This window comes from Lytechinus variegatus, chromosome 9 (assembly GCF_018143015.1).
Source record: "Lytechinus variegatus isolate NC3 chromosome 9, Lvar_3.0, whole genome shotgun sequence".
Classification (NCBI taxonomy): domain Eukaryota; kingdom Metazoa; phylum Echinodermata; class Echinoidea; order Temnopleuroida; family Toxopneustidae; genus Lytechinus; species Lytechinus variegatus.
In genome coordinates this window covers 33,245,985-33,305,860 of record NC_054748.1, presented here as the reverse complement: position 1 = coordinate 33,305,860, position 59,876 = coordinate 33,245,985, and the positions used below count along the sequence as shown (strand labels likewise).

At 37.2% G+C, this 59,876-nt stretch overlaps 3 protein-coding genes across 3 annotated transcripts in view; 1 reads left to right on the top strand and 2 right to left on the bottom strand.

The window, feature by feature from the left end:
- Positions 1-589: 589 nt before the first annotated feature.
- LOC121422120 (autophagy-related protein 13-like) lies at positions 590-14,433 on the bottom strand. The gene is made up of 13 exons (XM_041616956.1): positions 14,358-14,433; positions 11,647-11,803; positions 10,094-10,174; positions 9,112-9,231; positions 8,232-8,463; positions 7,408-7,504; positions 5,593-5,706; positions 4,266-4,454; positions 3,732-3,798; positions 3,311-3,406; positions 1,592-1,702; positions 1,189-1,305; positions 590-825 (listed from the first exon to the last, which is right to left on the bottom strand). Exons 2-13 carry the CDS (start codon positions 11,743-11,745, stop codon positions 724-726), a joined length of 1,425 nt encoding a protein of 474 aa, XP_041472890.1. The 5' UTR covers positions 11,746-11,803; positions 14,358-14,433; the 3' UTR covers positions 590-723.
- A 5,181-nt stretch (positions 14,434-19,614) lies between these two features.
- Positions 19,615-34,227, bottom strand: LOC121421790 (nuclear ubiquitous casein and cyclin-dependent kinase substrate 1-like). Its single transcript, XM_041616590.1, has 6 exons — positions 34,011-34,227; positions 25,252-25,307; positions 23,315-23,465; positions 22,983-23,146; positions 22,238-22,651; positions 19,615-20,239 (listed from the first exon to the last, which is right to left on the bottom strand). The coding sequence occupies exons 1-6, from the start codon at positions 34,034-34,036 to the stop codon at positions 20,124-20,126; spliced, it is 927 nt and encodes a 308-aa protein (XP_041472524.1). The 5' UTR covers positions 34,037-34,227; the 3' UTR covers positions 19,615-20,123.
- A 3,800-nt stretch (positions 34,228-38,027) lies between these two features.
- LOC121421789 (DNA damage-regulated autophagy modulator protein 1-like) overlaps positions 38,028-59,876 on the top strand; it is a 47,180-nt gene continuing 25,331 nt past the window's right edge. The window contains exons 1-2 of the mRNA XM_041616589.1: positions 38,028-38,305; positions 42,769-43,004. Coding sequence (XP_041472523.1) covers positions 42,865-43,004 — 140 coding nt within the window. The 5' untranslated portion in view covers positions 38,028-38,305; positions 42,769-42,864. The remainder of the gene's footprint in view (positions 38,306-42,768; positions 43,005-59,876) is intronic.

The window sequence follows — 59,876 nt, the reverse complement described above, 5'->3', positions numbered from 1 at the left end:
CACCATCTGAAAGACATGACCAGGGCTTGAACCTTGAATCTCTGCATCAATTCATAACTTCCCCAAGTAGCTTGGATCACAGGCACATGACACAATGCTCAGTCTTGTAAAAAGTGCCTAACATTTAACATTTGATCCCCAGTCTCTGGACACTCTACAAAAATGCAGCATAATTATGATGGCTTTTGCAGAGCAGCTATTGCATGCTCAGTGTCTGAATCATTTGGATGACTGAAAATATGGCAAACTTTAATGTATGGTGATGATGATGATGATGGTGGTGGTGTTAGTAGTGATGGTGGTAGTGATGTGATGATGATGGTAATGACAATGATGTTGGTGGTGGTACTGGTGATGACAATAATGAGAAGAATGTTGAGAATGATGTTCAGAATGATTGATGATGATGATGATGATTATGATGATTATGACGACGATGATGATGGTGATGATAATGAGGATGATGATAATGATAATGATGATGGTGATAATGACGATGATGACAATGATGATGGTGATAATGATAATGATGATGGTGATAATGACGATGATGATAATGACAATGGTGATGGTGATGATATGGATGACAATGATGATGGTGATGATAATAATGACGATGATGCTAATGTTAATAACAAGAGAAGGAGGAGTGGCATGATGGAAGGTTCATCTTGATGAGGTTTTCACGATGACAATGTTGATTGAACAATTAGTAGTAATAATTCAGTCACTGCATTCATCAACGTCCCTTTGAAGGCTTGCTACAAACGCATCAAACTCTGACTCATTTTCCTTGAATTGTGCGAGCTTCTCCGGAAGATTACTCTGGAAGGGAAAAGAAAGAATACTATAAACAATCCATGTGAAAAAATGGACATTAACTAACTCAAAAGCAGTTTACCAAATTTCTTGTTTACGGGTTACGAAATGAGAAATAGGTAGGAATGCCATTATGGAAAATATCAATAACTATTAAAAAGCTATAGAAGGGCTATTTATGTTATTCAAAGATGATGCAAGGATTCAGGAACAAATTATTCAAGAGGATTTTTAAGGAAAATATAAATATTATTTTTGAAAACTGAGAAATATTCTCTCACTTCTAAAAACAAAAATAACTTAACAAAAAGAAAATGAACCAAAGGACAAAGACAAAACCAACTAAAAAGAAAGATTTATTTTTTTTACCAATGTTTCTCCGAGTGTTGGTTGATCTTCAAAGAGTTCTAGAGGTGGAGCCTGTTGAAACTGGCAGCAGAACGCTACAATGTCACTACTAGAATCTGTCTTGGCAAAAGCTGGATTCTAAAATATAAGAGAAAGGGAGCGAGAGAGAAATTTAAATCAACTAACAAACCATTCATTTTACTCTCGTTGATGCCAGTACTTGTTTTGCCAGAGGCCAAGCTACATTTATATGTACATTGTGCTGTTATTCTACAATATAAGACAATGCACTGATTTTAAAAATGATATTGACTCTTTGCTTCTTTTGTTTTTTGTCTTTAAATTTTATGCTCAAATTCATTGAAATGTTGAGAACTTTCCCTAAAATTACTGATAAAGGCACTCAAGACACAAAAATACTCACGAGATCCACCATGACAAAGTCATCGCTATCTGATGGCAAGCTTGATTTATTAGAATGCTGTGAGAGATTTAATCCTGTCCAGTCTGGTTGATCACCGTCTTGGCTAGTAGGCTGAGAGCAAAGAAAATAGAAAACAAATTTTGAAATTAATCACATACTGAAAAGTTGTGAAATAAGAAATTTCATGTTTTCTTTCAGAAGAGTTTTTTTTTCATTTCCTCCCTAAATGTAAATTATGATTTTAAATAGATCAGTGAAGATGACACAATTGAATAATATATCTTGTATTCCAAAATCAATGTGTTTGCCAAGTCTCACTAGAATTGGATCAAAACTGAGGAAGTAGTTTGCTAGTTACGCAAGATATTTATCACCAGAATATGTTAAAATGGAAATGCATTATCAAACACATTACAGAAATATCTCAATTCACGTACAATGTGCATGCAAATTCTATGAAACATTTTTTTTTAAATTAGGGAAGTAGTTTGATCTGCAAGATTTGCAATATTCTGCCCAGTTGATCCCTATATACCCGTTTTAAAGTCTATCTATTATTATTTATTATAAAACGGGTTCAAGGATGTAGCCAATGGTGAGTGCGTATTCAAGTCACGTGTTCATGCTTTAATTATGCGCAACCTTCCAGTCGTGCATTTTTCGTGCAGCACTGTGCATTTTTTGTGCAGCACTGTGCAATTTTTGTGCAGCATAAACCGATACGCGTTCAGTAAAAGAGGCTGGCTAGGATTTTGATGCGCTTACTTAGGCGCGCATAGTAGATACGCCTGTGATGTCATAATTGACAGGCGTACACAAGTTGGAGGGATTTGAACAAGATTTCAATGAAAAATTCATTTTGCCGACCCGTTTTATAAAACAATTAATGCACATTTTAAGATTCGTGATGTTAGTGACGATGCGAGCAACTCTCGGGCATTCACAATATTATGCAAAAGCACTCGGCGCAAGCGCCTCTTGCTTTCGCATAATTGTAAATACCCTCGAGTGTGCTGCATCGTCATAACACACTCATAAATGTGCATTAATTGTATATTATTATTATTCATTTGACCAATATAAAAAAGTACATACAAATTCCATCAAAGAAGAAAACAAAAACAATTCCAGTTTACAAACATGCAAAGAAATGTGGGAGCGGCATGTGGGTCAGGGGGCACAAAAATGATATTCAGCACTGTTGCCCGGAGGTATGTGCCCCCACATAAGCCGCTCCCAAGACATAAATCAAGAATATATTCTTTGACAGGGGTATAAATACATGTACAATCCCGAGGAGTGTCTCACAAAAAGACTTTGTCATGTCTTATCAAACAAAGTCTGTTTAAACAAGCCGTTAACAGTCGGACAGAAACACAGAAAATGTTCGGATCTGACGTATCAAATAATAAACGTTGATGAAATAATAACTCTTATTTACCCAGGGTAGCCACTCACAGTTGTAAGCTGTTCTTCCAGCGGGCCCTGCATAACATAATGTTATTATTACCCTTCTCCATTCTCATACGTCGAGCGCCTGACAAGAAGGCAGGAGGTCCCATTTTTAAAGTCTTTGGGATGACTTGGCCAGGGATCAAACCCACGACCTCCCGTTCATGAGGCGGATGCTATACCACTGAGCCACCATGGCCAAACATATTAAAAGAAGATTCCCATTTCATAAGTCATTAACGCCTGGATTAGAAAGTTTACACTTACATCATCATTAGTGGTGAGGATGAATTTATCTGCCGTACTACTTCCAACCTCTTGGAGTAAGGACCCAAACGGAATGTCATCAGAGATGAGGCTTTCCTGAAATGAAAATTGAACATCAAGATATTTCCATCATCAGAAAACAATCTTGCAAGAAGTTGCAAAGGCATATCATATTGCAGGTGTTATCTGTTACTGGTTCCTGGTCTTAATGATTTATACGCTTTACATTTGATGCAATAAAAACATTATTCAACAACAATAAAGGGATATTCTTGTGTCTACCACAGAAATTATGAAGTGTACAATGAGAAGTAATAGGTTATATCTTAATCAAACTGTCACGTTTATCGTGTTCATGGTGCATGTTAGATATTCGAACTAATATAAACAATACAAGTGAAAGTGAAAATGCCGAACTCACCGAGTCTCCAACATTCTTTGGACTTGCAAAGGGTCCTAGCTTCCCAGCGAGGTCAAAACTATTTGAACTATTGAGAGAGAGAGAAAGAGAGGGAGAGGGGGAGGGGGTAGAGAACAGTTCATGAAGTGAAATAAAGAGGGAGAAAATGAGGTACATATGTACAAAAAGCTTGATTATTTCAAGGAATTGCCCAAGAGCAATTATCATAACCAGAGTTCACTGCACTGTAAGTAAACACTGCATTGCCAAGTTACAATACTGACCATAATGTTCATTTAATTTTCATTCAAACAGACAGACAAAGTTGCAAAATTCAAGTCTTGGGCATAATCTTGTTTACAAAAATATTGATGCAAAATTGCTAAATGGAGGAACATTGTGGAAATAACAAATTGCGTACTTTAGAAAACAGAATCATTGAAGATATCTTGTGTTTCATACAGGAATACCATAGTTTACATCATTTATTATTTTGACATGTGACTATTTATCAGTAACATTATTTCTTTATAAGCAAAAAAAAATATCCACTACCTTAGTGGTTTGGTCCTATCTTCTGCTGAGCCCCGCCCCCTGTCTTCTGCTAAGCCCCGCCCTCTGATTGGACTGGGAGTGGTCTGGTCTCCTCTTGAAGGGAAGACATAGTTATCAGGAGGAGTGGTGGAGAAGGACCCGATGATGTAATCCTGTGAGCTCTCCAAGGTTGTACTGGAGTCTTCAATTCTAAAAAAAAAAAGAAAGGAGAGGAAAGCATAAGATAAAATTTAAGGGAGCAGCCACTTGAAAATAATTTTTAAATGCATAAACATTAATTTGACTTTAAAGGAGAATGAAACCGTTGGAACAAGATAGCTTGTGTGAAAACAGAAAAATCAAAGAAACAGATCAATGAAAGTTTGAGAAAAATCGGACAAATAATGAGAAAGTAATGAGCATTTGAATATTGCAATCAATAATGCTATGGAGATAGCAAATTGGCAATGCGACAAAGATGTGTGATGTCACTTTAACTCTCACCATTACTTTAGTATATATTTCACTTGAATTGCCTCTTATCACATCTATCCATAAATCATGTGTTCTTTCTACATGAGGGCATGTAATACATATTTTTTAAGAATACATCATGGATAAAGAGTTTGTATCATCATAAGAAAAAGCAAAAATAGACATTTTGAGGGTATTTTATAGTCCACCAAAGGGAAAGTCGTTCATCAGTGACATCACACATCCTTGTCGCATTGCCAATGTGAGGATCTCCATAGCATTAGTGATTGCAATATTCAAATGCTCATAACTCTCTTACTATTTGTCCGATTTTTCTCAAACTTTCTTTATTCTTATTCTTTGATTTTTCTGTTTCTACACAAGCCTATTTGTTCCAAAGGTTTCATTCCCCTTTAAACATCTGAGCAGCATGGTTATATTTGTCACCTGGGTCTGTGATATAGTGTAAAAATGAAACATTACAACCATCATCACCACCACCATTTCCATCATCACCACCATCACTATCATCACCATCATCACCATCATCATCGTCATAATTGTCATCATCATCCACATCCCCCTCCTCCTCCTCATCATCATCAATACTTTTTATATAATCATAACCATCATCATCACCACCACCACCACCACCATGACTTCCAAGGTTAATACATGTACTACTGTCAGGACCACCATTACCATGATCTGGTTAATAATCAACAAAGATTTTCTTGTTCAACGCTATCAGAGATGAAGATTAATTATCAAAATTCAATCTTCATTGTCCCCATCAACACCAACAATAAAATCAATAATTTTCACTATTAATATCAATACCACAGTGAATTCTGGGAGATTCAACATGTCTCACCCAATAATTGGCTTGGTTCCCACAGGCAAGGCTGGTCCTGGACCTTTATGGGAAGGACTGGTACTGTAATGATCATCCTTGACAGGGACAGGTCCTCTTATCCTTGAAATGTGTCTGAAAATAAAACACACAGATTACACATTAGGACTTGTTATATTAGCAAATGGAAAATATCTATAACACATTTACTAGGAGACAATCAAATTGAATGATTTCAGAAGCTTTAAATCATCAATGCAAGCTTGTTTTATTACACAAAATACAAATCAGGCTCCTGGGGCCCGTCTTACAAAGAGTTACGATTGATCCAATGCATCGTAACTCTATGGAAATCCATCCGTGTCATAATTTCTTCTGCATAAAATTTGCACAATGTCCTTTGTAAACAAAAAGAAACACAGTGAATTTTCAAGACTACAATGAATGCAAGAATATACATCATAGCTAGAAAATATTTTTAACAAACATGCATAATAGATGTTGACATTGCTGGCCGTCCATATTTGCGATTGATCGGATCAATCACAACTCTTTGTAAGACGGGGTCCTGATCTGACAAAGGACTGAAGAAGCGAGCCACTGTTCATCCTCAGTGTCCCAACTCATCATGAAATGTGCCTGTAATTACAGGGAATTCGAGAAATTGTTTTTCACAGTCAAGGAAGAAGAGAACACTCCTCAGTGTCTTGGTAATTCAAATAAGAATAAAATAAACATACTATAAAGTTAACTGAAGACAAATTATGGTCATTTTTTATGGACATAAATATGTGAAATCTGAATTTTCAGCAACTTTGGGGGAAGGTGGGTTTTTTCATAGGGTTGAATAGTAAACGAAATTGCAAAACAGTTACGCTTGAAGTGGTTGTTCAAAAGACAATTAAACCTTGAAAATCAGCCCAAAATATACAGTATCAATTATTTCCACCATTCTAAAGATGACATTTTATCATATCCAAAATATATATTTTCAGGTTGGCGTTTCATAAAGCTCTTCTTTAAGGATAAGTCCACCCCAACAAAAATTTGATTTGAATAAAGAGAGAAAAATCCAACAAGAAAAACACTGAAAACTTCATCAAAATCAGATGTAAAATAAGAAAGTTATAACATTTTAAAGTTTTGCCTAATTTCACAAAACAGATTTACGCATATCCTGTTCCGTCGCTATGCAAATTGGAAAATGATAACGTCATCCACTCGCTATTTCCTTTGTATTCTATTACATGAAATATGAAACATTCTAATTTTCTCCTCTTTGTCAAGTGAAACAATGATTAATTCCTCCATGAACAGTTGGAACTAGCATTGCTTAAAACTTTATGATTCAGTGGAGTTGGTCCCTATTGTGAAATCTGTAAAAAATGAAATATTGTATATTTCAAACAATAAAAGACACAAGAAATAATGTAGTGAGTGATGAACATCATTGACCGTCTCATTTGCATGTCACTGACTTGTGCATATCTTTGTTTTGTGAAAAATAGGTGAAACTTTAAAACATCATAATTTTCTTATTTTATATCCGATTCTGATGAAATTTTCTGCGTTAAGCTGGGTTTTTTTTTCTCTTTTTATTAAAATCAACATTTTTCTGGGGTGGACTTGACCTTTAAGTTAAAAGCAACTTTACAAACGACTGGTGATTTTCTCTTGAGGTAAATGATACAGTCTACATTTTCACTGTCGTGCATCTAGCTTCTAAGAAAAGATCACCAATGATTTGTTCATAAAGTTGTTTTGTAAGTTACGATCAGCTTTATAAAACACCCACCAGGTTTAATGACCTCTAAGTCCTTTGACCTTTGAACTTACCTAGATGTTGATAAAGTGAGTTTGGTCCTATAAGCCACGTTGACTATGATAGTCCCAACGGGAGTGGGTACGCTACCAACTTGAATCGTACTGAAATCTTTTTAAAAACAAAAAAAAGATTAAAACTGGGATTGTGTAAAATTTGGAGAAAAAACAATGATTGGCCCTCAATCAGAAAGAGCTCTGCAAGATTTTGCCTACAAAGTCAATGGGTTATATGCTGCAAAAATCATAATGATCTCAAATCCTGGGAGGTAGGGTGTTTCATAAAGCTGTTTAAGTTAAGAGCAACTTTAAGAACTGGTGATCCTAATACGCCCTAAACAATCACCAATGAACCTTTTGGCGTATACAAAAAGAAATGATCACTAGTTGTCCTTAAAGTCGCTCTTAACTTACGGCCAGCTTTATGAAACAATCACCTGAATTCTAAAATTTCCTCTCACCTTTTTTCAGCCAATCTTTTTCCCTTCAACATACATATCTTGCTATTCATTGCCAAGACTATTCTGTGGAATTTTTTTGTCACTGTCTTTCTTCATTAAAGTATGATTACTTACAGTATATACATCAAATGAATTGAGCAAAGGCAAGGATGGATTGTGCAATGGAAAGTTGTACCTGACCAATCACAACCCTTGAATCAAATGGATTGTGCAATGGTAAATCTGACCAATTAGGACCCTTGTATCAAACGATTTTGAGTAATGTCATGTTGTATCCAAGCAATCAGAAATCTTGTATCAAACAGACTGTGCAATCTCAAGTTGTATCTAATCAGAAACCTTACACAATGTATCAAAAGGCAAATACTAAACACACACCTTCTCCTAGCAGCGCAAGCTTTGTCTCTCCAAAGAACACCCTTGACAAGATCCTATAGTCCCCGGTACCCTGTCTTCTAGCTATCCTATATGCTGGAGTAACCCTTGATACGCAGATCAGTGACTTGAGGAGGAGACCCATTCGGTTGTATACGGTGTAGTGAATCTTGGTGTTGGGGTCGCAGGTATCGTTCACAGCGAGGCTCCACGATTCTAGCACCATCTTATCACCCTAGAGAAAGAGAAAGAGAAAGAAAGGAACGAGAATAAAATGTCATATTTGAACCATAAAATTAAATGTACACATGGATCTTGGTGTTAGGATTGCAGGAACGGTTCACAGCGAGGCTCCAGGATTCCAGGACCATCTTATCACCCAGGAGAATGAAATAAATTATAAGAGCAGAAGAAAAGAAATGTCTCATCTGCTTCCATACAATAAATGTACTAATGCAGGCAGAAGGGTAATGGGCCTGTGGAAATCTTTTTTGCATTAAAGTCAGTTGGAATGAAATCTGCATTTTCTACAAAACTTAAAATAACAGTTCCATAAGTTTTAAGTGTAATATGTAGCTTGATGACCTGAATTACCTACATGTAGTCTGTAGGCACAGACCCCGACTGAAACTCTCCTCAGCAAGTGGGTCTTTATAAAAGTCTAGCACATAAAAAACTTGCCGTTTCCATTTTAGGCCTTCAGTAAACATGTCATTGTAGGCTGTGTATTCAGGCCAATTTAACTCGAGAGAAGGGTTCGACAGCAGACTTATCTTATCAATCTGCAATGATAAATTGTACATACATGTATTTCCATTTCTGCTGAGGAACGGATTTGGAACCCGGGAACAGAACACACATGCAACTATAAACTATCGCTTACCTCTGCTGTTTCAAGGGTAATTTCTACGTTGAGAGGATAGCCCGCCCTCGGTATTTCCGTCATTAAAAGTTTCTTGGCATGTGATTTCACATTGGCCTTTTCGGGAATTGCCAAATTGAACTGAAATAAAGTAAATATGAATTATGATGATACATACATACATGTAAACATTTTGAATTTCAAATTCATTTATTTCACATCTCTTAAAAACAGAATACGATACCGAGTGAGTTAATGCAATAGAGTACAACAACGACGGTTGTACAATTTAGACAAAAAATAACAATAAAAAACAGAGTAATGAATGGGATGTGAGGGAGTAACAAAAAGCCATTCGCCTATCTAGGCTACTCCCTTTTTACATTCATTTCTGATAATAAAATAAAAACAATATCTTCCAATCAACTTTTGAGATTGAAATACAAAGATCTCAAAATCAAAACAAATCAGTAGACAGGTACAACAAAACAACAATTAAAAGCAAAAATAAAAAAAGTAAAAAACAAAACAAAAACATAGTACATAACAGACAAGCTTGTTCATTGAGCAGTACAATTATACAACAGGTAAGATTTACCTTTTCTTTTTAACAAGTATATAAAAGAAGGACATTGTTTCATTTCAGGGGGCAAACATGCTTAATACAAGTGTTTCAAGCTGCAAGAAAAGGAGAAAGAGAGATGAGAAGAAATATGAAGGACACTAAGACATCTTCAAATATCTGTCAGAAAAGACGATGTTGCATCATTCCATGCAAGCCTTGCAGGTGACTTGTGGGTAACTATTACATTTCTATCACCACTGCCTGCAAGCATGCACACAAGTCTGAAATGCCTGCAGAAAATTTTGAACATGCTCAAAACTTTTTCTGAATCACCATCCATGAAATAATGGACAAACACCAACCCGACTCCAGTATGAATGGATTAAGTCAATACAAGGGGATCTCTACAAGTTCAATATCATTTTCAAGATCACCTACCCAATCAGTGCCATCCGTATTTGATTTAGATCTTGTATCAGTCTTCTCTCCCGTTCTCGCTTGCACTATCACCTGTATTGCCTGTGGAAAAAAAAATGCAACAACACTTAAAATGACCCTGTCTTCATCTGAAATTGAATTTTAATGTCCTTTGCTCTACGGAATCTCCTTTCAAAATGCACCTTTTCAGAGCCTCATGGTTGCATTTTGAATGATGCACAGCTTTGGGTGTGTTTATGCTTCCATTGCGAGGACAGAATCAGCGATTTCAAATGTCGATTCAAAACGCTGATCGTAAACGTGGTTCTGGGAGTGCTGTTTATGCTTAATTTTTCAGAGGCAAATCATGATCTCCAGCTGGCTTCGCATCGTTAAGCGAGGTCAAATTGGGCGCACCTTTTTTCGAAAGTTTTTTTATTGAGTGTTGTTATTACGTGGAGATAACACGGAGCAATGCGGCTGTATTTGCCCGCGGATTTTCATCTCACCGGAAGCATGTACCAAATGACGTCATTTAAACACGTTTACGATCATGGTTCCGTTTATACTTCCCCAGAAAGCCTGATTCTGGTCAAACGACGTTTGCAAACGCACCTTTTTGTGAGTTTACCATCGGCGTTTTAAAACAGCATTTAAATGAAAGTAAGCAAGGACACAACCGTGTTTTGGACTAATCACGTTTGGAAACGCTGATTCTGGCCTGAAAAGTGGAAGCATAAACACGGCCTTAGAAGATTCACAGGGATATAACAGTAGAACATCTCATGCTTGAGTGAACCCTTAACTTCAAACCTTGTTTCTCCTTATTCTTTAAACCTCTTGCTTTATTTTTTTCTATATTCTGCATTGACAAATATATCATTTTAAAGATAATTACGATGTGCTTCAGTAGTTCCACGACAGTTGCTCCGATGAAATATCTGCATGTGAAGCAAAACAAATTCTAACCTTCAAAACTAAATAAACCCTTAAGCTTATCTTCACAATATTCTGAACCAAAAACTCTATTACAATCCTAACTTGAACCCTATGCCCTTTGACATATTAACCCGAATACACAGAGGTGGTTTTGAAAACCCACGGTTAAGTCCATGGTTTATGCAGATTTCCTGTATAAATTACGTTTATTTTACCGCGCATATTAAAAAAAAGTCCAATACTGATCTGCGCTTTTGTTACAGTGCGCCAAATTGATGCCTGTACATGTAGTTGCTATTTTATTCATGAGTCCACTGTTTTGAATAATGAGTCCATTCTTCAAACAGTGGACTCACGAGTAAAATAGCGTATCTAACCATGGTGCCAGGAATCAATTTGGCGCACTGTCACAAAAAGCGCGCATGAGCATTGGACATTTTTTATACAGACGTCCGATACGCGCTAAATTATGCATACATGTACATGTAATTTATACACGAAATCTGCATAAACCATGGACTCAAGTGTTGGTTTTCAAAACTACCTTTGTTAATTTGGGCCAAAAAGTCTCATACTTCATTTTTGGGGTATTGTTGTTGCTATTGAGGAGGCTGGTAACAAATGATGATGCTCACCTTCAAAGCAAGAAATTTAGTGAATTTCCTGAGATCTCTTTCCTCTTTCTCTGTGATTCCGTGAGAGGGCTGTTGACCGTCCATAGCTCTTCCCATCATCACTGCTCATCTGAAGCTCATTTGCAATCAATAAAATTGTTAGAAGCAGTTGTTTCACCTTAACAGTTAAAAAACAAACAGGATGATAAATGGTTTTAAACTTCAACAATTTTAAACTTCTACAATCGACGCAATCACTTGGTCGATTTCACAGCTAGGCATAGATTTACGTACATGTACATGTACACCCGTTGATCTAGTATTGGATTACACACAAAACAAAAAGGTATCTTGTTTGGTGTACATCTATCATAACACTGGCTACACAAAAGGTGGGATGGTCATTATACAAGTAAGTTGTAAAATTGACCATTTCATTCTAATTTGTTAAAGCAATCAACCCCAGCATGGGTGACAAATTTGCCGATCATTTGTCCATATTTTCATGAATACTGAACTCATCCTAAAGAAACTTAAATCTACTCCAAGTTACATGTCGGATGTCAAAAGGGTAATTTTAGGGTCACGTTGATGATTTCAGATTTTAAGGATATTTGTTAGTTTTTTGAGATAATGACTGTTACGTGCCCTATCGTGAAAAAGACATCCCTTTTACGTTTTTTGGTCGCGCATGGTATCCACTCGTCAAAGTAAGTGGCCCCCCGGGTGACCGTCCTAGTCTTGAGGACTCCATGATTTTTTAAAAATATTTTGACATATATTTCTTCATCATGGAGTCTTGAACCGCCGGCCATATATGTATAAGAGACACATGTACACAAAGATGGATTTCAAAGAAAATCCATAGTTAGAGGGTGAAATCGGTTTGTTGGGGTGAATTTTATTTACCTACATGTACATGTATGAACCTTCATGCGCCAAAGGCGTATAAAGGGATTAAAATTATTTCACTATAAATGGTAAAAATGAGACGTTTCTTACCAGACCGATCTCTTGTATCCCTTGATCCATTTGTCAACAAACCAAAGGCCTGACACTCCGATCAGCGACGCAGTTTTAAAGAACAATTTATAGATAATTATTTCACAAATACTAAAATTTTAGTATCTGTGAAATAATGAGTTTTATCTATAAATTGTTCTTCAAAACGGCATCGCTGATCAGATGTACGTCATAACGAAGTGGTTCAAGGCCAGGGTCAGGCCTACTTCAAATAGTATTTGTCTTTGCTTTGTTGACAAAATGGATAGAGGGATCTACAGGAGAGAGATCTGCTAAGAAAAGTCTCATTTTTACCATTTATAGTGAAATAATATTTATCCCTTTAAACTGTGTCTCTTATGGGCGGTGGGTTCAAGACTCCATGATCATGATGATGAAGAAATGTATGTCAAAATATAAAAAAAAACATCATCACGGAGTCCTCAAGACTACATGTACGTATCACTATGGTCCTATCACAAATGGACGTTCAACGAATCCCCTCCTTCGGGCAAAAGACCATCACCGCTAACCCTTTTAGAAACAGGCGCTGACAGCTGACGCCCATCAAGCCGGTCGTGAAACACACTATCACTGATGGTCAGCGGAAATCAATTGTACGCTGCCCATTGCGATGTTGTCACTTTATCAAAAGCAACGCACAGCAGCGAACGTTAGCGCTTTGAAAATGATTGCAGAAACAAGAAAACAGGCATGCATAAACATATTTTTAGGTACATCGCAATCAGCACATGAAATGCATTGACATCACCTTGCATATCAGTATATCTAAGACAAAAAAGCAGTGGAAATTCGACGGGGAAATGTGCAGAAAAACACTAAAAATGCATCTTTTTCGGACAGTATTGATGTCGATAGTAGCGCTTTCCTTCGGTCACAAGTTGATTTTCATTTGGGCGTACAATTCCTGAGGATTGGCGAAATTTAATAGGATTTTTTTGTAATGATTAGACGACAATTGCACAGTATTGACAGCATGAAATAATATATTGAATACCGGAAATAAATTGCGCATTGCATTATTTATACAACTTAATGCAGGGACTTTCCCCGATCGCAGCAATGCAATCCAGGCCAGCTTTCATGACCGCATCTGGTCGAAAGAGGGCAAGAGATCGGGCGGTGACGATCAATGTCCCAGAAGGGATTGAATAAACGACCGCCTCGGGCGCTCGTTCTTAAAAAACGCAAAGAGAAAGTTAACTGTGAGTGTGAGACAGCAACTTTGACAGCAGGAAACAGGTGGTGGCCATAATGCTCTCGTTGAATATCCATCTTTTCCATTCGTAATAATATGCTTTCAATGCCAATATAGTTTTTATTATTCGTAATATAGGTATAGGGCCTACATGGTATATGTCATCACTGTCCCCGAAGTATGAACACAGTGTCAGTAGATCTACTACTTGACTACACGTGAACAGGTTGCACGTGAAGGACTTTGTCTTTGGACTCAGCCACTGCCATACACAACTTCACACCACCGTCCCTGCGCCTGACTGCCAAGCTTTGTCCCAGCCTTGGCCCGTCCGCCCGGCTACCGCTACGGTACCGTACTTGATGTTGAGGTGCAGCCATGATTGCCACGTTATCAAGACGGGTTCCAAAGCAAAGAAAGGCTAGATCTAAGTCAGAGAGGGCGAAACAACTCCAGATTTACAACAAACATATAAACACAAACAATATAATTATCGGTATCCACTACTTACGGCTTCAGTAAAAGTTGATGGAGGAAAATTCACAAAACAAGATGTCCTAAAAAAAATTAATATACGGCCGATCATACACTGTAGTGTATGTTTACAAAGTTCATACGTATGTACGTACGTACGTACGTATTATATGACCGCCCGAAGAGCGCATGCGCGCAGTCCCGGTTGAGGGGATCTCCCTTTTCACTGATAATCTCACAATTCACACGTACACCAGTCATCATGCACATCATTTTCATTATCTTTTTCATCGTAATCAACTTCATCATGATCATCATTAGACATCAGCATCATCATCTTCATAATCACTATTTATCATCGTCATCGTAGTCATGCATCGTCACCATCATCATCATCATCATCATACCAGTCATCATTATCTTCATAAAAATCATCATCATCACCATCATCATTATCTTCATCATCTTCATCATCATTGTCACCATCATCATCTTCATCATCATCATCACCTTCATCATCATTATCTGTCGTCACCAGCATCATCATAACATGGACTGCTTAAAGGCCTACTATAAAAAAATATATAAACAGGAACAAATTAAAGCCTTTAGTCAGTTTTATTGCTATAACATTTACACTTTACATGTACAAGAAGTATGAAATTTTCCGTTTCATAAAATGTGTTTGAGTGGTTTGGAAACAACAGAACAAGACGACAATTATGATGCAGGAATTACTTACAAAGATAAAATATGTTTTGTGAAGTGATTAGGTCAATGATAGCTGTGATGGTGGCAATAATGTTTATGATGTGATTGATGATCAGGGTCCCGTAACACAAAGGTTAGCGATTGATCGCTAATTTCAAAGGACAATTCTGATTGGTTCATAGTCGGTCTACTTAGCAAATTGCGCATGCAACAATAATCTTGATTGGTCATTTCATTTAGCGATTAATCGCCAACCTTTGTGTTACGGCGCCCAGATCATGAGTGATGGCAGTGGCGTAGGATTTTCCAAGGGGGGGGCAAAAATCGTTCGCCAAAAAATTTGACAAGCAAAAAAAAAGGTAAATCACAAATAAAGGATTTTGTAACAGAAAAAAATTGACAAGCAAAAAAAAAGTCTTCAAATTCAAAGAAGGGGGCCACTTGTGGCTCGTCCAGGATATCGCTGTGACTCGTCGGGGGGGGGGGGGCAATCTCCCCCCCCCTTAGGTACGCTAGTGAGTGATGGCTATAATGAGTGTTGATGAGATAATGATAATAATTATGAATGAAGTATTGATGGTGGTGGTAAAGATGACTTAAAATAAACTACAATTTCACTATTTCCCATTACTAGGCATTGTAGGAGCGCTAAGCTTCTTAAATGTACAAATAAAAACATACATGTACACTAAAATAATTGGTTATTTAAAATAGATGGCCCTCCGCCATTAAACAATGTAGGTCGCAGGGAGTTGTACTTTAAAGATTCAAAAGTATGAAAACAATGGGTTCTTAGGGGTCCCATGGCCACTCGGCTGAAGACATACTTACAGAAAATGGATAATTCAATGACAAAAGTCTGAAACTATATGTAGAGTATAAATAGAGATGAAAAATAAAATTGAATTATTTGCCTTTTTAATTACAAAGGTATCACATCAATCCATAATCTTTCAAAGTTCAGTGCTAACTGTTCTTTGGCCTACACTATACTTTGCCCAATACAATTCTTATTTGTAGTCTAATTCCTAGTTGGACTCATTTCCACTTCGTTAAATTAATTTTTTCTTACTTTATCAAATGAAAATTTGGTACATGAACAGTTCATCTCACCATATATAGTGCGTCCCAGAAAGAATGAAACCGAGATTTATCATAACCTAATCACAAATACAATAGACAAATGGCCTACCATTGTAAAGCTTAGAATCTCTTCTTTGATCTGATATTACTTAGATTATTCCTCATTTGATTCATGCATGAGTGAGCTAAAACAATTTGAAGAAAGGATACCAAAAAGTCATTTGGCGGGGGTATCTGGGTTTCAAAAAGAAAACCACATTGTTAAAAAGTTTAATATCTGCTCTTTAATTTGATACCTCAATTACGGAAAATGGTCAAGAAATAACAAAGTTCTGGTTATTTGAAATAGGGCTTATATTTACATAATTTCATTGAATAAATGTGTTTTCACCAGTTTCCCACAGAAGCTATCGCATGGTGAACAAAAGACTTAATGCATGGCTGATCGTCAACAAAACGGAGTGTCAAGTGAGTTTGAACGCTAGCCTGGAGAACCTCTTCATTTTATGAAATTATTGAAATTCAAGCCTTATTTCAAATAACCAGAACTTTGTTATTTCTTGACCATTTTCTGTAATTGAGGTATCACATTAAAGAGCAGATATTGAACTTTTTAAAAATGTGGTTTTCTTTTTGAAACCCAGATACAGCCTGCCAAATGACTTTTTGGTATCCCCTCTTCAAATTGTTTTTGCTCACTCATGCATGAATGAGAAATAATCTAAGTAATTTCAGATGAAAGAGGAGATTCTAAGCTTTACAATGGTAGGTCATTTGTCTATTGTATTCGTGATTAAGTTATGATAAATCATCGATAAATCTCAGTTTCATTTTTTGTGGGACGCACTGTATACTAGTGGTGGTCAGATCAAGTGGTTATTAGACAAAATGGGTACAGCCTAATAAACTAGAATTTAGAAAAAACAGTAAAGGAATGTAATTACAGCAAACAATCATTTCATAAGAAAGTCTATAAAATTTAGGTTAAATGCCACCATCATATAACCATAGATCTAGATCTGGTACATTGAAATAAAAATATCTTTTTGGAATCATGAAATCTTAGCTGAAAACAGATAATTCTGATGATAACACAAACAGGCATTTACATGTAGGATAGGGTATTAATATTGTTTGGAAAAATACTGGACATTTTATGGAATTTTGTGCTTATTTTGCTCTTTTCTCAGCATTTACATGTACATTTTTATTCCAGAGCCATTTGGCACATATTTTTTATTGATACGTACAAACACTTGGGTGGTCATTTTATATGATTCTGTTCAAACTCATTTTGAGATCATTACCTGGAATTTATATTCAAAAGGCAACTACATACTTGTAGACCTAATAAATTGGAAGATGAACAGGTTGTCAACAAACTAGGGGTAAACCATGATTATGGATGAGACCAAACGGAACGTAAAGGAAACAAGTGTAGACCAATTGCCAATTTACCCAATTAACACAGATGTTGGTATGGCCACTGAGATTGTATGCCCCAAGTATTAAAGATAATTTATCATTTTTACTCATAATTTTGAAGACAAATCCTCTACAAAGTAAATTTATCAAGACCTTTGCTTTTGATCCACATTTCATTTCCAATTTCAAATAGTTGTTTAGAATCTCAACAACCCATCACCTCACAAACAAGTCCCATACGCAATACAATAACAATACTGGTACATTATATAAAATAGATATATATATTTACATACAAGAACTTCACACTTCTATCTGTACACTATGTACACTTTAAATATGGATGTTTGCATGGTCAAAATTTTATTGAAATACAGATTTAGTTTGCATTTAATGTTCAAAATACCTAAAGAATTGAAGATTCCCTCATGTATTGATTTAACGCATGCAAACTACTTGTAAGAGTCCTGCCTGCTAGTCCCTCTGTTGCATTCAACGTCCATCAAGTTGACAATCCAGGTTTCATTCTTAAATGGCATTATAATTTGTCTTCATGAAGAAGAAAAAATGTGTGCAAACTTTGAGATTCCATAATGTACATGAACATGTATGTGTGTCTTTTGCACTCGATGAACAACATGGCCCCGTCTTACAAACAGTTACGATTGATCCAATCAATCGTAACTCTATGGAAATCCATCAGTGTCATAATTTTTTCTACGAATAATTTGCACAATGTCCTTTTTATGCAAAGAGAAGCGCAGTGAATTTTCAAGAAAACAATGAATGCATGAATATACATCACAGCTAGAAAATATTTTGAACACACATGCATAATACATTTAGATCAGGGATTCTGAAATGGTGGCGCGCGCGCCACTTGTGGCGCACCGAGCCTTGCGGAGTGGCGCTTGGGAGTTGGTATAAAAAAAAGTAAAAATAAGGAAAAATTGGGGAAATAAAAATGTATCTACCAGTAACCTGGAAATAAGGATTTGGTGATCATTTTAATACAAAGAGAAAACAAAAACTCTTTACTTGACACTTAATTGCTAATTGATTTCCTCAAATTTTGTCCAATTTAGCACTCGATAACCCCTATTATGGAGGATCGATGGTGTTCTCCTTTTTATTTATTCTTACAAAGTTTTATTTATTCTTACAAATGTGCCACAGAAGTGATATGAAAACCCCGTTTGTAGGATTTCTATTTCAACGGCGATAAATTTTGCATTTCCAGAGTATAAGTTTTGGTTAAGAGTTAAACATCAAATAATGTGATATTTAAAGAACATCCTGATCATAATAGATTATGAATTTGGGACATAACAAGCAGAAACCTTGTTTCCGGAGCCGATTAAAATCCGAAGTTGTAAAAGTGAAATATATGTATGCTCAGATGTATTGCTTGCCGTGATTGTCTGCATGCACTCTTGCTAAAGACGAACTGAACGAATAATACTGCACGTGAGTTGTAGAGAAAGATGGGTAGTTTGGGGCGCTAGGGCAGTGTAACGCCTAATTTTCAGCCCTTGCAAAATCGGGGAACGTAACTTTAGCCACTGGGGTACAGATGGGGGCCCCCATGTGTTTCACGGCCAAGAAAAAAAAAGGAGAAAGGGAAAGAGAAAGAAAGGGAACAATGGAATTATCTTAATATTATGTCAAAATATATATTTTTGTATTGAAAAGTTCAATATTTTTACTTCAGCTGCCATATCTAGCCCTCTTGATTTTTTTTACCCATTACGCCACTTGCTTCAGCCAATAGATCTGGTGCAGAACAGTCTGAACTAGTGGTATCAGTGAACAAGTCACTGGTCATTTTTCTTTTAATATTAATATTGTATAGTTTGTTGGCATTTGTATTTTTTCTGTTGATATTAATTGCAGCACCTCTGCATGGGCAATTTAAAAGGCCTCATATTCCAAAACTTCTGGGGGCTCTGCCCCCTCGACCCCCATCAGGGGCCTCTGGAACCCCTCCGCTGATATTGCGTAATGGATAGTGGAGCATTACCGATTCTCAACAAGAAATGTGGCGCTTCCAAAAAAGTAATTGAGAATGACTGATTTAGATGTTGACGTTGCTGGCCGTCCATAGTTGTGATTGATCAATCGCAACTCTTTGTAAGACAGGGCCCAGATCTGCATTCCAAAGCTTGTTCCCACACCCTCATCCTGTTATCATTTGATATCTCAATGCAGAAGTTTGATGCGTGCATCCTTTGAGAGTAGAGCATGCAAGTTTCTCTTCTTCATTCAATGTGCATCAAATTAAAATTCCAGGGTCTGTTCGCACAAGGTGTAATAATTTGGCATTTCCATGAAGTAGTTCAATCCGTGGAAACGTTGAGAGTCAAGCTTTTGAGATACTCTTCTTCATTCAATGAATATAATCATATGCATGTCAAATTAGATTTCTAGGGTCTGTTCGCACAAGGTGTAATACTTTGGCATTTCCATGAAGCAGTTCAATTCGTGGAAACGTTGAGAGTTAAGCTTTTGAGATACTCTTCTTCATTCAATGTATATAATCATATGCATGTCAAATTAGATTTCTAGGGTCTGTTTGCACAATGCATTATACTTTGACGTTTCCATGCAGTGGTTTAATGCGTGCAAACTTTGATAGTCCAAGACGGATCGGAACGCCTGGTGAGACCAACTTGACACCGCCCAAGGGATTGTTCCCAGATGCTATGGGTAGGAAAGAAGAAAGCAAAAACAATTCTTGTCAACAACAGGATATTAATTTCATATTTGAAAAAAACTTTTATGAATGTACAGCAAGTGCAGAAAACATCTAATCATAATAATAACAATAATAAAAATACTAATTTTTATAAAGCGCTTTTCCCAGAATGGCTCAAAGCGCGTTACAGCATATCATTACCCCGGTCATTGGATTCATCTAATAAATAACTTAAATGTATGAAATGTATATCACTAAAAAGGAAGAAGATGATTCAAGAAAATTTGTTTAAATCTCTGTATATCAACTATGCTGCCATTCAATGACAAAGGAAGCAACTTTGTGGAATGAGATTCTTAGTAAAAAATGAAAATGTGTCTTCCTTTTAGGTGGAAATTTATAAATTTATTTGCTTTGAAACAATAATATTTCAGTATTTGTGAGCTACATGTATGTGACTCCAATCCATAATGTAGAGCAAAAAAAATTGAACAAAAAATTGAGTTGTTTTTCATTGTCATGGGACAGCAGTATCCATAGGTCAAACTGAAACTGAACACTGAATCAACCAATGTGATATTATTAAAGGTACCCTTTAAGGCCATCACACACCTTACGACCCGACTGGTCTGCGACTGAGTGAGGAGAGATGAATCGCAAGGTAGTCATAAGCCTCGACAGTGCACACCTTATGATCCGATATGCGACTCACGCATGCGCTTTTTGCTTTTTGACATAGCAACTGAGAAAGTGCGCCTCTACTGGCATGCGCGTTGTTTATCATATATGTGTGGTGCAACTCTGCTGTCTGATTGGCTGGAAGTTGGATTGAGCTTGCGATCCAGTCATAAGGATTCGACATGACAAATCCTTCTGATTTTCCTTGTGACTTGTCTCTGACCGGTATGCGACGCTCAAGCTGACAAGAGCTGTGACGTCATATCTCCCCTCACTCAGTCGCAAGCCAGTCGGGTTGTAAGGTGTGCGGTGGCCTTTTCACATTGAGATGAAAGATGATATAAGTTTCACATGTTTTCATTCACAACTTTAACTATTACACTTTGTTGATTGGCCGAAAAGTTTTGATGCAGAGAACAGGAAATGATACAAAAGTAATAAATATATTCTTAGTTGAGACATAATGCTCATTTCTATTGACTCAACTCTTATGAATTATTTAATAAGTTTGTAAAAAATCAGTTTTTCATGCAAATTGGCGAATTTCTAACTTCTTTCATAGGCAATTTTTATTGATCTAGTTTTGATCCTTCTCCATAAACTATATTGAAAGGAAGATTGCAGCAATGATGAAAATTATCAGTGTTGCCAATTTACAGATCAAAGCTGATCAATAAAGGCCTCCGCAGAGTCCACACACCTCACGACTGGTCCACGATTCGATTTCAGAACAAATCACATTTTGCTTACTTTCTGAAGATGTGAATGAAAAGTATCTTTGTATTTCAGGAATAAAACTGAAAGAATACCTGTACCAATAAAACAATTTTTAATGATTGCAGGCCTTATTTTGGAGTAAATGCCAAATTGGTTTGAAATCGTAGCCAATCGTATGATTGCCACTGCATCAGTACGACTAGATATTCAATTTGCTTTTATGCTAATACGTTTGGTAGCAATGTCACAGATTTGAATATAAGTATCTGTACAATGATTAAGAACCTTGCTTATTGAAATGTTCCATATCTTAATATTCGCATCAAATTTAATGTTTTATTCCAAATCGGGTCACAGACCAATAGTAAGGTGTGCAGTGGCCTTAGGGGTACAAATAATCCCTTGGGCCGTTTCATAAAGCTCTTCCTAAGTTAAGAGCGAGTGAACCTTTCTTACGTGCTAAATCAACGCCAATAGTGTACACCTTTTACCACAGAAAGGATCACCAGTCGTTCTTAAAGTCACTTTTAACTTACGAACAGCTTTATGAAACACCCACCTTGTCTGGTAAGGAGTTGTAGGAGAGTTTAACGGAACAGTAGATTTACCTGATGATGGACTAGGCGCTGGTCTCTTCAGAGCTACAGTCCTTGGTGACGTCAAGGCAACACTAGATTTACTCTTGGGCGTTGACGATACCAAAGGTTTGGAGGGTGGGGCCGATCTTTTCAATGTACCGGTGCTAGGGGTACGTTTGGCAGGTATAGTGATTGATGAAGGTGTGTGTTTGGACGGCGCAGCAGTCTTCTTGACTGGTGACTTCCGAACCTTTGTCTTATGCAAGGGGGATGCCTTTACCGGTGACTTCTGAACCTTCGGCTTTCGCTGAGGTGAGGTCTTGACTGGAGATTCCTTGAGAGGCACAGGTTTGGTTGGTGAAGCCTTGATGGGTGATCTTGTAGACCCTTGTTCTCTGTTCAGCCAGTCAGGTTCTGGTAAATCATTCTCTTGTTCTTCAGAATCTGCTTGAAATTTAAAACAAAACCATGCATCAGAAAATCATGAAATTTCACTGTTTTGATATCACTTGTGACACTGTGTTACACAAATAAGATTAACATTTTGAGTGATCTAAAAGACTATCATTGAGAATTGGTACAGTTTGGTGGTTCATCCAGTCATGTTCATGACCTCATGCTATTACCATTATCAACCACATGATATTTTCAGATTTTAATAAATATAACATGTTTCAAGGTTCAAACTTCATCATCAGCCTTCATTATTTTTGTCTTCAAGTTAATATGGTGTCGTTCTTTGGGAAATATTTCTAGTTTATTTGAACATTATTACCTGTTGATAGTGGTTGTGCTGCATGGACAATTGCGCTCACTTCCTTGGCTTTCCTCTTGTGGGCGCTATCCATTCCATCATTAGTCTCTTGACTTGAATCTTGTCTGGACATCTCCAGTGCTAACTCCAGCTCTCTGTCAAACATTCGGTCTTCAACTGGTTTCCTGTCAAATACAAACAGAAAGATTATTATTTGCTTTATATTCCACATCAAAAACTACTTATATTATCATTATGCAGCTGATGATAACACAGTTCTTGTATGGTGGATATCTCAGGATGATCTAACGTCCCTATCCGCTTCCAACGGACTTGGATAATAGATAAATTACCTATCTTTCCTTTTCCCTCTAGGGGTTTCTTTGAATTCATCATAATCGTCATCGATGTCTCTAGATCTTCTCTTTCTCTTGGTCTTCTTAGTTTTCTCTTTATCTTCTTTTAATTTCTTTGCAGCTGGTGGAGTTGGCTCTGTGAAATCACCTGGAATGATGAAAAAAAGGAATGATGGTAGTCATATCAATCATCATCATTATCATTATCACTTTCATTAGAAGTTTAGTATTATTCTTGAAATCATCATCGTCATCATTGTTGTCGTCATCCTCATCATAGGGAGGCGCGATAGCTCAGTCGGAAGAGCAGGGGTTTCGGATTCCGGTGACCCGGGTTTGATTCCCAAGCGGTGTGCTGGTGCCCTTTGGTAAGCCATTTTTCGTCATTACCAGGTCCCTCGGAGAGGACCTCACGCCGTTGGTCCCCTGGTTGTTTGTTTGCTTGCTCACAGGCATTCGTGCTTTCTTAGCAATCAGGTAAAAAACCTTGGTATATTATGGTATATAATCATCATCATCATTGGCCTATCTGACTTCCTACATTCGCTACATTTTCTTTTAATTTCTTTTTTTTTTAATGTTTCTACCATTTTCATTGCTTATACTGTGATTTAAATTCTTTTACTCTTTTTTTGTTGTATCATATTATACTTGCACATGATATGTGTGCAATATGTTTATAGGATGTCAAAAAAATGAATGGAATTGAACTGAACTGAATTATCATCATCATCATTGCACATCATAGAATATATATATATATATATATGTTTACAGATACAAGCAAATTGTACAAAACTCAGATCATCAAATCCATCAAGGCCGAATCATCATTTATCAATTTGGTTTAATTCCTGTTTGGTCATACCATCACTTGGTCTTTAACCTTATTGTCATTTAGTCTATTGCCCAAATGGTACAATTTCCATTTTATTTCATTATCTTGCACTTTAACTGATTTTAAAACAATTCATCTTAAAAAAATCTTAATCTTAAAATTCATATTTTATTGTTCGAAATAGACACCAGAAATGAAATACTCCGAAAATTTGTTTTGCCCAATTGATCGTGGCCAGCACCAGATCGACGAGGCTCTATCCCTTTAATTGTTGAACGCCAAACAGGGTAGCAGCAACTCCCATCTTTTAACGTCTTTTGGTCTGACGCGTACGGGGTTTGAACCCCCGACCTCCCAGTTGTGAGACGAATGCTCTACCAACTGAGCCAACACACCAGTTCATCTAAATCTTAATAGACCAGGTGAACATATAGCTTAACTACTGGAAATAAGCCAGTTCGTAGTTCCTTTCTGCGCATGATCAAAAGATTCTACGCATGATCAGAAGAAGGTCATTTGTACTAAAGTGACATGTTGCTTTAAAATCTAATAAGATAAGCACCAACTTTGATGTCTTGATTATTCATATATTCTTTTGAATTGTCGTTTTAATTTACATCCACAAAAAAAAACAATGCTTCCACGAACGACTGGTATTTCACAGTTTGTCAAATACATTGTGCAACATGCTAAGATATGCATTCAAAGTAGGAGTGCAACAAATACCTTCATTAAGTGTTCATTTGTGTGCTATTCTAGTCACCTGGTCTATTCGATTTCTTCATCCTGCTATGTAAGGCAAGCTGACGTAATATCGTGCTTTGAAATCTGCCTATCATGATGAAAAAAATGAAAGGTCTTTTGACCAAAATTGTCCATGAAGTAACTACAAAATGGTCTATTGGACATAATGGTAATGGGCTAAATGACTATCAGACAAAAAAAATTATTAGGATGTAGACAGACTGGTAACTACATGTACATGTTGTAGATGAACTAGGATTGTTGGATAAGACCAAACATAATATAAACAAAGTGGATGCAGTCTGTAGACCAAGGAGCTACTGTAAAATTTACCTTAAATACTGTAACTTACCATCATCACTTTCTTCTCCTCCACCATAAGCTGAATAATCCACCTCTTTTCGGGCTCTGAAAAAATGAAGGAGAGTTAAATAACTTATGTTTTTTTTTAACTTCCGTAACGGGAGCAATAGCTGATTGCAACATCCAACAAGAAATGTAACAAGTGGAGAGATGGCGTGTATACATACAAATCATCTCTCCACATGTAAGAACATGCCAAATGCCTCATGCTAAAACATGCCTCAAATTGAAAAAGTTGTGTTTTCATTTTGATAATTTGAGGCATGCTCTTCATGTTCTTCGAGCAAATCAATAAGTAGAAATATGGGGCCGGTTGCAAGAAAGGGTCTTTCCATTTCCAAGGACCGTCTTTCGTGTCGCCCATCGTTTATGATGCGCTGTATGCGGGATATTTCTAAAATGTATGATAAACAATAAAATCTATTAGCAAGCATTTAAATCAATTTGTATACAATTTCATATGAAATCATTTTATAAACAAAGATTTTGTTTAATTTAACGGATGAATAAAATACGTTTGCAGGTAATTTATTTAAAATGCGTTTCACATGGCACATCACAAATGGGCGGCACGAAAGATGGTTCTTGCAAAGTCCCTTTCGTGCAATTGACCCCAGATCTCTGTAGATTTAAATTCAGAACCTTTTGCCTTTTGGGAAAAATTGATTAATTTTGGAGTAGAAATCTACCTTTACTTTAGAATCCTATTATGACCCAACCTACCTAAGCTAGCGAGCGCCAGATAAACTGATTGTAGTTTTACTTTTAGAATGGGTGATTTCAAGTACGGTGTTGAAATCTGGGGCCCGTTGCAGAAAGAGTTGCAATCAATCGCAACTCTAAAAATCATGCGCAAGTCCCGAATGCGCGTTGTTGATTGGTCGAAAATCAAATTGCGCGTGATTTTTAGAGTTGCGATTGATTGCAACTCTTTCTGCAACGGGACCCTGGTGTTGGGACAACACCAACACCAGCTACAACACCGTACTTGAAATGACGCTGGTGTTGGGATTGACCTCGGAAAATATGACGTATTTCCGGCAGTTTGTGTTGAGCTCTGGTGTTGAATGTCGTCTGCTGAACAGATCATTACAGCTGGTGTTGACGATCTATGTGCAATTTCCCTTTTCACCAACACCAACCCCCAGGGATTGGGGAAATTGTGATTTCAAGTTCGGTGTTGGTGTTGATGAAATGGAGTTCACGAACAGGAGGTGAACACGATGAAACACTCTCTTAAAATTATCTATTACAGTTAAGATGAGCGCAAATCATTTTTACACGTTTTACACATTTTAATGAAAAATTTTACACATTTTAATGAAAAATAATATTTATGCTAGGCCTATCTGATTATTGCATGATTCTGTACGATAAGATTTTACTGCAATTTCTTCCTGATTTCACTATCGTCGTTGAGAATTTCTCGCGTAAAGTTGAGATGATCAGAAGCGCAGCGCAGGGGCGTGACATCATAGGATATCGATAACGCGATCGGTATCGCTCCTCTGAACTCAGCTTGGTGTTGGGGCTCGGTTTAGCAGCCTTTTTACGCTCTCAACACCAACACCGAACTTGAAATCACCCAATGAGGCATCAGCCATCACACACCTACACATCTGTAATCAATTCATGACATTGGATTCTAAAAATAGTAATTACTAAAGGTAAGCCTTAATTTTTTTATTCTAAATTAAAATTAGATAAGGGCTGGTTATAGGACATGTAGGAAATTCAGTCCCAAGACCACTCAAGAGGCAAGATCCCAACTTAGCATACCGATCAACTAGATCTTGCCAGGCTAGGGCAATCCTGTATTTTAGGGGTCTAAATTATTTTAGGTTACTAACTTCAGGCAACAGCTCCACGACCGCTGTTAACGGTACTTCAGTAGTGCGTACGAACGTGCCAGGTATGGCGGGCCGTTAATGCCATTATTATAGGACTACTACTAGTATACAGCTACACGCCTGTGTTGTGTAGTAGATGTAAAGTTGTATTTACCAATGGGGTATCATGCGATATATATAGGGGCCGGGGGGGGGGGTGGTGGCATAGAAATAGAATAACGGTATAAGCCGTCGGGTGTCACGTGACCCGGGACTAGTCATGGCCCGGGGGGAGGGGTATGCAAAGAAGAAATCAATGCAGTATGCCTTGGTTTTAGGGGGTTTTATTATTTGGGGTATAATCAGTAGAGGCGCACGGCCAATATGGGAGACTCTCTCCAATAGGGGAGACAATCTCCCACATTGGAGACTTGCTTTGCAAAAGGACAAAAGAAACAACACAAACAAAAGCACAAGTTTTTCCACCCAAAAGTTTGTCTCGCTGAGGTCAGAAGCCCATTTGTTTTGTGTGTGGATGACAACAAAAATCCTTATCAAAACAAAAGTAGACGGTGAAAAGGTGTAAATTTTCATGAGGAATCTGCTTATCACATTTTTATTTGCCGCCAAGGTAATCCTTTTGGCTTTTGCCACAAATGTAAACAAAGGAAATTAGTCTCCAAAACTGGAGACTGTCTCTGAAATTGGATACCCAAATTCTTTATAAGTCTCTGATATTGGAGATAATCTCCCACATTGGAGACAGTCTCCAATATTGGCCCACTCATGGTTTCAAATCGTCTCGTGTGTGAAGGATTCATATGCACCTGGTGCACGCGAATCTTTCACACCATTTTTACTAAAATAACTATGACTTTACATCATAGCTATGACTTATAATTTTTCTATAACACTTACCGAACCATATGGATCGTTTGTTGAATTCTCTTTGTTGTTTGTTTTAATAAAATAAGAGCATTTTTCGTGATCTTCACGTAGATGCCTCTTGATCAGCGTTGATATCAACTTTTGCCTAAAGAGGGCGCGCGATATTATTCACCAAGCCGGTAGGCACTTAAGAACCAAGTTTGAAAGGATACTCGTAAAATTATGTCACTCTCGCCGATGAATATTCATTAGATCGTGGTCGTGCGTGTTCAATACACACCGAGTGCATGCATGCAGAGAGTTTGTATTGAACACGCACGACCACGATCTAATGATTATTCATCGCGAGAGTGACGTAATTTTACGAGTGTCCTTTCAAACTTGGTTCTTAAGCACTCACACATTGTACGAGGTTAGTACGGTATGTACTAACCTCGTACAATAGACCGTGTTTGACCCTGGATTTCGAAGTAGTCGGCAAACATCGCTTCATTGCTGAAGTAATATTTGCCGAAGCTCCTTCTCGCTACGCACCGGGGCTCTTGCCGGTAAGTAGCAAGAGTTTGTTGAATATAATAATAATAATAAAATAATAATCCGATAAAAAAAGCACATTTTGCTTACCTCGGCCTCGAAAGTGACTTCGCTTGTCTCTTCCACGGAAATACAAGGAAGCCCGTTGGTGGCGCTAATAATTTCACAACCTTGATTCAGCTCCTCGGTAATTTTATAACTGTATCTAAATTCTTTGAATGCGCAATCCTCATGATTAATTTACTAATTATGGGCACCAATTAATGAAATGCCTTCAAAAAACATAATTAATGATTATTATTGGTGATGATAACACTCATTTGCATTAATTTAAAAAGATGACTGATAAAAAAAAATGAAAATAATATACGTGCCTGGAAAGAAACCAGCAGTACAAGCTTTGACGAACGTCAATAATACGTATACGGTATACCAAAGTCTATACAATGAAAAGATTGGACACTTCACGGACTTTGCGTAATGCCTTGCGTCGATATGCGTGTAAAATAGTGTAGGTGCCTATTCTTTCCCTTGTCGTGTCTTTGATATGAATATAAATCGCGCGCCCTCTTCAGGAGAAAATTGATATCAACGCTGACTGATTTCTATCTCCGTAAAATCTTCACTAAAGATCAAGAAAATATACATATTTTTCGAAAGAAACTTCAAGGAGAAGTCACGGAAGGATCTAAATGATTCGGTAAGTGTCATAGCAGGATGTGGAATATTTATTTATACATAATATTTTATGTGGGCAAAAGCCCACTGTATTTTCGAAGTGTAGTGGTGTGTCGCGTGCGTATGACTGATAATCCTTCGCTCGCGAGACGATATGAACCCATGGGTGGTTCTTAAGTGCCTACCGTACCTTTGTTTACGGTGTTGCAAGCTAGCTGCATTCTAGGCGATCAGCATTATTTTCTTGCTCGTTCAATCCACTTTCATCATCATCTTGTCAAAAGATGGCGTACTTTACCAATAAGTATATACATGAGATGCAACCTGTTGATTTTTGGTACAATTTCCTATTATGCGCTGACGACTTGAATTGAGAATGTTCGATACGAAAAATTGCTTTTCGATTGTTGTTTGCGTACTTTCCACCGCAGTATTAAGGACGGATCGAACGGAGTATCCTGGTTGAGACTTGGAGGTAAGCGATAAAAACAGTTTTATAAATAATTTCCAATTCATTTTTTTTTTAAAACTAAAACTATTAAAAAGAAATCATTAGTGGAGAAATACTGAAACGTTTGGCGTTTTTTATTCCCTCACATTCGTGTGATGAATGAAAACGTCAAAGTCCACTATGAAACCACATGCGTTGTGCGAGGTTAGTATTACTAACCTCGCATGTTGTGTGAGTGATATTAGCCATGCGCCTCTACTGATAATAGGGGGTACCGTCTATCTGAGCACTTATTATGGGTATACCACCCCCCCCCGGCCCCTTCGCATGATACCACATTGGTAAATACAACTTTACATCTACTAGTACATAGGCGTGTAGCTAGTAGTTGTCCTATAATAATGGCATTAATGCCCGCCATACCCGGCACGTACGCACTACTGAACTGTGGAGCTGTTGCCTGAACTGAAGTTAGCAACCTAAAATAATTTTTAGACCCCTAAAATAGGCCTATTCAATTTCAGTGTTTGTTTACATAAACAACATTGGCATTATCGTGCTTTCTGACTCCGGAGACAAAAAAGATCTAGGGTCCAAAATTTCTTACAACGCCTATACTATAGTCTCGACAAAGGGTCTGAAGTTCCATCCGCGCTCGAGTTGGCTCATGATCATAGAGTCTAGATTGCTCACGATCAAAATATGTGCGTCCGCACGATCGAGGCTATACTTTCTTATCCTCTCTCTCTCAAATATCTCATTTTCTTTTTCGCTTTTCTAGTGTTGGCTTGGACTAAAATAAAGAAAAACATATTGGAAAGTTGTTTGTTTGATTCTGCTCTTTTTTTCAGAACGTTGTTTTCACTGACGGGATAATACTGACTAAAAATAAAATTCGTGTTTAGGAATATACGTCACACTTTGTCAAATCATTCCTGACTTTCAACAAACTAAATGAATATCAATAATCCCTGCAGCTCGATACACAGCTTTCACAAAATAATTACTTCCCCCAAAATGATATTTACATGATATGTATATTACAAGTGTGCAGGAATGCCTAATTCAATAGACATGTAAATTTCACGACTTGAAGTGCTTGTGCCACATGCATGCTTGTTAATTTCTCATGCACACCTGTTGATTGACAGAAAGCAGAATTTACAGTTGTCTACTAAAAGTTGATAGAATCAAAATCGTCCTAAATTTATTTAGTCAGCAACAATCACATTGATGATCTTCCCAATTCATAGTTCTGTCTTATTTTGTCAGCCAAGTCAGGCCTCATGACTGACTGACTTAATTGACTGACTGAATAAAATGATCGGCCTATTTATTTAGTCAGTGCCACAAATTTTATTAACCTACTAACAATCTATCTTAAATGTAGGAAAGGAAAAAAAATCGAATTATAAAATAAACCTATCATATGCAATCTTACATTTATTTAGTCAGCGATAATTAAGCCAAGTTTACATTTTTACTCCACTATTCATAGAAATTTCACTGTCATTTAATTAACCCATCGTTTTTTCTTCTTCACTCTTCAACTTTTTATAAGTCACAGTATATCAACTGTCTATATATTTATCGTTCTATTTGGCTCCACTTTTCCAACTAAATATACGCACGGTAATTAACCTGTATATATTCCATCAACCCCTCTTTTCCCTTCTCTTCAAAACCACTCTGCCACTTTTAGACAGTGAGCTATCCACTAAATAAATCAATTCAAACTGTCTATATCTTTATCCTCCTTTTTGACTCCACTTTTTTAACGATACGCACGGTAATTAACCTGTATATATTCCATCAACCCCTCTTTTCCCTTCTCTTCAAAACCACTCTGCCACTTTTAGACAGTAGGCTATCCACTAAATAAATCAATTCAAACTGTCTTTATCTTTATCCTCCTTTTTGACTTCACTTTTTTAACGATACGCACGATAATTAACCTGTTTATTCCGTCAACCCCTTCTCTTCAAAACCACTCTGCCACTTTTAGACAGTAGGCTATCCACTAAATAAATCAATTCAAACTGTCTATATCTTTATCCTCCTTTTTGACTCCACTTTTTTAACGATACGCACGGTAATTAACCTGTATATATTCCATCAACCCCTCTTTTCCCTTCTCTTCAAAACCACTCTGCCACTTTTAGACAGTGGGCTATCCACTAAATAAATCAATTCAAACTGTCTATATCTTTATCCTCCTTTAATTGACTCCACTTTTTTAACGATACGCACGGTAATTAACCTGTATATATTCCATCAACCCCTCTTTTCCCTTCTCTTCAAAACCACTCTGCCACTTTTAGACAGTAGGCTATCCACTAAATTAATCAATTCAAACTGTCTATATCTTTATCCTCCTTTTTGACTCCACTTTTTTAACGATACGCACGGTAATTAACCTGTATATATTCCATCAACCCCTCTTTCCCTTCTCTTCAAAACCACTCTGCCACTTTTAGACAGTAGGCTATCCACTAAATAAATCAATTCAAACTGTCTATATCTTTATCCTCCTTTTTGACTCCACTTTTTTAACGATACGGACGGTAATTAACCTGTATATATTCCATCAACCCCTCTTTTCCCTTCTCTTCAAAACCACTCTGCCACTTTTAGACAGTAGGCTATCCACTAAATAAATCAATTCAAACTGTCTATATCTTTATCCTCCTTTTTGACTCCACTTTTTTAATGATACGCACGGTAATTAACCTGTATATATTCCATCAACCCCTCTTTTCCCTTCTCTTCAAAACCACTCTGCCACTTTTAGACAGTTGGCTATCCATCCACTACAATTTCAACAAGCTTATTATTTATCTTCCTTTTTGACTCCATCGCGTGTTATCGCGTGGCCAAAACCCATAGACGGAGCCAAAAAGAACGATAAAACTAAGATTCTAGGTTTTATCCTCCTTTTTGGCTCCGTCAATGGGTTTTGGCAACACAATAACACGCGCTGGAGTCAAAAAGGAAGATAAAGTAATAGTACGCTGAAAATTATTGTGTGTGACTGTGTATGATATATCATCTGGGATGATCCATTATGATTTGGGGGTGTGATGATGCGAGAGTTATCATGCAATGTCGTGTCAACGGAGAAATTGTCCCACGTGCGAGAGTCTTGTCCGCGGAGAGCAAGCCGAGTGAGCTTGCATTGAACGAAATAAATCTATTGAAAGTCAACGAGGCGTAGTCGTGCTTAGTGAAATTCAGGTATGGCAGTGTATCCTATTGCCGGACACTTTCATTTCAGTGCTTTAAAAATGACAACTAGAGGAAATACAATCAAGAAAAATTATCACTTGCTATTCCAAATATTCTGAAAATCATGAATATGATGAAATTATTTTATATTTTCCAACCATTTTCTTTGCACCGCACTTGCCGCATACCCCTCCGCGAAAAACAATTATTTTCGTGCGTGACAAATTATATTGTAATTCCGGACGCGCGCCGGACGGGTAAAAATATTCTTGATTATAATGATGTAAGAAAGAATTGGTGTGATTTTTTTTCGAGATCAATCATCTCATGAGTAAATTCTAAGTTTTTGTTTGCTTTCTTATAACGATTCTGATCAGATCTTTGTTATAAATTTGCGTTTGCTAACTAATTTCCTTTTTTAATTGCGCGTTCGATATTGCACTTCCAAGTGTTAATGAAGCTCGTTCATATCGTAAGACTCAGTCATCAAGTTAAGTTCTATCGATGCGCTGTCGATCATTGACGGCTCTCCAACACGGTAAACCTCGCGCACGGCCGGGGTACCGGGAACATTGAGAACTAGCCGTCGACGATTTAATCGATGGAGCGTACGAGATTGAAATTCGGCAAATCAGGTCCGTATTTCAATCAGAAAATAGATCAATTGGGATCAATTGTTAATGCCAAAACTGTGTTAGGCCTATATGTTATTTCAAGCATTTTCTGTCATTTTTAGAGAAAAATAAGGTAAAAGTTATATTTTCGCCTTGTTTTTGCAATCTCGTTCTTTGAATTGATCTGTGATATTGAACTGCGGAAGTCTTACGGTACGAAATTGATTTCCTACGCAGTTATATGCGCGTCCGGAAATATGATAGTGTCCGGTAATACAATACGTCACTATACTGTCTACTTTATGGCTCCGGAGTCAGCATTCACGATATGGCCACAAGATTCAGACTTGAATCAAGAACATTTCTAGCAAACCGCCTCTTGAATGAAAACATCATTATATCACAACACTTTGCATTGAACGAGTGGGGTAAATTCCAAATCCAATCTCATCATAAATTCACAAACAATGAACGACAGATATTTCTATGTGTGGGACCGAAGCCAAGCAAGGCAAAGGACTTATCTCACCTTGATGATCTGCGACTGTCAGCCATATCAAGATGAATGCTTCATTAAATTCAATCTTTTGGTCTCAGATTGGATAAACAGCCGATTCGAATAAGCTGCTCTGGTTATTTTGTAAGATCTTGCCACTTTCCTACAGTTATTTCACCTCTGACTATATTTTCGAGACTCCATCAAATTCGAATTTTCTTGAAATCCCCGCGTAAAATATGGTATCAAAACAAGACAAATGCCAAACGAAAATTAATGGGACCAAAAACTACTTGTAGCATGAGTAGACCGTGCGAAGAAACATTAAAAAAAAAAGTGCGTGTAAAATATGAATAACCTTAAATCAATAAAAGAATGTAGTCTATAATGTTCTGCAAGGGGCGGAAAAACATTTAGAGAAGAAGAACAAAAAGGTGGATCTAGGGGGGGGGGCCGAGGCGCGGTGAACCCGAGGCGCCCCCCCCCCCCTATTGGCGGTGCTAAAAAAAGGGGGGGGGAGGAAAGAAGAAAAAAGGAGGGAAAAGAGAGGAGAAAAAGGTAAAGGAGGAAGACAAGTGAATAAAATAAGATGAGGGGAAGACTTGGAAAATAAAAAGAATCTTTCATATCACTATATAAAATGTTTGCTCACGCTTCGCGCTTCTCATTGCCTGTTAGGTGATTTTGTTCAATATACATTGTAGGTGATCTTGTTCAATATGGAGTTTAGATATCAAGTTTGGAAGTCAATATACAAAGCATATTTGATCTCTAAAAATCGAACTTTCATTATTTTGTGAGATTTACTAAATGATTTTTAAAAATTGCTCTGTAAAAATGTCAGTTTTATGGTCTAAATAGTTATGTATAAATCGACAAATAGTGGTTAGAATTTCCATTGGTAAACATGTAAAAAAAAGTCATCTCCCGCTTCGCGCTCGCATTATTTGATTTCTAAAATATGCAACGTCTTCATGCCTAACTGCATGCATACAGTCTTTATAAGAAGTACCTTTCCATCAGTTCATTTCTGCTCATGCTTCGCGTTTGTAGTAATTATTTAGTTGCATACACATCTTTTTCAGGATGACAAACATTGCCAAAAATGTTGATATTCTAGGAAAAATGCATAAAATTTCAAAAGAACTTAGCTCGCGTTCGCATTATATAAATAAGGATTATGATATTATATATGTAAGTTGATTTATAAGAATAAAGCTAAGAAGTGACTATTAGGACTACTCCTTCAAAGAAACCAAAATTATCTTTGATAATTCAAATATGGCTTTTTAAAAAAATCCGCCCCCCCCCCCCTATTGGCGAAGGCTGGATCCGCCCCTGCATGTAGGGCTAACATTATACGTACCGTGACTGATGCAGTTGATTGCTGCACTTGATGTCACAAATTCTTGACTGAAATTAAATATCTCTGTTCTTAGATGGGTTTTACATATACAAACAAATTAAACATGTTTCTCTTTTTTCTCTGGCTTACATTAACAACAAGTTTGATTAATGTAGGCATATGCTCTACTACTAAAAAAATCACCTATAATGAGAAAGAAAGAAAGATAGATAGATAGATGGCACAAAAAGGGGGAGAGTAGGGGTGAAAGGGGGTGAGAGCACCCCGGTCCTAATATATGGTTTTTAAGTAGTGAAAAGGGAGGAAGGAGGAGACACAATTTTCATTTAAAAATAATATTGTTCGTGTAACTGCAAATGAACCATCCCACTGAGAATGCCTCGCCGGTGTCAAACTATCGCCCCCCCCCCCTCCGTTTTACCAACTTGATAGCAGGATGGTCTCCCTTTTGCTGCCACCCGATGCAGTGGCGTAGCTAGGATTTTTTTCCCGGGGGGGCACTGGGGGGTCCTTGCTTTTTCAGGGGGGGCACCGGCCATTTTTCCGGTGTGTGTGTATGTGTCACAAGGGCGGATCCGACTTTCGCCAATAGGGGACGGGGCCCGAAATTATCTTCACCTATATTTTCCCCGATCAGTCACTTCTTACTTTTATTCTTATAAAACAACATAAACATGAAATAATCTCATAAGCCTTATGAAAAGTGCGAGCGCGAAGCGCGAGCAATTTTTTTTTTACTTTCATGTATTTTTTCCTGAAAATTTAATTTTCTGGGCAATGTAATGTGTGATCCTGAACAAGATTCGTATATGTAACTAGATGGTTACTGCGAACGCCAATATATTTCAATAATGCGAGCGCGAAGCGCGAGCAAATTTTTTTTACATTCCGACCTAGAAATTGGTCATTCTAATTTTTGTATTGATAAATGGGATAGGTATGTAACTAAACAATTGATGCGAGCGCGAAGCACGAGGGGAAGAAAATTGAGATTTTAGACCTAAAATTATCATTAATAATGCGATCGTGAATCATGAGCAGACAGTTAATAATATTCTGGTGTGAAACTGGATAATTTAAGTACATTTTAAATAAAGAACATGCAGGCTATCGAGCTTGTTTTAGATTTTGACCTAGAATCAATCTGGGCATTCTGAATACATTTGTTTAATGGAATATTATGGAATACACGTAGACAATATGAACTTGGCAAATTAAACAATATGACCACGCAGCGTGAGCTTAAAATGCTGATATGTAGACCATAAAACGGACATTTTACAGACCAATTAAATTTGGAATTGAAAAAAAAATAATGAAAGCTCGATGTCCGAGCTAAAATATGTTTTGTATTTTGTCTTCAAAACTTGTTCATATCAGCCTATTGAACAAGATATGAATCTCATCGAACAGGCAATTCTAGCGCGAAGCGCAAGCAAAAATTTTGTATAGTAACATGATTTCTTTTTTTAATTGCAAGTCTTCCTCCTCTTATTTTCCTCTTCTTTTTTTCTTCTGTCTTCTTCTCCTTTTTTCTTTTCTTCTTTCTCCCTCTTTCTTTCTTTTTTTTGTTTTGCCAATTTTTTTGGGGGGCACCTGGGGGGGGGGGGGCACACCAAATCTCAGGGGGGCACGTGCCCCCCCCGTAGCTACGCCACTGACCCGATGCAGTGTGAGTTTAAAAAGGAGTAAGGACGCCCTCATCAGGTGAACATTATTTTGATAAATTATCAATTTTCGTCGTAAAGGTATCACAGGTTGTCTGTTCAGGAACTCCCCGAAGTAATACAGGTAGATGTCCTTAAAAAGAATAACTTTGGTTTACTGATAACGATAATGCTGTCAAAACATGACCTTTCGGTGGTAAAAATATAGTTTAAGAATATTTTGAAATGCGTTGTAGAGAGCTTTATCACTTGAATCATTAACGTACTTAATAAGACCTCTGTGGCTACTTTTTTTTAATCAAAAGTTTTTATTCCAAATGTTTTAAAATTTGTGATTGAGTTCATCCGTGCTATTTTCGAGGATGATTTCAAGAGAATAATAGTCCTATAGCTAATAAAAAAAATACTGGATCAATCGGCCACCTCTATCCCTCAAAGGATGCAGCATATTATTAAAAATTCATGTACCAAAATGACAGGCTGCTGCAAGGCAAGTGATAAAGACAAATTAAAATACTTTCGGACAGGGGCCACTGAACATTTCTGAAATAGGGGACCGAGCCAAACGTAGGAGGGGGAGGGGGCTGAACATGTAAGCAATAGTAATTAGATTGGCATTTTCAAAGTTTCTTGAACATTAGAAACAACGACAATACTTTAAACATAGGTCTAATTATGTTTGACGTACATTAAATTTGCAGAGTCTTGGGTCGTAGCATATCTATTTTATTTTACTTGTTCTTAACATGCTTAAGTTTAGGAAAAAACAAAAATCACGCCTTATCCTTGTTGCTTTCATCTCATTGCAGAGAGTTTTGACATTTTTCACCAAGAGTCTACATGGGCTCTTGCCCCCCCCCCCTCCCCCATCGGTGAACGCACACACACACACACCCTCACAGACACGCTGACACCATGGATTTGTAATAGGTCCACGCTCATACACACACATTCTCCCTCTCACACACCCTGGTACACCCTAACCATGCCCTCACACACAGGTACACCCACAAGCACACCCACACACACCTTAATACACACCCACACATTCACTCCTCTTCCCCTCCTGCCAGCGACGTATTACAGCAAGCTCTAGGCCTCTCTGTTGGTCACTATGGGGGAAGGCCCTCGATCGGATGACTCGTGACTGTATAGGAAGGCGATGTTCAAAGCTCATGTCTTATTTCTAATCTCAACTTCGTGTGAGAGTGCACGTGGATCTAACTCTGCTCGGAAATAAACAGTGTCAGGAAAATACTATATACCAACTTTGGAGACGAGAAAGGAATAATAGGGTAAGTGGATAACTTCTAGATATAGATAAAATCTACTAAAAGATCATATTTGAGCAATTATTGTAATATGTAAGTTTTACCAACCTTTTGAATATTTTCCCTCTCAGTCATATTTCGAGTATAGTATTTCTGTCATCATATCGAATTTTATTATTGCTCATTAGCAATTCATATTGCTTATATTATATGTGAGTACAAATAATAGCATACAAAAATAAATATTTTTTTTATAAATTATCTAAGTTTATTCCTCTTCTCCCTCCTATTTCTCATTACTCTTATAATGTTGCTGTTATCGTTCGTATTGTTTATTAGAAATGTTAACCTTGCTATTATTACCGATGTTGTTGTTATAAGTATTGTATTCATTATGATCATTTAAGTTGTTGTTGATGTTTTTGTTTTTATTGTCGTTTTATTATCATTAGTATCATCGTCATTATTTCATTTTAGGGGCCTAGTTCTTACTTTAAGCATCGTCATAAAAATATACTCCCCCCCTCTCTCTCTTTCCCTCTCTGTTACTCGGCTTTTTGCCAATTTTTCACTCAAACATGAAAGAAAAAAAAAAGAAATCATAATCACTCTATATCGAATGGGTGTGTCGCAATACAATCCTTACTTTATTATTTCAAAATACGTCAACTCAACTTATTGACGTATTACAAACGAATCTGAACATATGACGTTGCATGTCCAATTAGCAATGTTATTGTTTATAATTGGCGGTATTGGATTACCAGCGAACTCATTATAATAATGTCACGCGCTTCCTTTAACGTTGTTCTTTAATTGTTGCTCAACACACTTGGAATATGGTCTGCGGTAAGTCCCATTTCAAACAAAGCAAATAAATACACTTGAATGATCTGTTCACCTCTCTTCCTACTGAATTGCGAAAGTGTAAAAGTTCCCAACTTTACCGTAAAATTACAGCTAATTTTCATTCATTGAATTACATCTAATTTTACTTGAAGAGTACAAACCGCATATTTTTAATGTAAGAATTGTAGTCAATGAAATCTTCTTATTTAATTCGGCCATAGAAAGTTAAAATTAAAAAAAATATATGAGTAAAGAGTACATAGACATGACAGCCATCGTGATAGTTTTCGCAATGTTTAATGATTAAACATATATTTCTGATAAAGTGATATCTTTTTATTTCATTTCAAATCATGAAAGACTCCAACCACCCAAAAGATAACTTTAGTCACTAAAACACACTTGTATAAAAATAAACCTGAACTTGTTTTATTCCCCAAACATTGCCTTGTGTCCTGTGGCAAAGCGCTATGTAAATCAAATAAGTATGATACGTGTTTATAGAATTAGTACAATTAGCAGCACGAATCAGCACCAATAATGTCAATAAATGTGTTAACCGACCTGTAATAAAGATTTCCTTAATTTCATATCATCACGGCGACATGGTTATAAAAAGATTAGTGAATGTGTGGTGATATAACCAGTCGGCATTAAGAAGATTGCGCAATGATTTAACCAGGGTTGGTAATTTGATAAGCACTCCCATCCAGGTCATTGCAATAAATCGAATATGAGATCAGACACAATGTAGTAATACGATTTTATGCAATTTTCATCGTTCTTTTTTTACCGTCTTTGTATTGTTTTTATAGAAAATGCATTTAATCATGTTAATTTCGGGATTTACTTCGTAAAGAACATTTATCTACAAAACTTTTTGTTTTGCCTCCATTGTCTCTTCTGCCATGCAGGGTCAGGTTTTCACCCCATAACGACTGAAACTGTCAGGGATCTCTAACATGGGTGATTTCAAGTTCAGTGTTGACCTTTGGTGTTGGTGTTAGGTCAATTTTTACACGATAACAACACTAAACATAGAATGAAGATGGTCCCGAAAAGTCACTCACTAGTTGTTGAGATGTGCAATAATGTGATCTGGATCAGTTTTACAAACTCTGAATAAGTTTTGAAGCTAGGGGAAGCAATCCAAATTTCAACACCAACACCAATACAAATTTCAACACCAAGGCCAACACTGGACTTGAAATCACCCAATATTTTTCATGTAGGGCGATTGAAAGTTTGACAAAGTTGAGTTTTTGATACGGTGCACTTTATTTAAGGATGCGTGAATGAGCGAAACGGAAAATAAAAAGTTGATTTGTTTTTACTTGATAATTACGTTTTGCGATAAATTTGGTGTGCAGAAATATTTTGTCACATCAAGGGAAATTCGATGACAAATGATGATGTTGAGTATAAAAAAAAATATTTTAAGTTTAAAAAACCCACTCCTGCAAATAAATAATGAATAAAATGTGTATCAGCCCCCTCGTACCAAATTGTCAGTGAAATTCGAAAGAAAACAGGAGAGAGGAGACTGACGAGAAAGGAAGAAGGAAGAGAAGGTGAGATGGAAAGAAAACGCAATTCGAGATAGGAAGGTAGAGGGGGGGGGGGAGAGAGAGAAGTGATGGAGAGAGAACGTTAGAAGCAGGAAGCAGTAATTTGCCATTTCCGAACAAGGGCACCGGTCTATATCTTAGTCCTCCCCCCCCCCTCCACATAAAGATGAAGTACTATGTTTCTAGATCAAGTTGATATACCCCTTTCTCTAAAGAGAACCTCACATGTTATAACTCATGTTATATCACGTTATGACGTAGTCATGCAGGAAACCTAAGAAATACCTAGGCATTTCCGTTTGGCATTTCCCGTTTCTTAACCCGATTTACAGAGGAAAATTACAAAGCAAACCTAAATATCCCTCACTAAAAAGAGCGAAATTAGTTTTCCTTTACGTTTCGATTTAAAGTGGCTGATGCGATTTTGTTTTCTTCTTCAAATGTTGTGTTGAAAGAACACAAAGTAATAATAATAATAATTATTATACTTGCTTATATCGCGCTTAATACTTTGTCAGAACTCTCTAAGCGCTCTACAGTATATGCAGCATAATTACCCTGGCTTTAGCAGTGCAGCTGTTACGCGCGCTGCGTTTCAAGGAATAAATTCCTGCCAGGTTCTCATTTTCCCCACCTGGGTTGAGTGCAGCACATATAGTTTAGGTATACTCTGATTTAATTTGTCTTTTTAAATAAAGTTAAACATGTTAAAAGTCAGTGAATAATCAGAGACAATATGTCTTGTAAGTACAGCTATAAAAATTATCATAACAAACAAATCTCCAAATTCAATAGTTACCACGGCAATGAAAATATCCCAAATGTAATGGTGTTACATAAATATTTCGCAATAAATGCACACGGATCCAGGATTTTGCGAAAGGGAGGGGGGGGGGGCAAATTTTTTTGAGGAAAATTTTGACAAGCCAAAAAAAAAGTTTTCAAAAACAAATTAAGGATATTTCGTACCCGAAAAAGTTTGACAAGCAAAAAAAAAGGTCTTCAATTTCAAGGGGGGGGGGGCACACCTCGGTTTGTCTTCTCAAAAGGGGTGGGGGCATATGCCCCTCAATCGTGCCCCCCTCCCCTGGATCCGCGCCTGGATACAAAGTATCTTAGTTTAAAGAAACATATCATTCAGGAGAAGGGAAAGGTAATCGGTTTTCAAAAAGCCACAAAATCGTCTGTGTTCTGACTCATAAAATCTTAACAAGTCCACTTATCACATAAAATATGCATGACATACGTTTATTAGTTAAATATTAATTTGTAAGTTCTTAAAAGTTATGCAGAGCCATTGTCATCAAATACGATTTATATATTTAGTGACAAAACATCTGAATGGCATAAATACATTAGGTGTCATTTGGTAGATACGTGTTGGCAGATCAATTTAGGCCCAAACTGATTTATTGTGCAAAACTGCTTTATAAAGGGATGGTCCGGGCTGGAAATATTTATATCTTAATAAATAACGTAAAACACACAAAGCGAAATGCTGAAAATGTCATAAAAATTGGATGACAAATAACGAAGTTTTTCAATTTTTAATTTTATCAATATTTTGTGAAAGCAGTTATATGCACATCGTCATGAATATTCATAAAGAGATGCCTAGAACTGTTTCACAGGAATAATGCAAATCTTTAAAATTCAATAACTTTGTTATTTGTTATCTGATTTTGATCAAATTTTCAGCATTTTGCTATGTGAATTTTACTCTATTGATTGAGGTGTAAATATCTCCAGCCTGGACCATCCCTTTAATCCCCCCAAAGAAAAACGAAGAGGGCGTCATTTTGATTGAGAGGGGCAAGACTACCTAAATAATGACGTCATATTGTTTTCTGAATGGAACAAAGCGGAGAAGAGTCACACTATCGACTCTTCCCTTGTTTACACTCCTTTTCATTCTCGCTCTTTTCTCTCCTTTTCCCACTTTTCTTTCACAACTCGAAAAATCAAACGGGGCACACATGCCTCCCCCGTGGCACCTCCCCGAAGACACACGACAAATACGGGACGAATAAACCATTCATGTTTTTCGTTTTATTTCTCCTTACTTTACAGATGAAATGTAGACCTTCTTATCAAGAGTGAATCAAACGGACACTTTGAGAGTTTGAATACAATTTAATATACAGGTGTTTCAGCAACTGACTCAAAATGGCGTGTGGAATACATCGATATAACTACCTTGGTATTTTACCAATAGCTATGCTAGTCCTCTCTATTACGATGTTGGTTAGTGCTTACATCGTAGCCGTAACTCGTGGCGACGTCGCCTTCTTGTTCCCGTATATTAGGTAAGCTAAAGTAAAATCAGCGTCGTGATCGTCATCATTTTCTTCATCATCAACATTTTCGCCATCATCATCATCATCACCACTACCACCACCACCATCAGTATCAGTTTACATGCCTACATCCTTAATGTTGAATGAGTGATTTTTTTTTTAATCAGTAACTGCAAGGGATAAACACTTTAAACGCTTCCTCGTTTAAATGCCACCGCACACGACTGTTCACGATCCGATTTCGGAACAAATCGCATTTTGCCCATTTTCTGAAAATGTGAATTGAACATACAATTTTATTTGAGGTTAAAATTGATTGAAAGAATACTAATACAACCATTTTGAAAGATTGCAAGCCTTTATTTTGGAGTAAAGGCCAAATTAATTTCAAATCGTATAGCCAGTCATGCGACTGCTAAGACGTCATTACGACTAGATATTAAATTTGCTTTCATTCTAAGAAGGATGATAGCATAGTCGTAGAATTGAAGGTAGAAATTTGTATGATGATTTCGAACATTACACGGTAAGATATTCCAAGTGACAATATTAGCATCAAATTATATACGTTTTATTCCACAATTGAGGCGCAGACCAATCCTAAGGTTTGCGGTCACCTTAAGATTTCTGGAATTTTAAATGTTTTACGGGGATCATGGATAAGGACACACTCTGAATGAACAACGTCGAATAGAAAAGAAGAATAATAAGAAAAATAAAGATATAAAGATCGAGAGAGAAGCAGAGAGAGTGTGTGTGTGGGTGCGTGAGGGAGTGTGTGTGTCTGTGTGTGAGAGAGAGAGAGAGAGAGAGCGTTGTGGCCCAGGGGATTAGTCTCCGGACTTTGAAACAGAGGGTCGTGGGTTCGAATCCCAGCCATGGCGTAATTTCCTTCAGCAAGAAACTGATCCACAATGTGCTGCACTCAACCCAGGCGAGGTAGATGGGTACCGGTAGGAAATAATAATCCTTAAGAAGCTGTGCGCGCTATGAACGCCTAGCTTAGCGCCTTGAGCACCTAACAAGGTGGATATGTGCGCAATATAAATATCCTATTATTATTATTATTAAAGAGAGAGAGAGAGAAACAGAGATAGCGAGAGTCAATAACCCCGCCGGTAGGGTGGTGGTTAGCACAACATCCTAGATGTTGCCAATTTTGGCGGCACTGGGAATCGCATGAAAAAAATCTTTCCTTCTATTACCTCTAAAGTTTAAGCTCTTAGGAAATCGTGGAAGCATGAAATCGAAAAAGAGATTGAAAACCTTGAAAAACCTGAAAAGTAATAATAATAATAATAATATAGGATTCATATAGTGCACGCACCGAACTTGTTAGGTCCACAAGGCGCTTCAATTGCCCCGGCTAAGTAATAACTCTACACTGTAAAAACTGTGGTGTTAAAACTGACACCAATTGGTGTTGATAGAGGACCAAACCCTGAGGTGCTAAAATTACACCCTAGAGATTAAACATAACACCAAAGAGTGTAAATGTAACAACCAAAGGTGTTGTAATAACACCTACTGGTGTAAATCTAACACCACCAATTTAACACCGGTGTAAAATAACTGGTGTGGTCCTCTATGTACACCGGTTAACACCACAATTTTTGCTGTGTAGCGATTTCGGTGCTAACAGCTTTTTGAGGAATTACTAGAATCTAGAAATTTAATATTCCAAATATAAGCCTATATGTGAGATTTTTGGCACCGTCCTCATCCTGCTGTGCTGGGTCGTATGACTAAATTAATATTATGTCCGAAAAGTGTTTCCAATGAGAAAAGCTGCAGACAGTTTTCTGTTTTACCCCCTCCCCACCCCACCATCACGACCCTGACGCCGTTCCTTGGCAGTCGGTAATTGCGGATTGACATGTAGAGCTCATGTCACCAATTAACAAGGTCTCTGATGCCTGATGGTGAGGTGACAATGTCAAATTAGTGAATGACGAACAATGAATAATCTAATGAAAAGAGGTGAAACTCTGCACCCTTCACCATGTTCACATGGGACTGGGATCCCAGATCTGTCGGGTCCAACTCTGCACAGTCAGAAACTTTCATGGCCTTGTTTATGGGCTTTTATGGACAAGGGAAGTGTAACCATAAATGCCTACCCTCCCAAGTATCATGTTTTTGGGATAACACTTTTTTCTTGCACGTTCAAGAAGAAGAAGTGAACGAACTTGTAGTTCTGTTGTTATGAACTACCATCTCAGTGGACAATTTCAAGTTCTCTGTTGGTATTGATGTTAGAGGCACGTGGCACAATTTAGATTCTGGGGTTTTTTAATGACCCAAATCGCATTATTGACATCTCATCACTCAGTGACATTCGTCAGTGTACCAACTGCATCTTTTGGTGCTATGCTGACATTAAATTGACCTAACACCAACACCAATAGGTAAACACCAATCTTCAACTCACTTATTACCGTGCGAGGGATACATACTTGAAATAATTATCACCTTTAATGACACGCTCATCTGTCTAGGAACTACTTGAATCTGACATTTGGGAAGGAAATTTGATCAAAACCTCCAAGGATTACGATGGTGTCTTTGAAAAGTTTCGTGGATTAACACAGAATCTCGTTGTAGTGAATGTCCGATAATGATAAAAATACCGTGCTCTAAACTTGACTAATATCCGGGAGAGGAAAGGCGGGAAATTGTATTGTAGATGAAAAACAAGGGGAAGGTGCAGCTGTTATGTGCTTCTAACTGTCACACCGGCACGGCAAACTGACTCCAAACAGACAAAAGCTACTAATTTATTTCCAATCACAGACGATTGGCCGCTTTGGAGTCAAGTTTGTTGGTAAAACTGTACCACGAAGCTTGTCTAAATATAGGCTACAATTGCGTAAATTTTACTTTTCGCACAGTCTTTCAGGCTATTTCCATGAAATTTTCTTAGTTTAATTCTTATTACTTTTTAAAACCTTTTTTAAAGTGATTCACTTAAAAATCATATCTTTGATTCGGATCATAGAAAATAATTATTGGTTTGATTTATGCAATTCTTCATATCATCTTATGTTTCATGTTCAATAAATTTCGCGTTTATAACACCCTAAAGGTATCACGCTTTTATCACCAACCAAAAACTTGAATTCCTTGCTACCATGGAAACTGGGGGGCCACTTACATTGATGAGTGGATACCATGCGCGACCCAAAAAACACGTAAAAAGGATGTCCTTTTCACGATAGGGCACGTTACGTACGTAACGTGATAAGGGTGTCAAAAACACAAAAATAATGAAAAAAGGGTATCTATTTCGCTAGGAAAATTACGTGTTTAGGGTCGAATTTGCGGGGATGATAAAACAGAATTAAAATGTTTTATAAAGGATGTCCTTTTTGCCCCAACACTTCGTGTTTAGAGTCCGATTTGCGCGAGGTGTAGAAGTGAAGTCGTGTAGAATTAAATAAGATAAAGCCGACGACCGAAGGACCAGTAACAATAAAACATTCCTGTACTTGTTTAGGGTTCATTTCAGGGAATATTCGCCAAGAGTATCGTTTTGTTTCCAATACTTGTTAAGGGTAGGGTTTCACACGCCAATACTTGTTAAGGGGTACATTTTCAGAATATGGAAATTACGTGTTTAGGGTGCTTTTCGAGACCCCATGGTCGCGCATGGTATCCACTCGTGAATGGAAGTGCCCCCCCCCCCCGGGCCATGGAACTCCGAACTTATCCGTAGTTGAGTCCATGTCTCCCAGTTCTACACGAGTCGGAAGACAATATGATTAAATCACTTTCACTACCTGGCGCGGTGCTTCTATTTGACCAGAAATCTGTTTTATTTGTAACTGACAAAGTTTGTGAATGATTAGGCTGATATGTGCCCTGATAGTACACAGATCGACCTTCACCATCACGAAGAGGAAAGATCGTGATCTTTATGCGATCCTATCTCTTCCCAAACGAATTATACTCTCTACAGATCTATTTAAAGGTTCTTTGTCGAGTTTTGACATCTAGCCTGATTAGGGGGATTTTGCTCCACGAAGCACGATGCATTCCAGAAAATAGAAAATGTATTTCTATTGCCCTTCATGACAATGAACAACCAAGAAGTCTTTGTCAAAAATTGGTGGATCAAAAGCGCAGTTTCTTCCTGGACTAGGCCACTCGGGACAAACAACATTTTTGAAATTTTTCATCAGCACCGAAACGTAGGACGAAACTGCTGTTTCAGTTCACAATTTTTTCGACAAAGACCTCCAAGCTGTTCTTTGTCATCTGACGAACATTCTCAATATATTTTCTGTGTTCCTGAATTCGTTCTGCATCGCGGTGCAAAACCCCTTATTGTAGGCGGTGATTTCACGAGATTTCAATCAATCTATAGGGGGAACAAGACAAACCTCTCCTTTAGCATGTTTAGGCTGCTGTGCAAACTTTGAAGATCGATGGGGGGAGGGTGGCAATACCTTCCCGCCCAACACACACATATTTCATTTAACATTTTTTTCAATATCCTCTAAAAACAATGTTAAACATATTACAAGAGGCTGAAGAGATCGCGTAACAGGATTACCTCCTTCGAGACTGGGAGGGGAGGGGGGGGGGGAGAGGGGGTATCTGTCTCAAACATTCCATACAAGCGAGAAAGCGGTTAGTAACCGAGTAACTGGAAGGATTCATTGCACAGTTTGGGTGAAAATGATGATTCGTACATTTGCAATAAAAAGTAGGACTTTGAAATAGTTCTGTACCTCCTCTACACCACGCTCCAGTTTATAGACCTCATTTCGGGATTGCCTAAATGCAGTGAAGCTATGAAAAGTAATGTCGTCACTCAACTTTCATTTAATAAGAAAACTACGGAACGTCGCAGAAACACGTGATGGTGTTTACACTGTGAAGCACACAGATGAGATGAATGTTGAACTTCCTGTGAAAAGCAAGTTATCGTCGACAACACTTGCAGATTCTTTGCAAAGAAATTAGTATGACGTTTCGATGACGACGCAAGTCTCAGACTCAGTGAGCAATATTGATTACACGTATGAGGTCATATAGAGCAAATTAATCAATTATGCCCTAGACTAATTCCACGCACGTCTGCAAGTCATGTTGGATTCGGTTTGTCTTGGAAGTTGAGCTTAAACAACGATGCTTTCGAAGATACCCTGTAGGAAAATGTTGTTGGAAATGCATTTTTGATTGGTCTGCTGAAATAAGGATACCGCAGGGGTGCGTTAAAAGGGGGAAGGGGGCAGGGGGGAACTCCCGGGATTTTTCAAATAGTGAAAATTAATAATTTAAGTCGTTTTGTATATTGCAGGAAAATAAGGAGTATTGCCCTAACCCACACTGTCAGGGTTCTCGCGTTTTCAAGCTTTGCTTTTGTGTCGACCCTTGCATCATCTTATTTATTGTGTACCAGAAAATACAACTTAAATTGTTTTCTTATTCTTGATACATTCATGATTTATATACAAAATTATTTGTTTATTATCTTGATGTCAATTTTGAATATGAATTTTTTGTCCAGATTTTGGTGTATGAAAAATATTGCAAAAACCAATAAATGAAATGAATATGAAACTAGTTTAGTTATGTAGCTGGCTTGGTTCTTATATAACAATTTCCACTTGGGGTGGATTCCCCTGCCAAACACGAAACTACAAGTTCTGTCATTCAAACAGTCATACATGTATGTCTTCGACAGTCTGCGATACCTATTGTTTGGTACATGCAGACGCCCCCGCTTGACCATTACCTGTTCGCCTTAACCTCCTCACGGGATCAAGAGATAGACGGGTGACCCTTCCCTCATGATTCATTTCCAATCACAACAAGAGGATATCAAAGCAGTATGAAGCAGATGATTATTATCTATTCTTCACCTTGTCTGGGGTTTGAGTGGGGGTCGTGCCCAATTGGTTAGACCAATTTGAAGTTTGTCCGATCCTAAATTACCCTATCATATTCATCCTGAAGGGTATTTTGTCCAGGTCCAGTGGGCCAATATTATCACAGAAGTGTCGACTTTGAAGGTGTTTTTGAGCAAGGCAATTTTTTAGGGTTTTATCGGGGGGGGGGGGTATTCAACCCCACCCACCCCCGATACCCCATCAGCAATAGATATATCCGACATTCTGGTTAGATTATCATGCTGATAGAAGTCTTATTTTACAATTTTCCTTTACTTTCTTTTCTTTCTTTTTTCTTTCTTTTTTTTTTCTTTCTTTCTTTCTTTCTTTCTCTCTTTCCTTCTTTCTTTCTTTCCTTTTTTCTTTTTATTTGTTTTTTCTTTCTTTTATTTTTCTTTCTTTCTTTTTTCTTTCTTTCTTTCTTTCTTTTCTTTTTTCTTTCTTTCTTTCTTTCTTTCTTTCTTTATGTCTTTCTTTCTTAATTCTTTATTTCGTTTGTTCTAGTTGTTGTTTGGTTCTAGTTCTCCTCTGGATTTTATTCCATCCCCCTCTTCTTCTCATGGAATGACTGTGCATTTCAATATGACATTTCAGGCCTATACGTTTATGTATATATATATCATTATGATCAGAATGCTGTATCATCTCCAAAGATGTATGTGTGCATGACACCCGTATATACAGCAAATAGGATACACACCACTAAATAATTTCGGTCTGGGAATTTTCTCACAATATTCGAAAAATTCCTCGACATCAATACCAATAGACATATGTACATTCAACCGTTCAATTAGTAACAATAAGTGCTGGACACCAAATTTATTTTTTCAAGTTAACGTTGAAATATTGATTGTATCTTTTAGATTTCATCTTTAACACTGCATTAATTATATTGTTTCACATTTTTTTTCTTCTGACAATGTATGATTCTTTGAACATAAACTATCATTAGATTCAGACAAAGAAATAACACAGACAATCAGCAATGGCAATACTCTTAAGGCAATATCAATATAGGCTACATGTATGATGGTTGGTAAGTACTTTGGAAACCTTATCCTTGTTAAATTTCTTAATTATCTACTACAAGGTAATGACCTATCATGTTAATAACACTGATCGTTATCTCACTTGTTTTCACGGGTAGATAGCATCAACCCAGAGGCAAAGTAAAATCGTTCCTCCGGTATGAGCAGGCGCGGATCCGGGGAGGGGAGCACAGGGGCATGCCCCCCCCCCCTCTATGAGAAGCAAAATTAAAATTTGTAATGTAAAAATGCCATTAAAACAGAGGTGGGCCCTTTTTTCAGGTACAAAACCTTTTTGGGGGGTGGGGGGTGGGGGGCCTGTCAAATTTTTTCCTATCCCCCTTGTAAAATCCTGGATCCGCCCCTGGGTATGAGGAGGATTCGGAGATGGCGGGGGAGGGTGGGGGTGGAACTCAATGTGGAGTGGAGGGTCACGAGTGATGTTAAGGCAGAGTAGGACAGGGAGTAAAATGACAATGACAAACAAGAATAAATGATCAGGTACTTTTGGGTACTTTGAGGGAAGGGCATATCGAGATATTTACCCGCGGGTGAAAAGAAAATACAAAGATCTTCCCTTCTATTGGTGGATTAAGAAATAAACAAAAGAAACTTGAAACAAATTGGGTAGCCACTTGAACATATACAAGCTGAATTTCTAGTTTAAGAAATATTACCGGGGGTAGGCTTGCATTGGGTCTGAATTCGAAATCGGGTAGCCACTTGATCTATGATAAGCTGAACTTCTAGCTCCTGGCTTTAGCATAATTGCTGAACAAAAAACAGTGGCAATTGCGGAGGGGAGGGGGGGGGGTAGGGTTTGAGGGATGGGGCGAGAAATAGGTTACAAAGCACATGAAGCGGGACATGAAGTAAAATATATTTTAAAAAAAAATGTTTCTCCCGAGACGGAGGCGGCGGCGGCTTCTGGGCAATAATCGCCGGAGCATATTACCTCCCAGACCATAACGTGCCCTTCGACGCCCCCAACTAGCTTCCTTGCTGGCACGTTAAGTATATCTCAAGTCTTGTCTGGGACGGTTAGATGCCATGTCAGGATAATCCCTTCCTATCTCTCCGAGAAGGATGTTGAGGGAACACAAAACCATCCTTCCCTTGAACAAATTTTGCTTCTGGCAGATGAGGACATTTTGGCTATTTTGAAAGCCCCTTGAGTGGCTGTATAATCATCTCTCTTTGATATGTTAAGTTGTGTACATCGCTATCGGCATTAAAAAAAGTCAATTGCCCACCCCCCCAAAGAAAAATAAGGAAATAAAAAATGAACAGATATATAAATCAATTAATTATTTAATCACTTAAAATCATCAGAAAATATACTAAGGACAAACAAAGAAGTGGTCAAATGTCAACATCAAAGGGTTTTTGGCGAAACAAATATGATCATCTAAAAGAGGGTGAAGGTAAAGATTTACCAACCATAAAAGCAACCCCCAACAAAAAATTAGAAAATGGTAAGCAAGCAAGGGAAATAAAACCAAAGAAACGGAAAGGGGATCCGGGAGCCTGTTTCCAGTAGTCTTAGTGGTGGTAGTACATAGTTGGAAGAAGGTTGTTAGATAAACTGGTTGAAATCTTTGAGGGGTCATGACAAGTCGTTTATGTAGACAATCGAGTAAATAAAAGATGAAAAATTTGATAATTTTTAGGTGACGTAAATATTTTTCAAAAATCAAATTAACAAAAAATAAACATGTTGTTTGTATTCTTTTTATTCCATTTTCATGCTCATTTTCGTCTCCCTCTCTTCTAATACTTTTGTTTACTATTTCACTCTAAAAAAGATTGAGTAAAAATTAACCCAATATTGTGTAGAGAGGGAACATGCATGTTTGGCAAAATTCATGTTTTAAGGGTGAATTTCAACGCAACATAGCGTAAAATTTACACCGTATTTGACATCATTTTACCCAGCAAACATGCATGTTCAAATTTTACACCCTTTTAGAGTGTTTGAAATATCATAGGAACTGCCGCCCCTGCCCTATCTACCACCGCCCCTGACTCCTTCAATTTTCACTCTCATAAGAAAAAGAAATGAACAAAGCACCTGACCAAGACAAGTACATCGTCTGGTCATTCTTCAACTGGACTGGACACTTGGAACGTGTAAAAGGATAATGCGTCATTTAATTAACGATTTCCACCATTGTCCTTGCAATAATCTTTGTTAATCTTTGATTCACAGTCAACCAAGAGGATTATTGATGTGTATGGATATAAGAACAACCTTTGCGACAATCTACCCCTTTTATTCCCTCTCCACCTCCTTGTAAGACACGCCCACACAGATGGGGGATTTTTCCTCCACCCGAAATGTTTAAGGCTTATATTTATTACAAATTTTCACAAAATATGCTTGTAGTGCATACTACCGTAGGTCTATTTATTCTCATAAAATTAAAGTGATTCAAAATATTCATTGCAAGCTCGCTCGCTCCGCATTTTCGATTACAACATTTTGCGTATTTTGCTCCCTAGGGAAGAAAAACCTGCATACGTCCGTGTACGACATCCCCCGGATCCTATGAATCATCGTCACAACTATAATCATGCTATCAGGGGGTTTGTTTTGCCTCCTAGCAACCCTTCCCGGTCACACCTCCATACCTACCTAATCTAAACTTTCCCTTTCTTGTATTTTTTTTTTTATATTTGTTCAGCATCCCTCGGGGCCAATGCAGTCTGCAGGCACAGACCCTGATTTGAACTTTGATCAACAAGTGTGCCTCCACGCAAAGACTAGCACATACAACATTTGAGAGCCTTCAGTACACAAGGCATGGGTAGGCTGCAATTCAGACCCTTTAATACTCGAGTGAAGGGATTGCCCAGCAGACTAGGTCCTATGCAGGCCATCTGGAGGGGGGAAGGTACTAGTGTATATGGTCGTAAGCTGCGAAGGGGGGGGGGGGGTAGAAGGATAGTTGCCCCCCCCAAAAAAAAAAATGAAAACTTACATTGTTTTTACTGAAAGTTTTCAATAAAGTCACCAAAACTTCACTTTAGAAAATGCAAAATCGCCCCAATGACAAGCTAGGTCACTTTGCTCCCTCGCTTTCGAGTTTCTACAGTTTAATTTCCCCTTCCTAACCCCCCACCCCCCACGGAAGAACAAAAAATGTGCATACGTCCACTCTAGTGTAGTTTGGTTGGATCATAAATAGGAAAGCAACTTATGAACAGAACTATTTAGAATACCTTTTTTTCATAAAACAATTTAAGTCACGTGATTAGCACCTTTACATCACCATTTGGCATGGGTCGAGGTTCCACGGATGTAGATCGAGGGGCAAATCAAAATGCCAAATCTATGAATCATTCATCTTTTGTTAATAAGGAGGGTTGCACTTCAGTTCTGGTGTTTATTTCGGGTAGTTCGATGATTATTACATCAAACACACATTAATAGCATTATAGTCAGACAGAGTGTAATTGGGATATCACGCAATGAACCTATGAGATATATTGAAAATGAACGGTTAGTTCATGGTCAAATTAAAATGTCAAAAAGAGTCATTGTTTGCCATTTTATATGTCCTGTGACTGGTGAAAGTATGGGGCGATGAAATCTGTCAAATTTGACAGTCACGACACACTACACAATAAAAATACTGTGTAGTATAAATAGTAAACATATTTTATGCAACACTTGTTACTATATTATGAACTTTACAGTAGTTGTTTCACAGTTTAAACAACCATACATTGTTTATTGGACATTAAAAATGAAAGATTAAACTTTGTTGTTTGAAATTTGAAACACTTATTTAAACCGATTAAACAACTTCTGTAAGGTTCATGTATTATACAGCATTGTATAAACAATTAAAACAGCGTTTTACTGTGCATATTGTTTGTTTGCTTTTATTTCTGCGTTCGAATGATACATGCATGAAATATATATCCATAATTATATACATTATAATCCATAAGAAAACACTATATTTCATAATCAAAACAACGTTATCAATTACTATTGTTTTCTTAAAAGAAATAACTGGACCTGATTCGTGAACTCTGGAGACCGCAATTGTGAGTGGTTAATCTTGAAATTATGAACATATATGAGCCTTCATCAAAATCATGTAATAGAAACAATATACATGTTTGTCAGTTATGACTCAATCAATTAAAACGTAAATATAACGTTAACGACAAAACAAAATGGTCGCTGGGCATGGACAGGCATGACCTATATTAAATAGAACAGATAATAATCAAACTTGTCAACAATTTACCTTGGAAAACGTTTACCTGGAAGCCCGGTTGCCATGGTTACATTAGCGTATTACCCTTCTCATTCAATTTATGACAGGAATGATAGGTTTGTGACATTATATGGGTATATGACGTAATGGCGTTATTGCCATAGACCACAGTGAAAGAAAAATTAACAACAACTTGTATGGCGTTTTATACAAGGTATTTTGCTATGTGAACTGGTTAGCTATTCCTAAATGGTTTAAACAAAGTTTATTAAGAAATATTTTAATTCTTCGTTTCACTCTGGTGATTTACTGGTATTTCTTGTCGGATCTGGTAATTGTCAAGTCGGAGGATGCCAAGCAGATGTGGTTGGTCCACAGGTCTAAAATTGATCTGGTTTAGTGGGAGTGAAGTTTGAATGGAAAATGAAATATCAACATCAGAATATGGCCGCATCGGATGGCCTTCGATCACTTTTGACACCACCGTGCCCTGTGTTTTATAGGATTTGATTGTATTTATAGGGGCAACCAATATGCGAAATACTTGATGAATCATTCATATGACCACAGAAAGGCTTATAAGAAGTGGTAAAGAGTCGACCTATATACTAACTGTAGTGTCGCCAATGAATCTGGTGTGTGTGCGTGTGTGTAATAAGTTGCGGGTGTGGGTTGTGGGTGTGTGGGTCGGTGGATTACTGTGTTACTTGAGTGCTATTTCTAAGGATCTAACAGGATAGATATCGTGAAGTAAGGAAAATAAAAATAAGCGATAACGTTAAGAAAAGAGGGATTGGTATATGAGGAAAGGAGGAAAAACTCTGTACAGGGGACAGGAAGACATGGATGATGGTTTAGTCTTGCTCCAAGACATTGATGATAATATCCAGTTCGAAAAAGGTTAAGAAATGAAGAAATTTCTGAAAAGAATAATTACTGCCTTAATTACATAATCTCACCACCTGAATTTTTAATCCTACCATCAGAATGTTCAAGTTCTTTGTCAATTCTGGGTTGTTTTTTTTTTCTTTCTTAATTTCTGGCAATTCTCTTCACTTTTATAAGTCTTTAATTTCATTGATAAAGACATTATTGAGCATAATTTCGTCTGTCACTACAGTATATACACATTATCAAACGAATGTTCACGCTATGTGGTAAATAAATGAAATAAAAATGAATTGAATTGAATAGAAAATAAAAAAAATATATATACTTTATTTACTGATATAGATTCATCGTCCTCTTAACATTTAAAAAAAATATATTTATGTCAACTTTATTCTCTCCCGTAAAAGACATAGAAAGGTATTAAATGTAAAAATCTCTTTTCCTTCGAGTATTCGCTCATTTAGCCTAGAAATCGTTGCAAAATCAACTTTTTAGTCAGGCAGAAAATAAGACAATCATGTATAGGTTTATTTTAAATTGTTTTAAAGAATAAGTTTGTTTGGGATTTAGGTTTACTTTTAACATCCAACATTCATAATTATTTCAAGTCTCAAGAGGAAATGTGAGTGGGAGATTACGTTGGGGTAAAGGACATTCTTTGGGGAGAAATGTCAAGGCATGTTGACAAATTGACGGATACGCGATAATGAGAAGCAAGGAGTTTCAAATTCAAACCGTGGTAATGAACTGAGGAGTTGGACAAAGTTAAAGGACAAGTCCACCCCAACAAAAAGTTAATTTGAATAAAAAGAGAAAAATCCAACAAGCATAACACTGACAATTTCATCAAAATCTGATGTAAACTAAGAAAGTTATGACATGTTAAAGTTTCGCTTTGTTTCACAAAACAATTATATGCACATCCTGGCCCACTTATGGTGGGCGTTTCATAAAGCTGTTCGTAAGTGTAAGCGCGACTTTAAGAACGACTGGTGATCCTTTCTTGTGTTAAATGGTATCTTCATTGGCAAAGAAATGTTCACCGGTCATTTTTAAAGTCGCTCTTAACTTACGAACAGGTTTATGAAACGGCCGCCTGGGCATTGAGGCATGGTCTAACACAGCGATGCTATATATCTGGCATCACTACGACAGGTAGATTTTAAGCAAAAACACGAGCATAAAAAGTACAAAAATGCAACCATAAAAAGTACAAAAATACAAGAGCATAAAAATAACAAAATAGATAAAAATATTCCTTAAATTTTCCTGTTCTATGTAGTACCTTAGTTTTGTAGTTTTTATGTCTAGGCCCTTGAGACCAATAATGTCAAAGGAGCTCTCACTTTCACAATAGTTGAGCAGATATCTGCAGAAGGTGGGTCAATGACCATTTTGACGCCCAATATATTTTCCCAGGGATCTAGAAACGGCCGGAGGGGAATGTTTCCTCGGAAGTCAACCATCTATTGGCGTACTTAGAAGAGAGAGGGACAGAGAGAGTACAACAACAACAATAAAACAGCCCCCGGCATGCGCGAATTTGTCCCCTTTTCAACATCTGGGCGAGCACTAAAATCACACCCTTCTACATTTTGACTCCAATTGCAATATAAACTTTATCATTATTGTTTTTTTTGGGGGGGGGGGAGTACTTTTTGTACTTTTTTTGTTGAAAATTTGAAAGTGGCGCCCTGGCCATGTGCTCACTTGCACCCCTATAGATCATGTAGATATACAAGTAGTATGATTTAAAATTACTAATACCGCCCCTTTAGTAATAACTAAAATTTATTTGTATTTATTTTAATGTGAATACCGCTTTTAGCTCCAAACTTAAGTAAATACCATATTGGGTATACTAAAGGATCCAATATTCAGATCGCAATAATACTTGTCAATTCGATTCAATGAATTTATTTATTATATATCTTTTTGGAGTAATTGATTCTAAGATAGTCAACTAAAAGTAATTTGAAATAAGTTAAGGAACAAGGATATGTGAATTTGGTTGGGGTGGTTTTTGTAGTTGCAGTAGTTAAATCTTAATGATCTCAAGTTCAGAGGGAACCCGAGTAACCTTTACTAACAACAACAACTTTTATTTCGTACCGAACTAGGTCGATAAATTTTCTCAGGGGTTCAATAACTTTGCCCACTGCATCTTGTGCTAAATCGTAAATTCTAAAGTTAATCAGAATAAAATTTTAAAATAGCCCTAACTCTGTCTGTAACAAAAGAAATAAAATCTGTCGGGTAGACAGAAACTGTAATATTAGCACTCCCCTGTTTTGATGGGGGGCATCTAGTTCTACGCATACATTCGTAATTCCGAAGGTTCGTTATTCCGAAGGTTCGGTTATTCCGAAGGTTCGTATTTCTGAAGGTTCGTAATTCCGAAGGTTCGTTAGTCCGAAAACGAATTGATTAACGAACCTTATTTCGTTTTTGGATTAACGAACCTTCGGAATATCGAACCTTATTTCGTTTTCGGATTATCGAACCTTCGGAATAACGCCACAAATATTCGGATTAACGAATCCTTTTACGTTTTCGGATTAACGAACATCGAGGTATAGGCAATTTACGTGTTTCGGAATTACGAACCTCCGGAATAAAGAACCTTCGGAATTACGACGTGTAACCTTAGTTCTACATTCTCTGTATTGATTTGTATTACTCACTGACCGTAGATCACTATACTCCGAGAAAAATAGTTTTCAGGCTGATGGATGTAGAGTTGGCGAATAAAGAATTCAATTTAAAACCCCTGAAACTAGTCTCGAAGGGGGGGGGGAATGATATATCTAAACAGTATAAAGAATATAACAATTTGGTAGTGTTGAAAACAATTGTGAATCTCCAAATTCGGTAGGAGTATGGGAGCAGTAAGCCTTGACCAGCCAAGAGTCCGTTTGTGGACAATAGGGAAATACGAATTAGCCTTAATTTATAGGATTTAGTATATGTTGGCAGATTGACACATTGATGTTGACAAAAGTTGAACTTTGTTGCTTTAAACCTGGCCAATCGGTCAAAATTATCACCACATTGCCAAATGTCCAATTTAACGTAAAGTGATTTGGACAACATGGCCGTCTGCCTTTGCAAAAACAAAAAGTACAACCCAATCGTGAAAATTATGCATTAGGGAAAATATTTGTTTGCAAGGTTTATACTCATATCATGATAATGTTTCGATTCATTATCATTTTCATGTTGCTTGATGCTATGGTGGCCCTGAAGGGACATCGCAAATAGACCAAATCGCGAATATTCACGACGTCGCCAATTTTGTCACCAATTTGAATATTGACGACGAAGTTCACGACATTTCGCCGTCGATTTCGTCGTCAATATTCAAATTGGCGACGAAATTGGCGTCGTCGTGAATTTCGTCAGGGTGGAATTCGCGAGGATTCCTATAATGTTCAAACTTTCTTTTCTGATGCATGTATACGTTGCTGTTCATTGGCAAAAATACATATGGGATACTCCCTGTATTTAAAATGAAATTGTTTTAGTAAATTGGCAATGACACATTTGGCAACATGGTGATACTGTTGACCTTGCACCTAAGCTGTATCAATTAAGTTAAACATTTTTACATTGGTCTGATTTTGACAACAAAATCCAATTACGATATAGCACTATAGGCCTACTGTTTTTCCAGAAAATCATTGGATAATTGCGCCTTTTTTCAACCATGTAAATCAATACGCTTTTAACTTAATTGTTGATATTTTGAGAACAGTTCGTTTGGAATATGTAGCAAATACACATGAACGTAAGCATCGAATTAGACAGGGGCGTTGGTAAGATATTTGGATAAGGGGAGGGGCACGGCGATCTGAATATAACGTTGAATAATACGGGTATTTTAGGAGCAATGTTAAGATATTTGGAGCGACCTGGCATGGCGTTGAGTTGCATGACCAAGTTATTTATATTCTTTATTCTTTCTTTTATCTTTCTTTGTATTCAATTTCTCCTCTCTTTTACTATCATAGGATGCCCCCCCCACCTTGTGCCCCCTTTGGCGCCATCCCTGATAATACTCATAGGTCAAGTGCAATATAAGGATAGCCTACTTCCAATAATCAAACACCAATGCTGAGACCTGTTTATGATGTATTAAAGGCATACACAGATCTTATAACAAATACTGAACTTTGATTCATCATGCATCTAATATTGTTCATGACTCATGGATGAAAAAAAAAAACACCAGGAAAAAATCAAATTCGTGCAGTCACTTTCAAGATATATGTGGCTGAAGAAAAAATCATTTACTAAATCTCCTAGGGAGAAAAAAATGACACATATTAGAGTATGGGATAGAATTGAGATGGTGTTACCGGTCACTTAATATTTCACCTTCAGTACTAAATAATGATTTTCGGGAGCAATTTTTTCCAGGCTCCATTTTAAAAACACATCACAACCACAGGTGGCAAGTAGGACTTGCCTCTCAGACTTCTTTAAAAAGTTAAATGAATGTGAATAATTGCCGTTAACAAATCGGTAATGGTCATCAGGACGAACTAATTTAGACACGTCGTCAGAGATGTCTGTATTACAATCTGTTTTCCTTCATTGAATTGGCGATCGACATATTGATCTCATTGAAACATTGGCGCAATGCCTGATGGGAAGGATGTTGTAGTTATTATTCAATCAGCTCTTATCTTGGCTTCGATCCCCGGGGGAAGATGAAGAATTCCTGAGACATCTTGTTAAAGAGAAAAATCCACACTTTTGTATGATAGGATACAAAATGAGAGAAAAAAAGCACCCTTCTAATGATTCCTTTCCTTAAAACTGTAAATC

Coding starts and splice junctions, on each gene's coding strand:
- LOC121422120 (XM_041616956.1), bottom strand. CDS start 11,745: ATGATGGGAAGAGCTATGGACGGTCAACAGCCCTCTCACGGAATCACA. Junction 8,464..9,111: donor TTACCCTTGAAACAGCAGAG/GTAAGCGATAGT, acceptor CTCTTTCTCTAG/GGTGATAAGATGGTGCTAGA. Junction 1,703..3,310: donor TCCTCACCACTAATGATGAT/GTAAGTGTAAAC, acceptor CTTTGCTCTCAG/CCTACTAGCCAAGACGGTGA.
- LOC121421790 (XM_041616590.1), bottom strand. CDS start 34,036: ATGGCTGACAGTCGCAGATCATCAAG. Junction 25,308..34,010: donor GACAGTCGCAGATCATCAAG/GTGAGATAAGTC, acceptor TCATTTTTTCAG/AGCCCGAAAAGAGGTGGATT. Junction 20,240..22,237: donor AGCGCCTAGTCCATCATCAG/GTAAATCTACTG, acceptor TCCTACCCATAG/CATCTGGGAACAATCCCTTG.